The sequence below is a fragment of the Theobroma cacao genome, chromosome 9 (assembly GCF_053813885.1).
Source record: "Theobroma cacao isolate CCN51 chromosome 9, ASM5381388v1, whole genome shotgun sequence".
Taxonomy (NCBI): domain Eukaryota; kingdom Viridiplantae; phylum Streptophyta; class Magnoliopsida; order Malvales; family Malvaceae; genus Theobroma; species Theobroma cacao.
This window is the reverse complement of record NC_142647.1, coordinates 38,456,487-38,528,575: the sequence shown is the minus strand read 5'-3', so window position 1 is coordinate 38,528,575 and position 72,089 is coordinate 38,456,487. Positions and strand designations below refer to the sequence as shown.

At 32.6% G+C, this 72,089-nt stretch overlaps 6 protein-coding genes and 1 long non-coding RNA gene across 12 annotated transcripts in view; 2 read left to right on the top strand and 5 right to left on the bottom strand.

Annotated features, from left to right (window-relative positions):
• The window catches only part of LOC18589703 (uncharacterized), a 7,256-nt gene extending 6,358 nt beyond the window's left edge, over positions 1–898 (bottom strand). The window contains exons 1-3 of one of the 2 annotated variants that reach the window (XM_018126646.2): positions 526–898; positions 370–420; positions 32–97 (exon numbers count right to left, since the gene is read on the bottom strand). The gene's annotated coding sequence lies outside the window, so the exon portion shown is untranslated. The remainder of the gene's footprint in view (positions 1–31; positions 98–369; positions 421–525) is intronic. The other variant, XM_018126644.2, reaches the window with a different exon arrangement.
• Positions 899–23,520: 22,622 nt separating this feature from the next.
• LIP2 (lipoyltransferase 2) lies at positions 23,521–28,100 on the bottom strand. 4 transcript variants are annotated; one of them, XR_016028355.1, is made up of 4 exons: positions 27,713–28,100; positions 26,087–26,793; positions 25,882–25,977; positions 23,521–23,655 (listed from the first exon to the last, which is right to left on the bottom strand). XR_016028355.1 is itself a non-coding variant. In XM_088809832.1 (3 exons), the coding sequence occupies exons 2-3, from the start codon at positions 26,788–26,790 to the stop codon at positions 25,974–25,976; spliced, it is 708 nt and encodes a 235-aa protein (XP_088665958.1). In that variant the 5' UTR covers positions 26,791–26,793; positions 27,717–28,099; the 3' UTR covers positions 25,875–25,973. The 4 variants fall into 4 exon arrangements, 2 of the variants coding, with proteins under 2 accessions (XP_088665958.1, XP_088665957.1); XR_016028354.1 differs by having other exon boundaries at positions 27,717–28,098; XM_088809832.1 differs by lacking the exon at positions 23,521–23,655 and having other exon boundaries at positions 25,875–25,977; positions 27,717–28,099.
• A 327-nt stretch (positions 28,101–28,427) lies between these two features.
• Positions 28,428–33,448, bottom strand: LOC18589701 (selenoprotein O). Its single transcript, XM_018127740.2, has 8 exons — positions 33,038–33,448; positions 32,603–32,712; positions 31,614–31,670; positions 31,227–31,526; positions 30,861–31,108; positions 29,714–30,020; positions 29,355–29,628; positions 28,428–29,092 (listed from the first exon to the last, which is right to left on the bottom strand). Exons 1-8 carry the CDS (start codon positions 33,428–33,430, stop codon positions 28,838–28,840), a joined length of 1,944 nt encoding a protein of 647 aa, XP_017983229.1. The 5' UTR covers positions 33,431–33,448; the 3' UTR covers positions 28,428–28,837.
• Positions 33,449–47,084: 13,636 nt separating this feature from the next.
• Positions 47,085–52,565, top strand: LOC18589700 (protein EMSY-LIKE 3). Its single transcript, XM_007014785.3, is given in 12 exon segments — positions 47,085–47,600; positions 48,497–48,632; positions 49,060–49,268; positions 49,365–49,474; positions 49,567–49,804; positions 49,908–50,102; positions 50,180–50,248; positions 51,096–51,341; positions 51,428–51,496; positions 51,583–51,646; positions 52,148–52,269; positions 52,271–52,565. Coding segments are annotated over 11 exon segments (1,386 nt in total). The 5' UTR covers positions 47,085–47,600; positions 48,497–48,604; the 3' UTR covers positions 52,307–52,565.
• A 5-nt stretch (positions 52,566–52,570) lies between these two features.
• On the bottom strand, positions 52,571–55,928 carry LOC18589699 (alpha/beta-Hydrolases superfamily protein). Of its 2 annotated transcripts, XM_007014784.3 has the most exons (3): positions 55,358–55,928; positions 52,830–53,116; positions 52,571–52,671 (listed from the first exon to the last, which is right to left on the bottom strand). In XM_007014784.3, the coding sequence occupies exons 1-3, from the start codon at positions 55,704–55,706 to the stop codon at positions 52,636–52,638; spliced, it is 672 nt and encodes a 223-aa protein (XP_007014846.1). In that variant the 5' UTR covers positions 55,707–55,928; the 3' UTR covers positions 52,571–52,635. The 2 variants fall into 2 exon arrangements, with proteins under 2 accessions (XP_007014846.1, XP_017983034.1); XM_018127545.2 differs by lacking the exon at positions 52,571–52,671 and having other exon boundaries at positions 52,679–53,116; positions 55,358–55,925.
• A 1,183-nt stretch (positions 55,929–57,111) lies between these two features.
• On the bottom strand, positions 57,112–62,231 carry LOC18589698 (uncharacterized). Its single transcript, XM_007014782.3, has 3 exons — positions 61,611–62,231; positions 60,893–61,505; positions 57,112–58,291 (listed from the first exon to the last, which is right to left on the bottom strand). Exons 1-3 carry the CDS (start codon positions 61,907–61,909, stop codon positions 57,332–57,334), a joined length of 1,872 nt encoding a protein of 623 aa, XP_007014844.3. The 5' UTR covers positions 61,910–62,231; the 3' UTR covers positions 57,112–57,331.
• LOC148760944 (uncharacterized) lies at positions 61,775–63,663 on the top strand. The gene is made up of 3 exons (XR_016028599.1): positions 61,775–61,910; positions 62,936–63,178; positions 63,450–63,663. It is a non-coding gene; the product is annotated as an uncharacterized LOC148760944 (long non-coding RNA).
• The last annotated feature ends 8,426 nt before the right edge of the window (positions 63,664–72,089 follow it).

Genomic DNA, 72,089 nt, shown 5'->3' with positions numbered 1-72,089 from the left:
TGCTGATAAGATGCACAAGTGAGAGAAGTACCAATTGTTCCAATTGATAGTGTGTTCTCCTCTCTTTGGCAGCCTTCCTTGCTTGCCTAGAAACATTCTGTTCATGAGAAAATAATTAGAAACAAAGGCATGCATCGGCAAATAACAAAAGCATACAAGATCAAATCAAGAATAAAGGATTCAATATCTGTTGGGAACAAACCATTTGGTGTAGTATTCTTTAAAGTAAATTGAGCCATTTTAAGCCTTTGGCATATATGTAATTTAAATCCTTCCAACACGAACAGAAGTTAGAATCAAATAATTTCTAAGGCTAGATGTTTTTCAGTTTGAACACCAGTTTTTTCGAGTGTTTCTTAACCATTTTACCTAATAGTTCCTTCTCGTTGCAAATTTGATGACTGCCAATTTCCTTATATCCTATTTAAGAGACAACAGTACTTGAATAAATTTCTTAACACTGGAAAAAAAAGGTTTAAATTTCACCAGAAGAATGACTTCTTCAGTACATTTATGGGTACTTACTCAATACACCAGTTGGCATCTCCAGATTGATCACCGTCCTTCCTTTTCCTTCCCTTCTTGGCTTCTCCTTAAGCTCAGCAGCTGTATCCTCTAAGCCAATTCCTTCAGGAATTTTATGTCCGTTAAAGCCCTCATTGTCAGGGGGAATGAGGTATTCACAGTTTGCAGGACAACTTGTAGTCCTAGTCCTCTTGCTGCCATTTTTGTCTTCTACATCTTCTTGCTTGGAAATTATTCTTGGTTCGATCTCTTTTTCTGGTATTGCATGTTCCTCTTTCTCTCTTGTCAACTCCATCTACGGTTGGTAAGTTTGTTTTCTCATCTTGTACGCAGTTTATTTTCTTCTTCTGACTTCTCCATACGTCGCAACAAATTAAGTTATAAAGTACATGTAAATAGGAAAGTCTAATTTCCTACATTTCTAGGAAGTATCCTTTATTCAATCATTACCGATTTTGCATATCTAATTATTCCTCTCTTATGTGCTAAGAACAGGTTCACTGTTCACTCTTGCACTTAAAATGCTAAAGATTCTAGCCCCTAAGGTTGATGATTGTTGAACCTAACATCAACTTGAAGACATGCTTGGCACCAATTTTTGAAGCTTTTGATCGTGGATGCACATAGTTGATTTTACTTATTAATTTATTATTGATATAATATTTAAATAAATTTTTATTTTTTAATTATGTTCAATAAAACTTTAATATGTTTATTTATAGTCAAATAAGTCTTTACATTTTCCTTTCAAGTCAAATAAGTCCTTATAATTAATGGTTGATATAGTCAAAATGTAATTTGTCATTCTATATTATATAACATTCATGTGGCATGTTGATATGTCATAATGAATAATTATGTGGCAGGTTGATATAGCATGATTACATGAAATGAGACATTTTTCACCTTCTACTCAACGTCACGTCAACATCACGTGAGAATAAAATAACAAGTGACATTTTAACTAATAACAATTAGTCAATCATTAGTCATAAAAGCTTATTTGATCCAAAATAAAAGTATAGAGGTTTGATTGAACGCAATAGAAGAATTACAGCTTAATTGAATTTTCTTGAATAGTTCATGGACTTATTCGAACATGATATCTATATTATTTTTTTAACAGTTGTTTTACAATAATGATGTTATATAGAGAGTAACAAGAACGATTACTTTACGCGTATGGTAATAAAAGTAATCAAGAACAAGTGATAGCATTTATAGGTTAGTTTCACCTTGAGATGCTCTATTCTTTTTTCTCATACGTTCTCCTTTTTACCTTTTACTCAAAAACAAGTCTTATTATACTATTAATGATCATAAAACCCACTACTTCAATGGTGACATAATGGGTTTCTAACATTACTCATTATATACAATAAAACGTTACCTTAATATCAATATAATGGATTTTCATAACCATTACCCATTATGTGCATTAAAGATCGTTTCAATAATGTTACTTATGATATGCACTAAAGTCTGTTCTTGAGTAATTGTTTCTTTTGCCTCTATATATAGAGTTTTGACAATTCATTTTAGGAAAAGAAGATTTCTTGAGCTAATGCAAATATATTTTTCACTTTTAGCTTTCGCTTTCAAATTCTCTTTGACTTAGTTCTTCTCTGCATTATTCTCAACCTTGTTTGATAGTGTCACATCTCAAATTTGAGATCATGATTGGCACAAAGATCTAATGGGAAAGTCCCACTCAACCCATGAAAGCCTTAGAAATACAAACATAAACCAAGTATAGATTATAAAATCCATAGGAAGCATCACCATGTACACATAAAAATTCAATTTCAAAAAATCCATATGCACCATCTTGTGCCCAATATTGATAAACAAAAATACTTTTCAAAATAGTGGAGTAATAGGCCATTTCATGGCCAAATCAAAGTGTATATACTTAATACAAAGTATAAAACAGAGTTCAATAATCCTTTAATAGACAAATAGAGACAATATGGATAGTATGGACAGCGGAGTACAACTTGGAAAAAAGTGGGTGACAACACCAGATGCCTTTAGACCCCCTACCACAGAACATAAAAGCTCCCTCCAAAGGAAAACGAGCCAAATAGTTTACTGATCTTGAAACAAAAAATGCATCTTGCGTTTGATAGTTATAAATAACTGTGTGAGTAAATACAGGGAAAGGGAATAAGCTAAACCACAGTCCTTTTAAAAGAATGCAAATTTCAGAAATAAGCCTTAAGTGTCGATACTTTCTCTCAAGGTATCGATACTTTTCAAACAGAATGCTTTCCAGGGCTTTCTAGACACAAGATATCGATACTTATGTCAAAAGTATCGATACTTTTAACACAGAATGTTTACTAACCTTCAAGTATCGGTACTTTCTTCAAAAGTATCAATAATTTCTATATGGAGCGTATTTTTCGGGTAATCTAATGAGTAAGTATCAATACCTCATTCAAGAGTATCAATACTTACATCATAATTTTCTAGATTTAGCTTTAAAACAACGTATTAGATTCTAAGCAAAATGTACAATCATTCCATGACTAAGTTTCTTAGATATCAGATGTTGAACAAAACAGAAAACATATTCAAAGACATATTTTTCTTAAAAATCATATACGAGATAGAAATCATCCATATCCACTTTCAAATTCAATCTCATGATTCATCAACCATAGTATGTAATCTCATCTACAAAACGTTAAACTTTTGTAGAGCGCTACTTAAGAAAAACTAACAGAAATAGAGAATAGAGTATCGTCCCCACTATCTAAACAAACAAAAAGTGTCAAAACACCAATATGTATAATATATATATATATATATAGTCTGGTGTATCCAGCCACCAACTTTCAAATAAATAAAGGATAAGGTATCGTCCTCACTATCTAGAACATACAAAGGGTGTTGTCACACCTATGTGGTCTGGTGCATAAAGCAATTGATCTTAAACCATATAGATCATTACGCACAATGGCTAGTGTCTACTGTTGCTAACTACAAGTCCTTATCTTAATAGGCTCCATTAAAACATTTCCAAATTAGATTCATTTAAAATCGTTATAACAAAATGCATTGGGTGAAATCATTCACCTATACAATCGGAATGTTAAGACATAAATCCTCTAATGTCATCAACTCAATCTAAATTATCAAAATAGAGTGATCTGATGCTAAGGTCTTTCAAAATCCTTTTCATCATAAATTTTCAATATCAGACATACTATCAATTAACATACAAATTCAGAATTTTAAGATATCAAAACATTTAAAGTGCCTCTTCCCTATGCACAAATTAAATACATAATATGCATATTTACATAACATATACGTATATTTCTTCAAACTCATTTAAACTTGTCAAGAAACGACAAATCCTTTTTCATAATCTATACTTCATCGAAATCAGATTTTCATAAGAAATCATAGATAAGGCATGCTTAATTATATCAAAATAATTAAAAATATCATATTTACTTACTTAATCAAAGTGTGTCATTCCCCTTCAGCAATTTTCGACAAAGAACTCGACCTCTCAAAGCCACGAATGTTTTAATAGAAACTATCCATGTATAATGCATTATTAATACCTTCTTCTTTATTCATAACTTTCATAAATACCCATTTATACTTCCACAAACTTCTTCAATCATTCTCTAACCTAAAATCAGTAGCTACAATCTAATATAACTATGATTTCATATTTCAACTAGTTAGAGTTCTTATTTACTTTGGTGAGCTTGTGAGAACCAAAACCAATCAAAAATCTAAATTTTAGAAAGGAAAACAGATTTTTAAGAAACACAAATTTTGGAAAACAAAACCCAAAGATTAGATGTGTAAGATGTGAAAACCTTACCTCTAAAAGTCTTTAAAATGAAAATCTAAACTCATGTATGAGTTTAAATGGTTTAAAATGCTTTAGAAAGGTGAAAGAGATATTAGAGAAAAAATAGAGGCTGAGAATAGAGAGAGAAAGTGTAAAAATGTCTTAGGGGGGTTTATGAGGGTTTAGGGCATTATTTTATTTGTGAAAAGACCATATGTGAAACTACAACCCTTAATAATGGGTTAAAGTTGTAACTTAGCTTGGTGAACATAAAGATTTATGTTTTCTAATGATATTTTTGAACATATACAACCTATAAATGGTGTTTTGGTTGTGAAATGAGTTTATTTGAAAGTTAGGGACTTAAAGAAGGTCAAATGTTTTAGTTTTAGTCTTGAAAACTGCATTCTAAACCAAAAGTATCATTACCTGTTCATAGGTAATACTTGAAACCCAGAAATGCATCTGATGAATGAAGTATCGACACTTGTAACCCCAGAACAAAAGTATCGATACCTACTCTAAAAGTATCGATACCTCTATCATAGATTGGAAAAAAGGTAAAGATAAAATAAAATTTTCCTAAAATTTTTAAGCCCTAAAACTCTAAATTTTTCATGTGGGGAGGGTTAATAGGTTAGTTTCACCATGCAATGTTCTACAAAGTTTTCTTGGTTGATTAGATATAGAGGTAGCTATTAGGTCTATTTTTTAATCTTTTCTTAAAGTACAAGTGTTTCTCCCTCTTACCTTGTTCTCTCATACCTTTTCCCTTACACATTTTCCCTCTTTCCTTCTACTCAAGAAATAGTCTTAATATAATATTACTGAATAATAACCACATAATGGGTTTTTAATCATTACTCATTATATACAATAAAACTACTATTATTTAGTAAAAGTTACCCATTATGTACATTAAAGCTCTTCTCAATAATGTTACTCATTGTGTACATTAAAGTCTATTCTTGAGTAACTATTTCTTTTGGCTTTCAATATAGAACTTTGACAATTCATTTTAAAGGAATAATGTTTCTTAAGCTAGTGAAAACATATTTTTCACTTTTTCCTTCTCTCTCAAATTCTCTTTTACTTTGTTTTTTCACGTCCTATTCTTAATCTTACTTTACCACTTACTTATTCCTTTCACCTTCCACGATACTTAGTACTTCAGGGATTGCTCTAATCTTTTTTTATGTCAACTCCATCACATTTTTTGACTTATTTACAACACTACCTCTCTACTTATAACAAGAACCCTTATACAATCGTTATATGATTTGTCTAATGCTCATTATTTAGCAAGCTAGTGTCAAACAAGCGAAGATGGAGTTTGTTGAGTTACTTGAAATCTTTACTTCCTTATTTCATTTCAGTTTACTTTACTTGTGATACTTGCTTATTGTAATTTGTATTTGCATTTAATAAGTGTACCAAATTCTTGAAAAAGCTTGCTATTTTGGTTTTAATTTGAAATGAAAGAGGGCATAAGTAATTAAATATTGTGCATTCCATTTGGCCAAGCAATTACATAAACCTTCAAAATTCTTTATTCTTAGTTCTCTATCTTTTAATCTTTGTGATTGTAGAAACTTCTTACTTTAACATGTATCAAAGCATTGAGAGTCTTAAAGGACCTTGTGTGAGTTGAAAATATGCAAGAACAACTATAAAATAACCACAAGATCACTTCCTTTTAAGCAGTTTTCTACTCTACCTTTTCTATTATGTCCTCCACCAATTTTACAACTCTTTCCCCTCCAATATTTTATGAGAAAGTTATCTTATATGGGCTATTAAAATAAAAGCTTACTTGAGAACTTTTGATCTATGTGAGGTAGTAGATATAGGAGATGAACCACCTACCTCAAGAGCAAACCCAACCATAGCTCAAATAAAACAACACAACAAAGAAGTGGCTAAAAGATAAAAGACTTTATCTTGTATCCATTTTGTTGTTTCTAATGTTATATTCACAAGAGTCTTGATTTGTGAAACACCCAAAAAAGATTGGGATAAGTTGAAGCAAGAGTTTTAGAAAAGTGAGAGGACTAGCACTATAAAAAAAAAATAGGGAATTACAAACGAAGTATTCCATCAATAATACTTTTGATTTCGTCAATAATGTGATATATCAATGGAAACTTTTGTCCGTGTAACTATCATCGATAATGACAAATCTGTCAATAATGGAATATTTTGTCAGTAAGGGTACTGATCAAATATTCAGTCGGTATTTTTATTGGTAAAGGTTTTGATCCATCAACCAATATATTTGTTAGCAATTGGAGATATCCATTGCTGATTTTCGTTGGTAGTAATACTGACGGATGTAAATCTGTTGGTAATCAATGATAGAATAAAACTATCCGTATTTTTGTGACTACCTGACTAATGAATTACCAATGGAACACCGATGGGGTCAGTTTTGAAGTTCAAAAGCCATATTCGTCAATAATGCCTTAGAATTCGTCGGTAATCCATCGATATTTTTGTTATGAACTCTATAGGTAATAGATGAATTTCGTCTCTAATTGCTTTGTTAATTGATGAACTCTATTGGCAATGGATGAATTTCGTTGGTAATTCCATCGATAATAAATGCTAAAATGATTTTTTTCTAAAAAATCATTTTCTACTTGTCCTATTGGTAATATAATTATTATATGATATTGTTATTAAAAAGCAAACATATATGTTACTAAAAATATGAAAATGTAATACAAACCATAATCAATACAAATAAAAAAAAATCCAATGTAAACATCCATGAAAAGTATGAAATACAAAGAAGTATATAACACTCGATCACTGAAAAAGTGGTTGTTTGTCTTGCTACTACTATGGTTGAGGTAAAAGAACCTACTGTTGTCATAAGGAAGACGCGAAGGCGTTAACCTGTCACGACCCAGAACTCCCCATCGAGCTCGTGACAACCGCCGCGAAGCCTCGACAAACATTCTTCACCCCGAATGTCGATCGAAACCTCGCAAGGCTCTTGTATCAGCTTTCGCAATTCCCCGATGAGTAATAGTTATCAAATAATCAAAATACGAAGAATTACAAATCATTTCCAAATCATAACATAACATATTGTTTTTTTTTTTTTGGCTCACAGGGGCATTTTCGTCATTTTTTTTTTAAAATCTCAAAACTTGCTAAAAATGTAGTAGGTAAGCAAAAAATATATATTTAATGATTTAAAAGCAAATTAAGTATCTAACACAAGCAGACAGTCTCCAATTACTCTATTTTCAAAACCAATATTTGATTTTTCAGAAAATTTATAAAATCATTTTATAAAATCACAATTTCTCTTAAAACATAGCAATTTACCATTTAAACCCATTTTTCATAAAATCACACAGTTGTATAAAACTACTCTAGATAATTAAGATGATAATAAGTTCACTCACAATTCTAGGAGTCGATGTACTCCTAATCCCAGTCTCCAAGCACAATTTCTGTACTTTTACCAGTGTACTTTGCTCACCACCTATCCACAATGTACAATACATAATTCATCACATCAATGCTTGACCATTATAAAATCAATTCAGGCTCGGTATATATGCATGATAGGATATACAACTTATCCGACTACCGCTTAAATGCGATGTTGACCTAATTCGGCCTATTATCTCCAATTTAACTCCAAATCAATTTTTCTCACTTTCTACACTCCAATTATAACTAAATTACCTCAATGACTGTGAATGAGATTCAATTTATCAGTCTCGGTAGCAAATTACGAAAATACCCCTAGTGGGTAAAAAATCGTATTTTTGCTCTGAAAATTCCCATTATTTTTCTAGGCTCATAATTCATCATTTCTTAACCAATTCTCCTAGAATGAAAATCAAATTTATCCTCACTCAACACATGGTAAATTCAGCCATTAATGATTGTGGGAGAAAATAAGTTCTTTTCTTGTTGTTTTGTTTCTAAATATGTTAAACTAACTTAAAACACTAACAGAACTTAAAATCAAATTAATCTAATAAGTTTCTCTCTCCTAACCCATTTTTTCAGAATTGAATTCATCATGAAAACATGTAATTTAATCATGGAAAATAAAGAGAAATGCTTGGGAATAAGAAAACTCAAGCTTAATAGAAAAAATCTCACCTTTTTCACATAATTTCCTTGAAAATTTACACTTTTTCTTTGATTTTCTCTCTCTAGGGTTTTGTTTTTGTTTTCTCTCTCTTCTTGCTGGTTTGGCCGGCCATGGGGTGGAAGATGAGCTGATTTTTGTGCCTTTTAAAAAGGAAAATAATAAATTAATAAAGGCATGACACGTGGCATCATGTCATTGGCCCGTTTTTAAAACTTTAAAAATTTTAATCCTTTTTATCTCCACCACACAATTAGTCAATGGTCAAAATGAGGATAAAGGAAGACCATGTGCTGGAAACATATCCTGGTGGTGGAAAATTACAATTTTGCCCTTGGGGTGACAAAATTACCATTTTACCTTTTTACTCCAAATTATACGAAATTAAAATTTTTCACTTCTAAACCTCAAATCTTACTCCAATGAGTCAAATTATACTCCAATAAGTCAAATGGGCCCAAAAAAAACTTTTCTAAAATTTCCATTTTATCCCCAAGTGGCAAATGACCATTTTGCCCCTAGATAGCGAAAATTTTGGTTTGACTCCAAATTGATCCTCGAACTCCGAATCACCATATTAAACCATTCTGGGACTTTAAAATTATTAATTTCATCGTAAATTCTCTATTTGATCTAGATCGAGGCTTAAATCAACTTTATTTACCTCTAGGTACAATACCGACTTTTGTAAATTTTTCGGGACTCTCCTAGCATGCAAACATGCTATCCATCACATGTATGTCATGATAAATATTTTTATAGAGTCGGGCTTGTCATCTTCTCCCCCACTTGGATCAACCATATGATCTTTCTTCTTGATTGACTTCGACATCCGGTTAAATATTAATATTTTAAAAATTTTATCTTGTCTCCTTGGTACCTGAAATACCTTATTATGCCTCACTTGACTTCTGAATTGCCTTTTATCTCACAAATTCTCCTCTGATAAAATTATTATTATTTTATTGTTATTTTCTCACTTACGGAATATTTTATCCTAAACTACTCCTTTCGTCTTTTATCACTTTTAAACATTTTAATTGACCTCAATTTGCATTTGATCAACTTTATTTATCACTATATCAAAGTATGGGGTATTTCATAACCTTTCAAGAATCACCTTCAACAACTCATTAATATTGCTCGTCAACATTATTAAGTGATCAATGATAGTAACTAATTATTGATAACCCTCGAGCTTAGGCGTAAGAGTCGGAGGAGGTTGTGCAGCCTCAAGACCTCAAGCGAACTTAAACACTGCTACATATATATATATATATATAGAAAGAGAGAGAGAGAGAGAGAATATAAACACATATATTATCACTTACATTGACAACCTTGGACCTATTGCCCATAAATTCTCTTGTAAATTTCTATTGCTTGTGAGTGCATTCGAAGAGCTTGGAGAATGTCACTTGTCTCTACATGGCCTCAGATTGCAATCATAAAATGACAATAAAAATAAAAAAACACATCATTACATGGTATTGTGATTGTTAACAACACAAAGAACAACAAGTAAAGTAAATCATTACATGGTATTGAGAGTGATGATTATGGATAGTTTGTGATGGGAAATATTGATTTGGATGAAGTTCTTAGAGTGCTTTGTAATTGAGGGACTGAGTGAAAAATGAATAAAGGCATACCTATGTCTTTTAGGGCTAGTGCTAGGAAGAATGATCATGAGCTTTGGTATCATTTTTTAGCTATGAGATTACTTTTTGTGAAACATTTGAGTGACGTGACAAATGATCGAGCTATTTTGTTATATGCAATTGTTTTCAGAATGTCAATCAATGTGGGTCTAATGATATTCAATTGCATTGTTCAAGTTGCTTTCTCTCCATGTGAAGGACTATGGTTCCCATCTTTAATCATTGCCTTATGCAAGAAAGTAGGCATGAGTTGGGACAAAAATGAAGAAATTTTTCATCTTAAAGCTCCTTTGGATACAGAATTATGCACCAATTTTATGCTAAAAAGTTGTTAGCTACTAGAGGCAGTTCTTCCTTAACTCTAAGCCATCCACCACCACGTAGGCAACCTCGGCATTTTCAATGTCTCAAAAGATGGAACAACTTGAACTTTGAATGGATCATCTTGTGACATGTATACAGTCAATTAAACAGATGATACAGGCTTATGTTGAGCATGTGGGCATGGACTTGGCCACTTTTCCTACTTTGCCAGATGATCCCACCATGGAAGACCAAAATGAAAATGACAAGGAAGGTGGTCTGTAGAGGTGGATTGCCAATCAGGGGAGTATTCCTTTTCCTTACTTTTTGTAACATTGGAGACAATGTTATTTTTAAGTTTGAGGGGAATTTTCAATTTTTTAGCTTTTTTTTCTTTATGATTTTAGTTTTTAAGTTAGTTTAGTTAATTATCATCTAATTTTATGCATGTTTTACAAACTTGACGTAAAGTTAATTCTGCCAATTTTTTTTAATCTACCTATCCAATAATGAGAACCTCATTATATTCTAGTTTGATTCTTTGAAACATGTGAATATTGTTTGAGTATTATGTAAATTCTTATGTTAAGTTTCATTTTTAGGATGACATGTCTATAATTTGGGCACTATGTCTTTTGCTTAGATTCATGGTATATATCTAGAGAAAGGTTATGTGAGTATGGAATTTTGAATTATGTATTATGTTGTAGAATTTATTTAATTCTCTCTCAAGGCGAAATCTTAGACTATACATAGTTAAGAAAATGATTAGGCCATCTTTGGATTGATTGAGCCATTTTGAGCCACTTTATTATATATTTATCCTTACTTTATCCTTTTTTTAGCTTAATATAACCTTGTCTTTAGTTAAACACATATTTTTAGCCTAGACACTTAATAAATAATTCCAAGTTTTGCATCTCTCATTCCTAAGTGCATAAGTCAATTTAAATGAGCTAAATAGTGAAAAAAGTAGTAAAGATGAAAAGTAATGAAAAGTTCAAAAATATGATTGAATTCATCTCATTACCCAATAAAAGAAATAAGTTTGGAGGTGTGAAATTAAGAAAAAGAAAAAGATTGAAGTGACGAACATAAGAAAAATTTGATGAAAAAAAAAGGTATATTAGATGAAGGAAAATAAAGCTTTAAAGAGGTCGTAGAATGACTATGTGCTTAGGGTGATTTAAGCTACATATTATTCTATATCCTACCTTAACCCTAGCCATTCATTACAAGCTAATTATAGTCTTATTGATTCTTAACCTAGTATTAGTCTACATTAGTGGAGAGAGAGATTAAAAGCAAACTTATGGAACTTTAATACTAATTTGAATTTTACATGCATATAAACTTATATGGACTGTATAATATTCTAAGTGAAAAGATTGCGTACACACACATAGAGAAATTTACTTAACAATGAGCTTACATTTGAATTAAAACATGAACTTGAATAATATTTGCGTATTGCTTAGAGTTGAGAATATGAATTATCTTTTGAGGATATTAAAGGTGATTATTGAGTTGGTGCAATTGATTTCATGTTAAGTTGTTTTTCTTCATTTAAGTTATTGCATTTTAGTTTTACTCGAGGACTAGCAAAATCTTAAGTTTGGGGGTGTGATAACTCTACTATATAAAGTTATTTTGACCCATTTTGAGAGCTTAAATAGCTAGATCTTTGAGATTTTAGACTCGAATTTTAGTATTTTAGGTGTTTTTCTTATTTAAGTTTGATTATATGTTAAGTAGTTTAATTAAGTTATTTTAGTTTAATTTTACTTTATTCTATTTATATTACTTTAAGAATAGTTAATTGTTTGTTTCTCTCATTGCTTTTGTAGGAAATTTGATGAAAAAGGCTCATTGGATGGAAAACTGTACAAGTTTGGTTATTTCTTTATTCATATATGCTGCAATGTTTTAAAGGTAACTTAAATTATAGAAGTCCAATCGATGTGATTCTTGATCCATTAGAAAGATAAGATACAAGGCTACAATTTTCATGTTTACCACTTTTTCCAGTTCAAATCAGATTAAGGTGAAAATTGCATTGAAATATGCTAGACTGCTATAGCTCTGCACAAGGCAGCACATTGAGTGGACACCATGGCCTAGAGTTGCTCAAGGCTGCAGTGCCGAGAAAGCCAAGGCTGCAACACTGAGGAGAACAAGGCCGCAACACTAGTGAAATGAAGGGCATCATACAAAATCCCAAGAGTGGAGCATCACAGAGCCACAAGACAGGACCATGGTGTCGAGCAAACCAAGGTCGCGACGCCAGAGAAATTTTCGAAAATAAAAATTTGATGAGATTTTGAAAATTAAGGTTTTTGGAACCTATTTAAGGAGTCTTTTTCACAAGTTTTGAGTAGAGGATGGCAATTAACTATTCTAAAGAATTAAAGCCAAAAACAAAGTAAGAAAGTAAGAGAATTTGAGAAAGAATCTAGATCAAAAGATTTCTTTCTCTACTTTTGTGTTTCTCTTATTTTCTTTGACTTACATTAATAGCTAATTTTCTTTGGATGATTTTTTATTTAGATATTATGAACTAATTTGCTTTTCTAGGATTCTTATGGATTTCAACATGTAATCTAAATATTAGTGTCTCTTTTATTTACTATGAATGGGTATAGTTTTGCTTATTCAAATTTGCTCTTAATGCTTTCGATTATCTGGGCAACAAGTAAATGAATTATGAATCTAATTGTGACTCAATAAAGATATTTTATATTGGATTAAGATTTGAATAGTGTATGTTCACTTCACTTAGGTGATTTGGTTCGTAATTGAGGTAGACATACTCCAATTTCAGAATGTTAGGGGCCTTGGAGGTTCAACAACAATGAGAATGGTGTGGAGAATGGCACAGTTGAGCAAGGATGAATTGCTTTTGATATAGGAAACCAAGATTACTGGTAGTGTTGATAATATTGTTGAAAGCCTATGGGCTTATCCCCGTTGTAACTGTTTCACTATATAATGTGTGTGTGTGTGTGTGTGTGTGTGTGTGTGTGTGCGTGTGTGTGTTGTGTGTGTGTGTGTGTTCCCTTGCTCTTGTTCTTAATAGCTTCGCTTTTTCTAGGATAACTATGCTCTATATTTCTATCCATATATGTAATGGCTTAATATGGCATATGTCAAAAGGTGTATTCAGGCCAGGTGTTATACTTTCCAAGGTAGCTTCAATGTTATACCCAACATTATAAATATATATATATATATAATCTCATTTTTTTATTAAAAAAATCCTTTAATTTTAATGAAAAATTAATTATAGTCAGATCTATTGATTGGCATTTGACATTGTATGCATAAATAAATAAACTAATGAGGAGAAACAAATAGTGCATTTAAATCTTTCCGTTATGGAAAAAGGACTTTCTATGCATAAATAAACTAATGATGAGACAAAAAAATCTCTCACATATAAACAGCGTGGTAAACATAATAGGTGGCTTATAATTGAAAGAATTATATCATGATAGACAGGTAAATATGTTTAGGGACAAGTCAGAGGTAATGTCTAATAAAATCACAAAAAGATATTGCCAATTGATTGCTTGGATTTTCCTATTGATCACCTTCTTCAACTCACCACGTGATCCTTCTGTTCCAATAACTTGACATGTATGATTTTTCAACGGATTGAATGACATGCATATCATTTGGTAAGATGAAACAGAATAAGAGAAAATGCAATTACAAGAAGCCTATCTGGAACAGCAATGTTCAAATTTACTGATAACAGCTTAACAGCAGAGGAAGCTAGTAATCCGTGTGTAAAGTGCAACTTCTCGTTCATCAAATACATGGAGCTCAACTCTAATGCATACAATGGCTTAGAGTTGATGACAGTATGCATCAAAACCTTGTGTAGTAAATGTTAAAATAGGACTTGCATTGAAAACCACATCAATTCATGCTATCAGCCGTAAGACTATGTGTGACTATTTTGTATTAGGACAATTAGCCTGCTATCAAATTATGATAGCCATGCATCTTGTGAATGACTTAGGTGATGATTAGCATGTATTTTTGTGCCTAGCTATTTTTCTGAGGTTGCTTAGCAAGTTTGTAAATATATTAGCAAGTAAATGAAGCTGTATGTAGAACCTAAATTCTCTACATAACTTTTCTAGATTTCTCTCCTTTCCACTCCTTGTAGCATTCATACAAAATGCTTTGCATTTAGAGTATGACAAAAAAGACTCACAAAACACAATAGTAAAAGATCTTGTTTATTCAGTTTAGTCAATACTCCATACTAGAATGCATAAAAATGTAAAGCCTGGCAGATGACAATATACATTCCATTATCCGTTTTCATTAGTCAAAATTGTGTTTAAAATTTGATCTCCTCATCTTCAACCTAAATAGATATCCTTTTGTGGAACTTGAAAACTAGAATCGTGTGAAAGCTAGTTATTCAAATGCATAAGAATTGATCATGATAAACTAATGGGGGATTGTGTCTACAATTATCTCAATTTCTCAAAAATGAACAAGCAAGAATGCTAGATAGCTAAAATTGACAAAGAAGATAAAGTATAATTAAGCCCACATTCTAGTGTCGCAAACCAACAAGGTGAAACCTTTTTATTTATGATAAATCAAGTGAATATAAATGTTGATGCCAAGAAACTTTTAATAGAACTCTCGTGCCACCACCATCAGAAAATTTATTCAGTACCACTGAAATTAGTAAAACACAACCTTAAATCTCAAAGGTTTTTATCTACTATAAAGGGGGTTCTTCTAATAAGGAGAAGAAGCATTGCAAACAAGTAAAAAGATGCGTCCAAGGCGGTGGAGAAGAAGATTGGAGCAATTCCTAAAGTACTGAGTATCGTGACAGATAGAAGAGGGTAAAAAGAGAATTTATGAGGTAGAAGAGAATTAGAGAGAAAATTTAGAGAAAAAAGCTCTCTAGAGAAGAATATGTTAACTCTGAGGGAGAGAGAAGCCCCTCTAAATGAATTGTGAGGCTCTATATATAGTGTTAAAAGTGGCGGTTACTTAAAAATAGGCTTTAATACACCTAATGAATGACATTATTATGAAGAGCTTTAATATGAGTAACCATTACTATAATTAAGTGTCATAAGACTTGTTCTCAAGTATAAGATAATAAAGAAGTGCTATACGTAAAAAGGTACAAGAGAAAAAGCTGTACATGAATAGGTACAAGAGAAGAATGTGTATGTGAACAGGTATACGAGAACAACGTAGGAAGGTGAAACACTTGAACTTCAGGAAAAGATTAAGAGGAAGACCTCTTAACTACCTCCATATTTGAGCCACCAAACCAAACTCTCCGAAACATCTCAAGATAAAAGTAACCCATGAACCTTGCCACTCATTTCTAGTTACTTTCACCGCTATTTATGTGAAGTGGTTATTCTAATAATATTAGTTGTTCCACAAGGAGCAGTGCTACGCTTATTCTAATTGTTCTGCATGAAATAATATTTCACTTATTCTAATTATTCTGCGTGAAATAGTACTTCACTTGTTTTAGTTGTTTTGTGAGAAGTAGTGCTTCACTTGTAATGATTATTCTCATTATTCTCCGTACAATATTATACTGTAAAATAATTCTCAAAGAATAAGTATTAACCAAAATCAAGTATCTACATTTTGCCTCCCTACGTAAGAATTTTTTTCTTTAAAATAATTCTTATATATTAATTCAGGGAAAAATTTTATTTTGTATTATAATGTATTGTATAGTAACACTTCATGTAGTAACACCTTAACCAGTAATACTTCAAGTAGTAAGATGTTATTGTCTTGTCTAATATTTGATTGCTCATATAACAATATATTTTTCATAAAATAAGATTCTCAAAATACAAATCATAAAAGGAAAGTTAATCCTTTTTAATAAAAACCTTAATTCTATATGCCCTATAAATATGAAGCTACTATGAATTATTTTCTTCATTTAGATTCTAAGCAAAACAAAATTCAAATCAAGGTCTGTTCTTTTATAAATCTTTTTGAGCAAGTAAGTTTTTCTTCTCCTTCTTATTATTTCTTGTTTGTTCTCTCTTTTTTATATTTGTATTTTCTTACCTTTCAAAAAAATTGAATTTCTTTTTCTTGTTACCCCCTCCATGAATTCTGTTTAATTATAATATAAGAAAAAAATTTATGCATGAAATAAAGTTTTTCGATTAAAAGAGATTTTTTTATGTGTATATATATTTAAACAGACAGATAAATTGTTTGATTTTAGAAAAAAAGTTCAAAAGAAGAATTATTTATGTTTCGAAAGAAAATTATCTTGATAAGTAAAAAAAAAATCTTATTGAAACAAGGATTTGTTTCAAGTCATTATGTAGCTAAAAGTAAATTGTAAAAGAAAAATTGTTAAAAAAAATAAATAAGCAAACAAGTTAAGGAAGACAATTTTTTTTAATTGAATTGACTTTTGCCTTAACGTTTGTTTTTGACGCTCCTGATTGTTTTTGTTTTGAATCTTCTTTTTGTTTTGAAGTACAACTTTTCCTTGTGAAACATTAAAATAAAGAAACAAATAATAGCTGAAGTGAAGACAGGTAAATAAAAGTTGGCGTATGTCAGCTTTATGTTGCTTCTTCTTCCCTTTTTTTATATACATAATTTGGCTTTTGTAGTGTTAAAAGCACAAGCCCTTTTTTTTTATTATTGAATAAAAGCCTTTTGTTTTAGAGCTCACGGCACTTGTCGCAAGCTTTTTACTTTAGAGCTTGCGACTTGTCAATTGAAGCTCACGGTACATGCCGTGAGCTCTTTGGAATTATTTTTTAAAATATTATATATATATATATATATATATTAGTTTTATTTATTTATTATTTTTTGTTATATATATTAATAATAAAATCTATCATTTTGATAAATTTTGTTATTTTACTTTATTGTTGTTGTTGTTATTATTATTATTATTATTATTATTATTATTATTATTATTATTATTATTATTATTATTATATATTTTTAATTAACAAATACATAAATAATAAAAATTATTGCATATGTATATTGAATATGTATACTTATCTTTTTTTTCATGATCATATTTATAGGCTTTTTTTTCCATCTTCCTATGTGCTTGGAACACATTTCCCTCTAAAGATCCATTATGGTGAGCTTGAAAGAGCCGTAAGAAGAAAAAAGACCACTGCACATAAAAGCAAGAATAATGATTTCAAAATAATTCCTTTCTAAGAAAATTAAAATAGGAAAGAGAGGTGAAGTTCCTTGTGTTCCTGAAAACTGAGAAGATGAAATTACTAGAAAAATAGGAGAAAATCGTTTTTGGAAAAAAGTTCATGCCAGACAAGTTGACGAACATCCCTTTGAGCTTGTTGGTTATGATTGAAATTGTCTATGCTCAATAGCACCTCCTTATTAAAGAAGTGGTATTCTAAGACTATCTATTCTGAAGTTTAGGGTTGAGCATGATGAGTTTCCACTTTCTAGTACTAAGGTAGGCTTCAATTCTCAATTTGTTCATGGCTAGGAAAAGTGGGTAAGTAAGGTGTTGAAGAATCTTACTTATATTAAACTTCTCTCATCTGTTGGAATACTTGATGTTGTACATGTCACTTCCAAACTCAATATTCATAGAGAGAAAAGGATGGATGTATGGCATACTATTCTTGCCAAGTGAAATACTTTTTCTCATATTATGATTACAGCATGGGGGAATTTACTTTCAATTTAGAAGATGTGTGTGTTCTCTTAGAACTTCTTTGTATGGGGAAGCATGATTTTCACTTTACCAAGCTTTTTGAAGAAAAGGTGTGTATTCAAGACTTTTTCTTTGATCTACTCAAGAGTTTGAGTAAAACTTCAAAGATTGCACGGTTCTCTAATTGGATAGGGGTATTTTATAAAAAGTTCAATGCTAAGGGAATTAAGGTTGGCCTTCCTAAGCACCCAGACCATAAGCATGAGCTAATGGCTTTAATAATCTATTGGTTGACACGACACATGCTCCCAAGGTGTCCAGATGATGGTATCTCTTCAGCAGTTGTTCTTTTAATAATAAAAATTGTTAAGGGAATACGTTTTCCTCTTGCTCCACTGTATTTAGGATCTTTATATAAGAGGCTAGACTTGTACCAACTCAAAACTATCGAGTCAGCTAGGCTTTACAAAGTTTTGACTTATGTGGATACTTCTTTCATTCAGATGTGCTTATAGGAAAGGTTTGGCACTTGCACTCCTGTGCCTAATATATATCTTTTTACATCTTTTTCTCTGAATAACACTTTATCCAGGAACAACTACAGAGCTTGGGCATGGCATAATTGACTCCCAAGAGGTTATGTTTTTGAAGTGATGGATGTGACAAAAGAATTCAATCCTAGACTTTATTGGCAGCGTATAAATGGATTCATTGATCCTATAATTTATTATAATTGATACCCTCTACATTCTAAAAAAATGAGTTCACAAGGTATTAACTTTTTTATATGGGTTCACAGTTCCCAATTGCCTTTTATGATTGAAAGTTCCAATTTAGGTGGAGATAGAGATTTTTTTTTCTATCGAGGTATTCTCACCTTATAGAGTGGCACACCAATTTGGGTTTGACGAACCAGCTCCGCTTGACTCTTCTTCATTTATCAGTTTTTCTTCTTGCATTTCTTCATTTCTCATGGCAAGACTTCAACTCCATTTAGATAAGCTTAAGAGTTGTACTATCCTAGTTTTTGATAAAGTTGGTATCCACACTTCTGCATGGTTTATTTATTAGAGAGAGTGTATTGAAGAATAGAGATCTTTTATTGTGCCTTTGACTAATCTCAGAGCTTGTCTTTACACTCTTCCTATAAGTAACACCGATGTATCCTTACGCTTGATTTTTCTCAAAAAGAAAAGAAATGTAAATGAAGAAAAAGATGATGTTCCACATGCTCTTACTTATCAAACAAAATATGTGCATCGAAAAGTTAGTTCATCCTTTACTTCTTCTTCTACTTCTTTTTCTTAAATCCATTTCTTCAATATATATATATATATATATATATATATATATATATTAGAGAGAAACAACTGCGACAATAGAACTTAAATCGGTCAAAGAGGAAGAGACTTTTGAAGCTGAGATTGAGGAAGAATCTTGTGACTCTGAACGTAGTGATGAATTTGATGATAAGTCTATTGATGTTGATGAAGCTGAAGTTGAGGCTGAGCTAACCTCTTTTGATGATTTCATTGATTTGGATGTTCTATTTTCTTCTCATGTTCAAAGCTCCACTATGAACCAAGTATTAACATATTACTGTGTTACTCCAATTGATGTTGATCTTTTTTTTTTTTTTTGAAATTAAGATCATTCTTACTACCCAGGTTATTCAAGATAAGGCTATTCCTAATACTAAGGTTGTTCCCAACATTGTGGTTATTCCTGCTGTTGAGGTTGTACCTGATGTTAGAGTTGATGCTATAGTTGTTCTTGATGTTGTCATCGATAATATCGAAGCAACTCCAAATATTGAGGTTGTTCATGATGTTGGAGTTATTACTAATGATGCTAGAGTTACTTCGATTAATTCTCGTCCTTCTTACTCCCCAATGCCAGCGCACAAAGATGCCAACAGTGTTTCGGTACTCAAGTAACATGTACTAAACAAAGTGGTAAGAAAGTCGACTTCCATGGTTTTCAAATATTATCAAAATACATGGAATACTTGGAGCAAATTTTCAATATAGAAGGGGAATTTTGGAATACCTCATTTTTTAAGAACATGGATGTCATTTGATTAATGATGGAAGTGTTGGGTAGAATTCTAGTCATTTCCCATGCTCCATTAATGAGTACTTCACCAGAGGAATTGTAACAGATGTTATGAGATTTCGATGAAGAGTTAGAAGACATTGCAACAAAGATAACTTCACTGAGAAAGTGTGAAGTTGAAGTCCAAGAACAATTAGATGTCTTTGCTAATATTAAAAATAGTAACTCTTCTTTATGGAGTATGTAGTTGGCTAGGCTTTTGCTTCTCTTGTACTATTTTTTTTTTTTTGAAAGCTCGTTTGAGCTGGTACTTTGTTATTGATATATCATATTTTTTATTTTTTTTGTAATAATATCATACGCATGTTGCGTACTAGTACTTTGTTATTGATATATCATATCTTTTTTTTTTCTTTTGCAATAATAATAATATCATACGCATGTTGCATACTTATTCCTATTTTGCATTATTGTATGTAGATAAAAGGGATCTCTCAACTTTACATCAAGGAAATTAACTCTAACCTGATGCGAAAGAGATTAATTCAACCCTTAAAATAAGTAAGCATAAGAGCTATGGCCAATTTGTGAGTAATAAGCTATGGTCAAGAAATGAGCGATAAAAAAGTGACGGTTACTCAAGAATAGGCTTTAACGTGTCCAATGAATGACATTATTATGAAAAGCTTTAATGTGAGTAATCGTTACTGTAATTGGGTATAATAAGACTTGTTATCGAGTAAAAGATAATAGAGAAAAAAGAATAAGCTGTACATGAATAGGTACAAGAGAAGAAGGTATATGTAAACAAGTATACGAGAACAAGGTATATGTAAACAGGTATACGAAAACAAGGTAGGAGGGTGAAACACTTGTACTTCAGGAAAACGTTAAGAAAAAGACTTCTTAACTACCTCCATGTCTGAGCCACCAAACCAAACTCTCCAGAACATCTAAAGATGAAAGTTACCCATAAACCCTGCCACTTATTTCGAATTGCTTTCACTGCTATCCATGTGAAGTAGTTATTCCAATATTATTAGTTGTTACACATGGAGTAGTGTTACTCTTATTCTAGTTGTTCTGCATGAAGTAGCATTTCACTTGTTCTAATTGTTCTGCGTGAAATAGTACTTCACTTATTTAAATTGTTCTGTGTAAAGTAATGCTTCACTTGTAATGATTATTGTCATTATTCTCTGTACAATATTATGATGTAAAATAATTCTTTAGAGAATAAATACTAATCAAAATCAAGTATCTACATCTGCTATACCCATGGAGCCAAAACACGACACTGAAGTTTCTCATAACGATATGCACTATAAGATTAGCTCACTATAAACTCCAATTAAAGCACCTTACAATGTGGAGCAGTTGTGGCATTTCAGCTTTTAGCTACATGCTCTGTTTTGGAAAAAATTATATAGCCTGTCTGAAACCAACTACTTTGCACTCCATTAAGAAAGATATCTAAAATTTTTATCACACCAAAGCTGCTATCATCTATTACTCCTACTGCAAAGCAATTACTTCACAGAACAAACTGAAGACTAGGCTATGCTCCAATGGTTTCTAGGCTGCAAGGTTCAAAGACTGTTGAAAAAAATAATTAGGACACTCTCCATACAAAGTGGTCAATCATAAGAGCTTCCAAACTTTCCCATTTTGATATTCACCTAACGAAGGAAGATGACTCCAAGGCATTTTCCACCTCTAAGAATGCTTTCTCATTGTTTTTGTATATTAGATGAAATGTTGCCATGTTTTGCTGTTATACAAGTCTCCGCTCTCTACCAAAGAATTCTGTTCATTTTAACTGATTCATCTTAATTGCTTTTATGGTAACTAGAAAAAAGAACATTCCTTCACGTAACTTAAAACAGTATCACAACCAATGTCAAAATGGTATTGCTGCACTTAGCAATGTCCCTTTCTAATGCGCTTTTCTGACGTTGAACATAATGCTTAGTGGTTCCAGCTTAATATCAAGGAGAAAGTATTTCGCTGTTTGCACTTTTCATTTTCGAATTTTCATTTATGATTTTTATGTACAATTTTATCATTCTATGATATGAGAATTTTGTCTTCAGAAATGTGATTATCTATCATATTAATAATGCCTTCAGTCCTGAGATGCGATCTTTCAATTAGATGAAACTTCTTTTGTAGTAGATTTTGACTTTTATCACTAGTCAAATGAAAATATATTCAATGGCATATGTTTCTACTTGAGCTATAGTTTCTCATTATGAATTCAGGAAGAACTTTAGTTATATCAGAATGTGCCTACACATCAGTCAAATATCTTATGCATAGAATGGGCAGGTATAGATAGGGGTCTTCTACAGCCTAGCCCTTTCTCTTCAAACTAGAAAGCAAAACTATTTTTCCCCTTGGGACCGAACCTGGCGAAACAGAACAATTCCTTCTGCAGAACACCTCCATCAAAAACTAGGTTGGAACAGATATATATCTGATCATAAAGCAATCATTTCTTTGAATCAAGTAATGACAGAAAGCTGACATTGGAAGTTTGGAACAGGGAGAAACAATAAATCACAGCTGAGAGGATAATTAATATACTAGATGGAGGAAAATGAACACTGTGGAAGAGGACAATAAACTGGAAAGATACTGTTGTGTGTGCGTGTGAGAGAGAGGGAGAGGGAGAGGGAGAGGGAGGGAGAGTCCACATACCCTTTAGGCTGTAAAGGTTTTATTCTCTACCTAAAAGGATCTTTAGCTGCATTACTGTTATTGGAAGGTAGCACGTGTAGTTTTGTTTACATGATCTGCCTCATGGATTATTTTACCTAAAAACCTAAACAAAAAAGAATATAAGAGCACCAATCTTGTTTTGTTCGTCACATGTAAAGAAACTGGGAAGAACAAGAGTAAAGATGGTACAAATTACATCTTGCAATTTCCGCAGAAAGTTTCACTGCAAAAAGAAATTAAATTACTCAGGCCAAAAGTAGCAGTGGAAAAACAAGAAAAACAAAACACATAAACCATCAGCACAAAACTGGTGATCTTCTGAAACAAACTATACTATTTCGTTCTTATGTTTTATTTACAGGGACAGGGTTCTGTAAATACACTTATATCTCACCTCTAAATCTACTGCCAAACAGGACTTGCAGGAAAAATAAATAAATATTGAATAATTTATGGATACAGAGCAAGAAAAAAAAAATCCGAGATCCAACTTTCCTACCTATCAAAAGGTAAATGTAAGGAAACTGCAAAACTGTTGAAAGAGAATTGAGACTTGATTTCTCTTTCTTCCTTAAATCTCTTGACATAACACTGGAGTTACTTGTTTTGGGTGGGATTTGAAGCACTCGGCGGTGCTTTCCTTAGACTTGCCTCCACAGCTTTCTTTGGATCTTGAATGGCTCTACTCAACTTGTTTAGATTCGCAGAAATAGAAGCAAAAGAATCTAGCAATCTCCTCGGTTGATTTCTAACTCTTGGATGAGTGTTGCTGCAACAGTGGAGGGAGAGTGGAGAACAGATGAGTAAGTGAAAGAGTAGTAAGGCAAAGACAGCAAACAAAGCTCTATGAATGGATTTCATAGTGTTGTTCAGTTGGAGAAGAAATGTAACAGAGATGACTTTGGCGCTAAGACATTCACAGATACCTTCAGGAAAGGTGACCGTGCATGTGTTACATGTTGGTTCTTCTAAAGTCTTATACACAAGTGTAACATATATACATAGATATAGATATTAATATATAACTAGAAAATTACCCCTTTCCTAATTAAAACCTGTTTTGAAGTTGAATATTCCTATCCTGACTAGGTATCATGTCTTTAGAATAAATTCAATACCATAGCTATTTAACCAGGGTTATGGCATATTTAACTTGTCTGGTTTTGAAATGTAGATGGAAACTACTTACAATCAGGTTCTGTAATAACTGGAGCAAAGATACTCATAAGCAAAAAATCATTAGCAACACAGTTATAACCAAACATTAATTTAGATAAGAGAAAATTAATGACAGCAAAGTAGGCCAGTAAGGCTATAAAATAATCATAAAGTGCATGTTGGGATTTCCACTAACAATACATAAGGATTTTATTGAAGCACAAATTTGACTGACCTTCGGTAACATCTTCTTCATTAGATATATTATAATTCTTATTCATTTTCTTTGTTGTTTAATGGGTTGGGACTTGGAAGCAGCTCATCATGTGATACTGAATTGAGTAGTACATTTCTCTGACTTTTCTGGAATCCTCAAATATTAGATAACATGTGTCATGTGACCTATCACATGAGACCAAATCAGTTGCATCATTTGTCTGCCTTACCTTGTTTATTAAATTAGTAATCAGTTTTTTGTATCTGTATTAAGTGTTAACAAAAACAGCTAAAGTTAGCTGGGTAATCCTGCTTTCTGCAAACATTTATCTTCAAGGAAAATGCTCTGTTTACTCTTCTAATTTTACCATCTGGGATTTGGGGTTCTACCAAGGATCTACATCTTTTCTCATCAGTGACTTTTCTCACACATAAAAGTAATCTTTTTCCTTGATTAAGTTTATCAGGAACATGGTTTCAAGTTGGTGACAATTTAAATTATACAGCTGCCAGACATTATTAACAAACTAAAAGCATGTTGAAAAGATCTTTTTCTTTTCTAATTTTGGCAGGTTTTCCTTTCCCCACCCCACACCCCCCCCCCCCCCCCCCCCCAAAAAAAAAAAAAAAAAACTATATGATGCCGCATCACTGATTAGTCAGCAATCAAATAAAATAGAAAGAGGGAAAGTTAACAGAAACATTCTAGTCCCATCTCCTTAGGAATGGTCATGGTGATAGAATACGAAACCCATTAATATAAGATCTGGTCAAAAGGACTCCTGAGAGCTGTATTTGAAGGATCCCTATGAAAAGTAAGAACATGTGAATAGATTGCAAGAACCATGTTCATTTTGTCAGAACCAGAGTAGACGTCACAGTATAGGCTTCCAAGTTAACCCACACTCTTATGTTGGTCAAATGGTACCAAATTTACTTGAGCAGTGTTTCATTCATGTAGGCAATATGATTTTCTGGAGTAAAACAACCTGGATCAAACACTAGTTGCATACAAGCTTAGGTTCCATTCCATGAGTTCTAATCCTATGGATTTGATTTCTAAGGGAGTTATCACGAAATATTGACATGACAGTTGCAAGTACAAAATTCTAATTCATAATAAACAAATAAGCGTTGCTTTAACTACTTCAATTTTTAGCTAATCTGATTCCCTTTTTAGTATAAGTTTAATACAGATAAAGTTAATGTTAAATTGAATTTACAGTTTGCAACCTAAAAACTTAAACTCAAAACATCATAAACTTTAAACCAACAAAAAATTAAATAAATATATTTAAAATTTTCAGCTTTTAAAAAATTTTGAACCAAATTGTAATTTCTGATTTTTGAAATGGAAGAACATATTTGTATTGGTTCATCACTCAATTTTAAATGTTAAAAAGTGTAACTAGTTATTTTTTATAATTGTTTTGGTTTCTCTATACAAATTTAATATTGGTTTTCCAGTAATTCTTTGTCTGGCCAAAAGACGATGAATTGGGGAATGCTGCAGAGAGCAGGGAAAGTGAATTTCACTCATTCAGCAGACCATTCAATCCATTTTTTAAATAAGAATAAAAAAGTTTTCGAGGCATCCTAAAGCATGTCACCCACTTTATACCTGGATGGGAGGATACAGTAGACATCCTTCAACGTTGCTAATATCTTCTAGCCGTCCTGATTCCAACATCACTGAGGATCTCTAATTTGGATTCACCTTTCAGGCACAGAATGAAACCAACAATTTTGATTAATTTTCTCCCATGAATATATTAATCAAAGGTTACATAGTGAGATCATTTCGCGTATTATAAGTTACAACTCACTCAATTTCTTCATTATCAGGCAATATCAAGGGACTCTCCTCCCATGTGATACTACTATAACCAAAGAGTCTTGCAAAACAAGAAATTAACTGCTCATGAATTACTTCTTCAGCAGGAAGCACAGCACCTGTCTCCCTTCTCAAAGATGTAACTTCTTTATCTCCAATCCCGCAAGGTACAATATGTTTAAAATACTTCAAGTCAGGATCAATGTTGAATGCCAACCCATGAGAGGTGACTCCATACGATATCCGGACACCAATTGCACCAATCTTTCTGTCTCCAACCCAAACCCCTGTCTCACCCTTTTGTCCAGCACATGCCTTCACACCATACAAAGATGCTAATTCAATCATAGTTAACTCAAGTTTCTCTACATAATTCCTAGCACCAAGCCCAATTTCCCGAAGAGAAATAACAGGGTATAAGATGGCTTGACGAGGACCATGAAATGTAATGTCTCCTCCCCTTTGTGTATAATGAAGTTCAGCTCCCATTTGTTTCAATTCAGACACAGGTATTAACAAATTGTGATCAGTTCGCCGTTTGCCAAGGGTATATGTTGGAGGATGTTGCAGGGACAGGAGAGTATCTGGAATCTTACAAATTTTTCTATCAGAGACCAGCTTCTCCTGCAGCTTAAGTGCATCCAAGTAGTTGACAACGCCCATCTTCCACACCTCAAGATTTCGTGGACCTCTCATTCCCTGTGGAATGCGACATGATTAACCACATTTCCTTGATTCATCATTTCAACTATTGTGATCACATTCAACTATCCAGTACAGAATAAAAAACTACTACCGTCACCATCTGATCCCAAAAGGGAGAGCAAAGGCAATTCTTCATATGCAACATTTAAGTTATCGTTTAATTTGTAAAACAGCCTAATGGTAAAAAACTTTTTAGGCAATTAGAAAACAATATGAGCATTGAAATGACCATAGTCAAGATAAATTAACAGATGCTTTAGGGCATCTGAAGTTCCAAGGAATTTGATGTGATTGAACAAAACAAAAACAAAGATGAGAGTCAGAATGAAATCGTCGTTGTGCAGGTCGCAGCAATTTCGTGTTTAGCACATCTAAAACATAGTCTAGGGAGGTAAAGGCTTGAAGGAGAGAATTGAATAGTGAAACATGTTTAAGAAAGTGGAGCATTAAGGCGGAAACAGAACACCCCTTCCCTCCCCTCCCCTCCCCTCCCAAATCTAGTTTGGAATTGAAAAGAGTTATGTCAAGTTGCGTATGACAAGTGTTTCAACTGCAAAGAAACTTACTACAAACAAAAAGAGAGTACTAAGCTTTAATATTACGACCATGGAGCGTCTCTATTTACGTTTGCCATTAACAAAAATGGAAACTTTTGGAGGTTTTGGAAGTAACATTCAAACATCTTTCAATTCATTAGCAAACCCATCAAAAGAAGAAGAAAACTATGCCCAGAAATTCAGATTTGCTTTTACTTGACAACTCATAGAAGCATTTCCTCATACACTTGTACACGTTTCAGCAAAACTGAATGTGGGTATTAAGAATCGGGGGAGAAGATTTAGTATTTTACACTATAGCGCAAGAAATGACGAAATCAAATGAGAAGCAGCAACAAAAAAAAAAGAAACCTTACCTACCTCCTATATTTGCAAAGCACAGTAATCAAAACTCTGAGGGAGATGATTTAAGCCTCTGCAATGACGCTTTCACACGGACGGAAGAGGCCACTCTGTTTTCAGATCTTGACATTTGTCAGCATATAAAATCAATGGTTGAGCTTTCATGCATTAATTAAAATCAAGAGAATCCAAAAGGGGGCGGAATCAGGGCTTATTATCAATTTTAGACAGAGAAAAAAGAGACGATTCCTCCAAGTCCAATCTTCACAGTCTTCGTTTTATTTTTTATGTTTGTCTGTATGTCTGTCTATCGCTGGGTGATGCAGCTCTCCTCTCTGCTCCGCTGGATCGTCAATTTGGGAGCGTTGGCTTTGTAATAGCCAACGTGTCAAGATCCGATACATGCACTGGAGAGGAGCGGAGCTACATCCAAAGCCAAATTTAAATTTGCTATTTACTTTTGTAAACACGCTACTGAAAATATAATAATATTAATTTACAAAGATTACCATTGCCTGGACATCTAGATGCCGCATCAATAAGAGAGACAGAGAGAGTCTTGAATTTGTAAATAAAAATCAATCGAAATAAAAATATCAAGATGTAAGTAGTAAATGAAAATCGTACACAATTATCTGTAATAAAATATCCTTGATCCCTTAAACATATAAATAGGAACTTTCCTTCCTTCACCTATTGGAGAGATTGGTAACCAAGACACGTGACATATGCACTCTGCTGAAAATATAATTTCAATTTATGCATTCCAGTTCAAAAGCTAGGATAGTCAAACGTGACAAGGATTAAGATGGACCAACAACTGCGAAATAGAACGACGAGGGGGGAAATGGACCCTCCCACTTTGAGCGTCAAGGTTTCCCGGTAGTTTTTTTCTTTTCTCTAGCATACCATTACAACAAATGGGCAATAGATATGAGAAGCTAATGCCATGGTTATAGCATAGACATGCACTACAGAGTGAAGTAAATGCTGTCCCCACTGGTATACAAGCATTACTACACTTTATTGCATAAGGGGGTGAAAAGCTAAATAAAAAATTTCTCCACTATTATATACAAAGGTGCACTCTTCCTTTTTTTGGTATTTCTAATTTTGTATAACATAGCCAACTAATAAAATCATGAAGAACAAGACAGCATGCAAACACCAGGCCGATAAGCCCATGCTGGAGGCAAGCGCGCATATTTTTCCATTCCCGGTTGCTCATCATATGGCCGCTCCATTACTTTTAGCAGCCTTCGAACCTCTCTGAAGTCACCAAGTTCAGCTGCATCAATAGCACTCTGGCATAGATAGTTCCTGAGAACATATTTAGGGTTCACTGAGTCCATTGAAGCTTTCCTCTCCTCATCTGAGATGCCACTGGCAACAAGCTGCAGAAAAAAGATATCTTGTGAGATTTTCCGCAGTTGCTACAACAAATTGGAAAATGAGGAACACAACTTTGTTTACTTATCAACACCAGTTTGGCTACAATAACAGAGACTAATAAACTAGAATAATTACTAAATAGACATATGGCAACCCTATAAACCCATTTTTGGAGTTTAAAAACTTCAACACCAGTTTATAGGATAGTAATTCACACACACATCTCAGTGTGTGTATATTCACGTGACCAAAATACCATTGTACCTCTTGTATATAGGATTGTACCCAACTGACCCATGCCTCCTTGCGTTCCCTGCCAATATCTAGCAGAACAGCCTTCAGTGGCACCAATAACTCATCTTCTGGAATACCAGGATCTGCTTTGATATTGGAAAGTGACCGAAAGAAATTCGTGTAATCCACTTTATCAACAGCCAAATTATTAAGAAGTTTATTGACAAGCTGTTTATTGTATTTTTGGAGGCCAAGCTTTTGGCTTATTATAGCTTGATAATCATCCATAAATTTTGTCCCATACCTGCAACAAGGTAATGTATAAGTGGTCCATAACAGAAGATTTTTAGCATTATTACAACGAAGAGAGAACTCTAAATTAGACATACCTTTCCATGGCATAGTTTGCTTCTTTATCATTTATCAAATGCGCAGCCATCAAAGTTGAGGCAAATTGTGCAATATTCCATAAGCCAATATCAGGCTGATTTGCAAAGCAGTATCTTCTCCCAGGAAGATCTGTCGTATTTGGTGTGTAACTTGGATCAAAAGCATCCAAAAATCCAAAAGGACCATAATCAATGGTGAGACCCAAAATGCTCATGTTGTCAGTGTTCAGAACACCATGAGTAAAGCCAACTCCCTGCCATCTTGCAACCAAAGAAGCAGTACGCTCAGCAACCTCCACTATCCATGCTGATATAAACAAAAAGAGAAGTAAAAAATTAGAATTATTACCACTTAAATCATCAAATTTTACTACATTGTGTTCAATATGGACAAACTGCACTCAAGGCATACACAAGACATAACTAGTTGTCAACATTGCATTAAGGGGTACAAGAAGGAACGACTGATGTCCTGCACCGCACTCAATGCATACACAAGGCAAAACTAGTTGTCAACATTGCATTAAGGGGTGCAGGGAAGCACTCATGTCCTGCACACCACAGACAAATTCAACTCTCTATGTATCATTGAGCCAGTCACAAGGGAGTATAAATTTATGAACAGAAATCAAGACTAAAATTATAAAATGTTTCCTTATTGACCCAAATGTAAAGTTGGAACCCAGCAGAGTAAAGCTAGCCTGTCTCAATTGCTTCCCAACCAACAAGTCAAAAACCATTAGGTCATAACACCAGAGAAAGAAGCACATGTGTCATTCGCCTAGATACATAAGTAAGCACTATGCAACAACAGTTCAGGCCTTCTCCCAGTATGCAGGATCAGCCATTGTGCTCTATATAAAATCCATAGACAGAAAACTTGGAATAGCCCTACAGTTTTTGAATGTGACAAAGCTTACAGCCAACAGTAATAGGAAATCGTGTTTCACGGTCATCAGAGTAGTAAAAAGAAATCCACAAAAGTCAGCAGTTGACAGAATGCAGAACCACAAAGAGAGAAGGGAGACCTACTCGACCCACAAACTGATTTTTCACCTATCCACCCTAATTTTGCCTAAACCACTTTCATATAGCTCATCAAATTTACCATCTATACCACGTGTGGTAATGAATCCTATATATTTACCTGCATACTTGTTTGAAGTCAAATCCACAACTGAATGATCATCATCACCTGTGCTAAAAGACAAGCTCTCACTTTTACTAATGTTCTCAATATGAGGGAAGTGATGTCTAATGGCATAGTCTGCCAAATCACGAACAATGCCAAGGTCCTCTTCTCCCCTAGAAGCATGTATCTGGAATGAACCAAACCGCAGAAAGGACTGGGCAACTCTGCAAACAATTGCACCAGGTTCTTCCTTTGGATTGCCACTGCAGTAGAAGATTAAAAGAATTATAATTGAAATACACCCCACATATTTATCTACTAGTATGCAGGAAACGTCCACTTAGCCAGTCATTATCTAAGTCAAAAACCCAGTGAACATACTCATAGAACATGTCTCGAGTTACAAATTTTCCAGTAGTCACAAGACAAAGGGCACGAGTAGTTGGAATTCCTAGAAAATGCATTGCTTCACTGCAAAGAAATTCGCGGATGCTACTTCGCAAGACCGCAAGCCCATCTGCAAATCGACTGTATGGGGTCTTCCCAGCTCCTTTAAGCTGCAATTCCCACCTTTCTAGCTTAGAATTTAGAATCTCCCCCAGAGTAATTGCACGGCCGTCACCCAGCTGACCAGCCCACGTGCCAAATTGATGCCCACCATAGCATTGAGCATATGGCACCCTGTCAGAGGTAAAATCAATGAGGACCAGAAGGAGTATAACTAAGAAATAAGCTGATAGTAATAAAAGCTTTGTGACAAATACTTACGCTCCAGCCAAAGGAGAAACCCCAGAAAATTTAAGGGGAAAATCTGGTCTTTCAAATCTGCAGCTCCAATGAAGAGCTATATGGTTAATCCCTAGGATAACATGAAGCAATACAAGGGGACAGAAAAAGGCAGTAAACAACAATCAAAACCAAGGCTTGAAAAATGAAAATTTCCAAGAATGTGGAAAATGACTTAATCCTATAAATTAAGGTTACATTTAGTCAATAGGATAATAGATAGAATAGGAGAGGACAAAATTATGAGTAAATTGTCTTCATTTATCTTGTTTTGGTGCACGCATAACCAGAAGACTTCAATTTATTTTACTTACTCCTAACCATATAGGAGTGTGCATATTGTATAGGATGAATAATCCAACTGACTCTCAAATTCTTCTATCCGAGACTAGATAAAATGACAAATATAGCATGAAATAAGAAGTCATCCCATGCATGAAACAAGCCTTAAAAGAAAACAAGCATTTCAGCATATTTACAGATAGATATCAAAGTACAAACAAATGTAGACATGCCATCTTAAAAACACATCCTTGTAAATCAGAATGTTGCCATATGATCATCACTAGCTATACAAATAATCCCCCCCCCCCCCCCCCCTTTCCCCTTTCTTTATAGTTTCCAGTCAAATGCTAGAAGTTAAACATTCCAAGGATATCCAAACATCAATAATGAAAAGAGTTTAAGGCATAGTGAAAATTTGAAAATAGAATAACCTCTAACAGTTTCTATGATACTCAGGAAATGTATATTCCAAAGACCATTCAAGTGCTCACATGGAATATCTTAACAACAACATATCAGAAACCCAAGGAGTACACATGGATGCAAATGCCCGAATGTTTTTTCTAAGGAGTAACAGTTCAGCTAGGGAAATTGAAACTAACATTTTAAAATCACAGATTGCTTAGATGCCCATCAACAATCATTCGCTCATACCATTTAAAATCACAGTGTAATGCAATGCTTACTCTTTAGGATTCAGATCAAGCAAATCAGCCACTGAGTCTGACCAGGCAACAAGCTTCGGATTCTCTACTTCAGCTGATGGCAAAACTTTCGTATAACAGGCGTGTAAAACCTGCAAAATCATCATAAAAATTTTTTAAAAAAGCTTATTTCAAATTATACAAATCAAAGATTCAACTTTGTCTTTTCTCGCTCTTTAATCAGTAGATAAAGATCCATTTTTTTTCCTTTTTCCATTCTTATAAACTAAATCAATTAACAAATTTGCGATTTTAACTAGTAGTTTAATTTTAATAAAATACATAAAAAAATACAGGAAAAATCTCCTTATTTAAAAAAAAAAAACAATATACTTTCAACAATTTCCTATTAAATCAAGAAAAATAGCATAAAATTAAAACGTGCAAAAGAAAATAAAAAGAAGTTAGAAAAATAACCTGACGTGGTATTGAATCGCTTCTAGGGTCACCAGGGAGCTCTCTAACGAAGGAATGGTCCCAATTCAGATCTTCCAGGCCTAATTTGACATTTTTGTTTTTAATTTTATTGTTGATATTATCATTATCTTGTTCCGTTAAGCTTTGATTTTTCAAACCCTCGGCTATAGACTCGACGGAGAGGGAGGAAGGGGGGTCGGGTGAAGGCGAGTCCATGCGAAGGCTGCCGCCGGTGGAGAGGTGGCATGCAAGGGAGAGGCGGGGTTTGAGGAAAAGGGAAGGGCTAAAAGGGGATTTAGGGGAAGAGCGAAGGAAGGAGCGGAGGCAAAGGGAAGTGAGAGAGGAAGAAGAGAGTGCGAGGAGCGGTGATATTGGAGAGAAATGAAATATCATTTTTTTTTTTTTGATAAAATAAAAATTTTGGTCAGGGGTTAGAAAAGGTTCGAGAGAGGGCGGTTGATTAGTCGGTCCAATACGTGACCAAAGCATCTCACATACACCTGACCACATATTTTTAAGTTGACCCAATCCAACAACAAAACAATCCGCTCAATTGGGTACCTTATGCTTCTTTTCAAAAATTATTCACGTAAATTTTATTGAATTTGCATGATTTTATTTTATTTTTCAATTTATCATATTGGATCACTTGAACCTACTAAATTTGGGCTTTACTGAGTATGGGTTTAGTGTATTCATTGAAACATTAGGGTCCACGTGATTCAAATCTTTCTGTAAATCAAAATTTATTTTTTAAAATAAATTTAAATTAATTTTTTTTATATGAAAGAAAATTTTATGAAATTAATTTAAAATAACATCTTAAGTCATTGGACACTTAGAGAGTCCGTAAGTAATAAATAAGAAATGTTTATATGGAGTACATCAATAAACTTGTAATTCTATACTAAAATCATTATGATGAGTGACCATCCAATCGGTACACTAATTAATTTCACGATATATATGAGATAAGTGATATTCCCATTCTTTGTGAAGCAATTTAAATTAAATTTAAGATATTATTAAAATTAATATATTTATTTGGATGATTAAATGTAACTAAATAAGAAAATACTGATTACGACTTCTTCATTATCATATGAACATATTCTTGAACTTGTACTTTCGATCAAGCGGTAAAGTAAGTGCTACGTAAACCTCAATTAATGCATTTGATTTTATTTAATATATTTTAATTTAGACCTTAATTTATTATTCATGATCTTTATCTCTATTTTAAGTTTTTTACCTCAAAAAGTGCATTGCCTCTTATGAATCTAAAGACCAAATAACAAAAAAAAAAAAGAAAAAGGAAAACGAGATGTATGGCATTTGAAATGGTTAACAATATCACTAGATTAAGAAAGAAAATTAAGCAAAAATTAAGAGTTTCAAAAATCCGAGCCGTCATGTTATGGCTTTTGCAATCTAAGATGAAAATTTTAAAAATTTGATAAATTAGTGCAGCAGGAGTAGGGTGAGTTTGCATCAGGTATATCTTATGTTCTAAATCTTTATGAATTAAGTATAATATTTAAAAAAGTTTCTAAACTATTTAAAAAATTTTAAACAAATTTTTTTTGTTATGTTCATGTTAGGAATTTGAGAATATGATGTCTTGAAAGCAAGCATGTTATCATGTTTATTTTCATTCATTTATTTGTAATGAAAATACATTTTAATAATAAGATGAAGAATTTGTTTTAAGGAAGTATTTATTTTCTAGTTATAAAAATACTATGATTTTATTAAGATATTAAAATACATTTGAATGCAGAGTTATGCATAGAAGACATGTATTTTAATAGAATCTAAAAATTATTCACAGCCATATAATAAAGCTAATCACTTTATTATGTTAAAGTTATAGTGTCTAGATTACTTCCAAAACAAGAAATGTGATTCACTTCAAGAGAATGATGAGTCTCAAATCATCGGAGTAATTGACTTCGAATAATGACACTATAATTTGAATTGGAATTACATGAGAATCAAGTTTAAATTTAATAGTTACTTAAACTTTGATCTCATACTTGTGCATTCGCTTATGATAGAATCAAAATCTTAATGGATAGTGGACTCATGTTTTATCTTCTTATAATTTTTGATATACCATGGGCATGATCATCCTATTACGTTGATTTAGACTCTGTGTGTTAGGATTATAATTGAGATAAGCATCCAAGAACATGTATCCAAAAAGTGAAGTTCATAGCATTAACATCACTTCTAGTAATTTCAAAAAGATTGATGATTAATCTAAGCTTAGTAGATTGATGAATTAGCTACTCATCATATTTTGCTACTAAAAAAAAATTAGATCTAAAGTATTGGATCACCAATTTAATAAAATTTAAGAAAAAATTAACATAAAAGATAAAATAGTGATTTCACTTTTGAGGAAATTGTGAGAGATAATCTTCCTCATAAACCTAATTCAAAAGTATCATTTATTATAATTTTAACTATTTTTAGTCAATTTTTGGCATGAATTGAAAACAATGCCTTTTAAACAATTTCAGACAAATTAAAATGGTTTCAGTTTTCTCTATCCTGCCATCCAAACAAAAATTTTAAAATTAAATCTCTGTTTTTCTCTATTACCAAATACTGTCTATCTCGCCATCCAGCTCTTTCTCACTATTCCAAAAAACAGAGATGACATCAAGGTATGTGTTTTAGGTTCTTGAGTTTATTAGATTATATTCATAGAACCTCCAAATTAAGGAGTTAAAATTGATTAAACATATTTGTAAATTTGAATACTGTATGACTTTGGCAACTTAAACTTGATTGGGAGCAAGCAAATCAATTGATTATTAGGTATTGTATTACTGGTTTTAGACATTGTGTCACTATTTTTTAGGTATTGTGAGACTGACTTTTAAGTATTGTGTGATTTAATCATTGTGTCTTTGGTTTTTAAGCATTGTTTAACTAGTTTTTAAGCATTACTTGACTAGGTTGTAGGTATTGCGTGACTAGGTTGTAGGAATTGCGTGACTAAGTTGTAGGCATTGCCTAAGTCACACAATGCCTAAAAACTAGTCACGCAATGCCTATCAATTAGTCACGCAATGCCATATCAACCATTCACGTAATACCTAAAAATTAGTCATGCAATACCTAAAAATTAGTCACATAATACTTAAAAATTAGTCACGCAATACCCAAAAACCGGTTACATAATGCTTAAAAACCACCAAAACTATTGAATTTCATTTAACAAAATCAACAACTTCAAACAACACTATATTTCATTTAACAATATAATCAACGAATATGCCTACTTGGCGAAGAATGCTCAAAGGTTTTTCTTCATGTATCAAAAATCACTCCAAAATATTTAAAATGCTCAAAACGCTCAGAGATTTTTCTTCATGTATCAAAAATCACTATAAAATGCTCAAAATGTTTAAAGGTTTTTCTTTCTAGCAATGAATACTTTAGAGATGAATGGTCTGCCGAGGAAAGCTCAAAGGATATGAGTCAGTTTGAGGTGTGGATCTAAACATATGGGTCGGTTTCATTAATGGTAATTTTGTCTAAAATTAATTTCTCTTCGCTAAAAATAGTTAAATTATAGATAGAGCTATTTTCAAAAACACTTTATTTATAAGGGGTATTTTTGAAAAGAACCCTTTCACATTTTGTCATTTGATGGTTATGAGGGTTTACAACATAAGGTTTGCAATTGGACAACCAATTTAAATATTAATATTGGATCATTTCTTGTAATTGTAGTTACTCTAAAAGTGCAACCATAGATCTATGGTGGAGTGATTTCATAGTTAATAAACTTGAATTATCTTAATGAGATTAATAGTAATTCTAAGTTTATTGGAGCTTAGAATAGTTACATCCAAATAGGTTTCCTACTTAGCTTCGTAGAATTCAAAGTTGAAATGCATACATTTTTAATTAATTAAATTAATGCTCAAAATGGTAACTTTACCTATTGTCTTAATTAAGACAACTCTTGTCTTAATTAAGACAAGGTATATATGTTATCTTAATTAAGACAAGAGTTGTCTTAAATTAGACAATAGTATATGTGTTAATTAAAGATAAAAAATGATTTAATTATATTATTTTATTTTTGGTAAGTCAAAAAATTTTCTTAATGAATAAATATTTTTTTAAGGTAAGAGTTATTTTAAAATGAAAAATATTTATTAAAGTAATTATTATCTTAAAATAAAACAATATTGAAGGATTTTAATTATAATTAAGGAATCAAATAGTTTATTCTTTATTTATAATTAATTATATTTTCTTGATAAATTATAAGACTCCATGTTTGACAAGGATTTCTTTATTTTATTATTAATTCTTTTTAATTAAAGATGGATAATAATAAAATAGAATAATTATTCAATAAGAAATCCTATTTTGACATGGATAAATAATTGTTAGCTATATGATTGATCCTTGTTTTAATATGACAAAAGTGAATGATAAAAATATTGAATGCTTAGTGCATTAGGACTTAATGAAAAATCCCTATGCTTTTGATTGACAAATAAGCTATGCATTTCAAGATTAATTATGTGTTTTAAGGCTTAAACTAACTTGAAATGTCAAGACCTCGAAAGAGAGTATTGAGACTTATTTGTTTCATGTGCCTCAAGATAACCTAAGTATAAAGATGTATTGAGATAACTCTGGACAGTATGACACTCCACTCAATAAGAGTCATTTTTCCAAAGAACGTGTACTGAAGTATCGAGAACAGGACTAAAATATCAAGATAATTTCTCAAAAATGCAGAATTCTAGAGAACAAGACCAAGTGTATCGAGACACACATCTCAAGAATCGAGCCTTGCTTTCAATCTTCAGAATCTAAAAAAGAAGTTTGAATGTATCAAGATAGAAGACTTCAAGTACAGAGACTTCACCTTCAGACTTCAAGAGCAAATATCCAAGTGCTTGACATCAAAATTGGGTTCAAAAAGAAGAATTTTCTATATATCAAGACAATGGTATAGAGATATCAAAATGAGGTATGGAGACATTTCACAGAGTCTTGATACCTGGTTTCAAAATCCTGATACTTGGTTTCAAAGTCTTCATACCTAATTTCAAAATCTTGATACCTATCACAATGTATAGAGACTTGGCCTCAAAGTCTCCATACTTCACCATCAATTTTAAATTCCAAAGAGCAAATGTTAATGTATCAAGATGTCTTTCAAGGGTATTGATACCTCGTTTCAAGAAAGCTAGACAAAGACAAAAATAATAGATAATTTCTACATCAAATCATCCTCAACAACTATAAAGCTTTTCCAATGTCTACAAAGCTTCTCCAACTATAAAAAAGACTTCTCAAGCACATTTAGAAAGTAAGGAGAATTAAGAAAGAGATCATTTGATCTAGAAACAAATGAAATGAAGAAGAGGAAAAAGAAAGAAAAACTAAGCTAGAGCAGCCACTCATATTCTTTCAAAAGCTTGTGAGCTATATTTGAGCTTCCATTCCTTTGTGCTTTCACTCATATCTTTTGTAATCATTTCTTAGCTTTACCAAACTCTTCCTTTATGTACTCACCCAGCCAAATTAGCCTTTTAGAGTCATATGTGAGCTTTAACGTTGTAAGAGAGAAAAGGATATGCTTGAACCTTTTAAAAGGCAATATGTAAAAGTTTTGCTTGATCCTTGAGAAGGCTAAGGTTTGTTTAATCCTTGAAAAGACTAAGATTATATCTACTCTTGAAAAGGCATTGTGTTTATTATCCTTACTCACGTGAAAAGGTAGTGCATGGGTTATGCTTGATCTTGTGAAAAGGTAGTAGAAGGTTATGCTTGATCCTCTCCAATAGGCAATGTGTAAAGGTTATGCTTGACCTTTGAAAAAGGAATCTTCATAGTGGATTGAAAACTCCTTGGTGAGCCAAAGAAAAGGATGTGGGCGCCTAGGGAAAGGGCCGAACCTCTATAAATAGTTTATCTTTTCTCTTTTTCCTCTTAAACTTGTGCTTTATCTTTTCACTATTTCTCACTTGTGGATTTTACTTTGCATTGAAGAGATTTGAACAATTGTTTTTTATCTTGCTTATTTCGTTTTGAATAAGCTTTTTAAATTTATTATTAGCTTTTTTCCTTTTCACGTCAAAATTGTGCTTTTTATCTTAATGTGAAGATACCTGAATATTTGTCTTCAAAATTGTTTTATTTCTATGCACTCTTCAAATCACTTTTGATTTACCTTAATACATATCTTAGTTTACTTTTCTTTGAAGAGTTTTGAGAATCCACTTCCAACCTACTTGCTTATTTGCGTTTTAAATTGGTTTTGACTTGTTTTAAAGAGAGAGCAAGTTTGTAAATCTTCTTTCTTCTTGAGCTTGTGTTCTTATCATGAAAAATGTTTTAGAAATTTGTTCAAAGCTCACTTACTCTTCATCTTTATATTTGAGCATTTCACTTCATCAAGAAGAGTATTGAAAATTTGTTTTCAGCTTATTTGTTCATTTCCTTTGGTTTGTTTTGAAGTGAAAACAAATTTTGAAAACCTATCATCAAGCTGAAAAGCTCAAGTTGTTTAAAATAATTTTTTAAATCCAATTCATCCCCCTCTTAGATATTCCCACATCATTTTTATTGAGCTAATCGAACTAACAATAATTATAGTTAAATAAATAAATAAATTATTTATTATTTATTATTTAATTATAATTTTCATAATTTTTGGAAGAGTGTGATACAACCATAACTTTTTATGGATGACCTACTTAGATTCTTGATATGAATTTAATTTTAATTAAATTCTTTAAAATAAAAAAATTCATAATGGAAAATAATATTAAAGGGGTAGTTGTACCTTATAAAAAAGCACAAGAAGAAAACCTCTTAGCTAAACCTATTGCTACAAATTTTCTTCCTCCAAAATCCTCCATAGTCGCCCTTTTCTTTAAGGTCTTCTTGATCTCAAATTTTGGTATTTTTTCTAGACACTTCTTATAGAAAAATAATCATTGTTTTAAAGAAGAAAAAGAGAGAAACAATTGAGTTACCATCTTAATTTAGTATTCCACACTTTGTTCACTCAAGATGCAAGTTGAAGAGATTCTTGAAGAATAAGTGATAAGTTTGTTCGTTTAAGAAATCAATCCTTGGTATGGTGGTGAATTTACTACAGTTCACTAAGGGGCAAGATTCAAGATTCTCATAAGAAAAGGTGTGATTTCTTATATATCTTGTTTCTTGAATTTTTTTCATGTGATTAAATTGATTTGCTTAAATGTATGATGTGTAGTTCCGTTTGTATATTTGGATTGCTTGTTTCTGTAATTAGAAAAATTTTTGAAATCTATAGTTTACATGAACACATGCATGTTGGATTTTGATCGTAGTGAATGCTTGTGATTGTGTAACCCATGGACTTTAAATATTTTCTAACTATGGAAGCAATTTGTCCAATTTACACAAATGAAAATCCACAATCATATATCATACAAATCAAATAATAATCACATCAACATAAAAGAATCAAAAGTAAAAGATATTACCTACTTCGTGCCAGGAATATATTTAATTCTTCTTTCCTAGTAAATTATAGTAAATTCACTACCACACTAATTGTTAGAATTCTCAAGCAATTTGAATTACCACTTATTCTTCAAGAATCTTTCAATCTTGAACCTAAAGTGGGCTAAGTGTGAGATACTTTTCAAGATGGTAACTAGATAGTTTTCTCTCAACTTCTTCTATGACAAATTTTCTTTGCTTGATGCTTGTAGAAAATTGCTAAAACAAGAAGAAAACCTAGAGAGAGATGGAGTTTGGCTATCTCAAAAGAGGGTGGCTAGGTTTTTGGCCCAAATCACATATTTATAATGTGATTTTCGGCCTTATAAAAATAAGAGAGATATTTCTCTCTTAAAACTCTTTTTAATTAAATTAATATTTGTCAACTATAATTATAATTAAATAATAATTTATTTATTTAATTATAATTGCTAGTCCATGTCAAATTAGGATTATTCTATTTTATTATTATCCATCTTTAATTAAAAAGAATTAATAATAAAATTAAAAAATCCTAATCACACATAGAGTAATATAATTATCTCATTATTATAATTACTTATAAATAAAGAATTAATCATTTTAATTATTATATTTATAATTAAATATCCTCCAAAATTATTGTTATTTATAAGTCAATAATTATGTTAATAAATTTTTTTATAAAAAATATTTCTATATTAAGATAATTTTGCTTACTAAAAGTAATATGATTAAGACAACTCTTGTCTCAATTAACCCACATATATTCATGTTTATAATTAAAACATTATATGCACCGTGTCTCAATTAAGATAACACTTAGTTACCAAATTTGAACATTAATTTGCATAAATAATTAAAAATGCATTCCATCTTAAACGAGTAGAGTTGTACGAAGTTAAGTAGGGAATCACATTAGACGTAGATATTTCAAACTCTAATAAACATAGAATTATCTCTCAATCTCATTAAAAATAGTTCTTATTTATTAACCATGGAATCACTTCACCATAAATTCATGTTTGCACTCTTGTGTTATCTACAATTATAAGAAATATCTAATATGTAAAATTTAATGTTGGTTTGTACAATTGCAAACCTTATGTTGTGAACCCCAATAGCCATCAAAGGACAAAAAATGAATTTACCATTTTACCTTTTATATCAATTTTGTCTCTTAATCTCAAATTTCATCCAATCGGTGATTCAATACTCGAAATCTAATCTTTTGAGTATTAAGATGTGACGTCGGGGTGTTTTGAAGACACCAAGGCATTGTGAAAACACCAAACGTGATGAGGTTAAAAACCCCACTAAGGTGAACACTAATCTTGGCTAGGTTAGAAAACCCCATTAAGGTGAATAATGATCAAAATCCCACTTTGGTTGGCCAAACTAAAAATACTAAAATCTTTTACTCTTCTAAAAAAAACTTAGAGAAAAAAAGCACTTGTGCTTATTAAAAAAAATTCTTTATTTAATTTCAACTTCAATGTCTAACAACTAAGCTAAGAGGGCTTTATATAACTATTCCTAAAGAACAGAGCCTTCTTACTTTACCTATGTGGGATTATTACAATAAAAATAAATAAGGAAGTAACCTAACCTAAACTCTCTTGAAATACAAGTAAAATAAAAGATAACTACGGAAAGATTATTATGGAAGTAATATTCTCTAACTTAATGTGTAAGTAACCTAATAACATATTCCTATATCATTCTTTATAGATTAAAGAAAAAAAAATTACCTGTACAGGTTCCCTTATCCAAATCGAATCTCTTTCATATTTAACACTTCCTCAATAACTCCAGTCTTAACAATTAGAATGTGTTGAACTTAAGCAATCCCATCAAAACCATCAAATGGATACAAGTTCAAAACATTGAATATAGGATTGATTTGTCACTTAGGTGGTAGCTCAATTAAGTAGGCATTTGAGTTGATTTTCTTTAGCACCTTACAAGGTCCAAACTTTCTAAACTTGAGCTTGTGGTAAGTCTCTTAAGAAATTGTTCTTGCCTTAAGGGCACGAGTACTTGATCACCTTTCTCAAATTTCTGCTTACGACGATGTTGATAGGTAGCAAAAGAGCATGCTGCATTACTGGCTTTTAAGGCAACTTTTACCTCTTCATGAATCCTTTGAATGTGATAAGCAAATAACATCACCGACCATTTGAATAATCCATATAGTGTTTTGAAGGTTTATTTTCCATTCATCTTTACTCCTCATTCTAATTTGATGATATCCACTCTTCAAATCAATCTTTGAAAACACCTTGGAACCAACTAGTTGATTAAGCATCTCATCCAATCAACGAATAAGAAAACGATACTTGACTATGATCTTGTTTATGGCATGGTTGTCCACACACATCCTCCATGAACCATCTTTCTTTAACAAAGTTGGGCAAGCACAAGGACTTTTACTTTCTCATACTAGACTTTTCTCCAACAACTCCTTGACTTGTCTTTTTACTACCAAGGACTCACCTTGTGCATGATGAACATCAATTTCCTCTATCTCTTCATCATATTCATCATAAACTGGTTCTAACTCTTCTCAATCTAAATAATCCTTCGCATGTAACTTCCCATGAAATCAGCTACTTCAATCTTGACTTCTCCACCATTTAAATCAAAGGCATGTAATAACTAGTCCTCCAATACAACTCTTGTCGCTTGATTTGTGGGTCCATCTTGGAGCTATTGTTGTTGATTTAAGCAACATCACATTTTGCGAGTTGCTTAGGTAATTTTTGAATTTGATGATGTAATTCCTCAATCTCAATTTAATGATCATCTCTTCAACGATTTTGGCGTCCTGACAGCATTTTATTGTATGGTGATGTAGAAAAAAAAATGATGATATTGTTGTAACGTGTAAGTCCAAGAACCTGATAACTAGAAGTGGAGATTTAAGAGTCGCCACTAATATTTTTTTATTTAAGTGTGATTGATCACCTATTGATTTTGTTCTAGTCGACGAGGTCCTAAATTAATTTTAAGTCCGTCTAAAAAACAATAAACTAGTCTACGAATTTTAGAGTGGGTTCGAGAGTACAGTTATGCACGGGGAAGGATTAGCACTCCCGTGACGTCCGTTCTCCAAACTGTACCATTTAATCATATTTATCCTATTTGAATATCAATTTTTATTTATTTTTATGTTTCCTTATATATTTTTTTAGTCTTGATTTTACATGTCTTGCTTTTTTTTTTTTCTAATCTTTCTTTCTAATTTATTATTACTATTATTTATTTATTTTTTTAAAAAAACTAAAATATGATTATTCTACGTTACGAATGCACATGATACAATTATAAAATGATGTTATGCTTTACTAATTTTAAATAATGGGAAGCGAAAACCTTAGATCGGAAAATCATTCATAAACCATCTCAATGCTTTGGTGAAGTCCAGAAATTTTCCTCACCTAAGGATGTCCCCAAAAGAACTCATCTCTACAAGTCCTTTGAGAAAATCCCATCATCGAGATTCTCGTCCCATCAACAAAATAAGCACGTTGTATGCTATGTCAAGGTAAAATCGTGAATGATGCCAAAAATGAGCGCGCTTATGGATATAATTTTACTAATTACAATTTCTATAATAATATATTTAATATTCTAATGTAATTAAATACGTCATTTATTTTTATTATATATCTTTTAGAGAAACGTTTTATTTAAATCGATAATTTTTTATGGGTTATTACTATTATTATTATTTTTCAAGTTATTTTGATTGAATAAACAACTAGGTTCCACTAATCTTTTATTTGGAATAATTGTTTGAATTAATTAATTACTATATTGGTTTTAATTTTAGATAGAATATTATATGAATTTATTCCTTTACATATTTAAGATAACTACTATCAACAGAAAATTTGAGCATAAAAACAATATCTTTAGTTCTAGAAAAATCAAGATTTAAAGATTAAAAAGTTGAAAAATGTCACATTGCTCATGAAAACTCAAAACCAAGCTTCCAATCTTCAAAAATGATTACTTTAGGTGGAAAGTTTGAACGAGTTGTGAGTTAAGAGAAAAGCTAAGGAAAATGCTTCAGAATGAAAAACCCTCGTTGAATAGGTCATATTTATACTTTGGAAGGTGAAAATATCCATTTGCCTTCTTTTGTATTTCAAAAATTGACAAAATGTATCGATACATTTGACAATATATTGATTCTTTTGGTTCTAAAAAAATTGTATCGATACATCATGAACATGTATCAATGCATTAAAGACAGAATGCAATTTCTGAAATAGATTGCCTATAAAAGCTTGCTTAGCTTATTTACATTTACTTCTTTCTTTTACTCTCCATTTATTTAAGATATTTAATGTAAATAAGTATACAACCCCCATTTGGATTAAATAAAAATATAAAAAAATTCAAAATCCGAAAGAATCAAAATCTAAATTTTGGTTTCAAAAACAAAATAAAAAATGTTTGATTGAAATTAAATTTGCAATTCTCATTTACCATTAAAAATACTCCAAAAATTGTAAAAAAATCATTTTTAGTTATCTAAATATCAAGGAAATCATTATTGTCATTTTTTACCTCCAATAGATTATTTTATAAAAATCACATATTTTAATCCCTTCCAGACTCAAAAATTTTTTTACTTAAACAGTGACAGCCAAGCAATGTAAAAATTTTTACTTAAATAGTGACAGCCAACCAATGTAACAATGAATTCTTTTTTAAAGTTAAAACTAATTTGATGTTCAAAATATAAAATTTTCATGCTCATCTAAAGATTTCCTAATATATTCTCCTACATCAAGATGGGGTTTCACATGTTATGGCTTTGATTAACTAAATAAAGACTTTTGTAATAGGTCGCACCTCAAAGGCAATGAAAACAGAAATTTAAAACTATAAAATGTTCGATTGTGATGAGAGAGTAGACAAAGAACCCACCACTCTAACTTCTAGTACCATCTCTAGATAAGCAACACCTCCATCAACAATGCAACAGCCAAAAGAGCAGCCCTTGCCACGACTAGTCAGCACATAAGTGGCCAGAGAACTTTTCCCGGAGAGCATACCTCAAAAACATTCTAACGCCAACCAAAAAGAAGAATTGCCCACCCAAAAATATTAAACTAGGGTTAATTCGTATATTGTTCCATATTTTCACTCATTTCTTCCCACAACTGCAATTGCATTCAAACTAATCAGTAAAGGGTGAGAATTTAATAGAAATCATTGGACAAGGATAAATCTTAAAAGAGAATTTGATATTAGATATTGTTATGTGAAAATTACAAAGGATGATGATGATGATGATGATCATGATGAAAGTTTCCAAGAGAGAGACAGTTTAGATTTTCACACGGAAGAAAAAAGTGGGAGTTTGAGAGAACAAAGTCAAAGCTACATGGCTTCCGCGAGATAAAAAAAATATCAAACAATGGAAAATTGAGAGAGAAAGAAAATTTGTCCATGGCTTATGTGATCGCAAGTCAAAGGGCATATCCCTAGAGGCCACAGCTATTTTTTGCTTTCGTCGAGTTGCTCTCGGCAATGACGAAAATAGGTTATCGACAGCTCTTGTGAAAAGAAAGAAAGAAAAGGACAAAACGAAGGAAATATTAAAGAAAAAGAGAATGAAAGTAAAGAAGGAAAGACAAGAGCATTGTTTGCTTTTAGTAGTAATAAATTTCCACTTGCTTAATGATTTGTATCATTGCATCTTCCATTGTGCTTTAACACAAATGTAAACAAAACGTACACTCTTTTGTTTCTAGCCAAGGCACCCTCCAAACCAACCCCTTAACAGAAGCATGGCTGAAGCTGAATTTTTTTGGGAATTTGCTGTTGAAAAGAAGCACTGAAATCTGTTTGCCAACTATATGTTAGAATGCCTCATGCTTTTGTTTCTGAGACTACATATTTTATTGTACACTTGCACTCTATTTTTTGTACATACTTACGAGTGTTGGCAATACATTCATAGACTAGATTAACTATAGTGCATATATTTTGTAACAATATGCTATAAAAACTCCATCAAATCCAACCTCGAGAAGAGGTAAAACAGGTTTATATTTTGTAAAGCTCTACCAAAATCTTATGTGATTATGTTTTCCATCACCGACTTTTGTTACTAAATTAACAACGAGTGTATAAAATTACAAATGATCATAATAGTAATTTATATATTCCCGTCAAACCTCTGAAGGATTTGCATATTTATAATTTTAATTACAACAAATTATATTAATCCTTACCTGCAAAAAATTTATAGAATAAAAGAATATGATAAAAAAAAAGTACTAAAACATGTCTGCTACTAACCGTATAGAACGCACCAATTTATCTCTAGTAATAATATTATTATTATTATTATTAAGTTTAAACACAAGAGCAAGGCGAAGACGGCATGACGCTGTAACACGTATGACGCAGCCTATAACTACATTTAACAGAAAAAACAAACGCTAGTGAACAAAACGATGTGCAATACAGGCCTGGAAAGCGGAACTCAAACTGAATTATTAACTGAACTAAAGAAAGCGCCACAAAAACAGATTTCAAGTCCGCGTTCTTTCTCTCTCCTCTCTCCCACACACACACCCACACACACACAAACTCTCTCTTTCTCTCGTAATCCAAACCAAATCTCTTCAGACAAAAATTCACACTCTAAACCCTAATTTATCCCCATTTTGCATCGACAAATCGCTCTTCAATCCCTCGGAATCCCCGCTCTTGGCTCAAATTTCAAACAATTTCGAAAATTCGAAGCACTGATTTTGTTTCTAACGCAGCAAATTAGTTTCTCAAAATTTTGACTTTTTGGGAGCTTATTTGATTCGATTTTGCTTGGGACTCGAAGAATTTCCTGATAAATTATCCTTCTTTTTCATCGTTGGAGCGCTCGGAGATAGTTTTGGGAAAGAGATTCGTTGAATTTTATTGCTTTCAGAGCTGATTGGAAGTGAATTTTGGTTGAAATTTCAAGAATTTTAGGTGAAATAATTGGTTTTCGGTTCTCAATATAGGAGGGCTTTGGACGGGCAAGGTGAGCTGGTAACATTTTGTGATTTTCTTTGTGTAATTCAGGAGCTTAATTTTGTGAATTTAGGGTTTCTCCTTGATGAATTTTACTTAAAATTGAATTTTTACTATGTATTTTTTTTTGGTTTGGTTTTAAGGTGGCGGGACTGGTTAAACAATTGTGAAGCTTAACTTAGTATAGAAAGTTTGTATCTTTGCATCATCTTCTTAGTTAAGAACTTAATTTTGGGAGTTAGGGTTTTGTTTCAATGAATTTGCTTGTTTTCTTTTTTTTTTATTGGCTAAATGCTTGTTGCTTCATGAAATGCAAGTTGGTATAAAGGAACAGTAAATGATGAAAGCAAAATCATAATTGTTTTAAAATTGAATAAATGATTAAAATACAGTACCAATTCTAACATAATTGTTCTATATAAAAGTAAAAACTCATGTATTTTCTTCTTCAAAAAGAGATACATTTTTAATTTTTAATTCTTCAAAATATTATCTGCTTTTGTATCCAAACATGCCTATAGAATCTAATAGTAACCAATTGGTACATCAATAATTGGTGTTTTGATACATAATTAGGAACAGTTGCTGAGTCGAATTCGTTAAGCCACAAACCTAAATCACAAAATTTAACTCGTAAAACACCAAAAACACTCACTATCATTTTTTTTTTCGTATTGATTTCATAGCTAGTTTGAAGTGATAAGAAGTTACAATTGGAATTTCCCTGCGTAAAATTATAGGCATATTTTAAGGTTCTTGGATTGAGCTGGGGTTATTTTTATAATCTATTGTTTTCAATTCCTGTAGCACAGAAAATGAGAACAGTGAGTTTATAGCTAGTTTAGTTGATTGAGGTTCTCATTGTAGCTGAAGTTTATGACTTCATGGGATTTTTATTGTTTCCAGGATTTGTACCTTGTCTTGCTGAACAACTTAGCAGCTTGCTTCTGGTGCTTCTATTGGTTCAAAGTGTTATCATAGAGTTTAGTGAAGACTGAATTTAAAGGAGCTGTCATGGACTATGGGCTTTCTGATAGCAGTGGTGAGTTGAGTTAAAAGTTTTGTTTTCGATTTATCTTTTTTTTTTTTTTTTTTTACTAAATGATTTTGAGATGGAAAAACTTGGTTTTGTCAGCTTGATTAATTGATGCATTCCTTGGTTAATTTTGAGTAAGTATTTAGGGTTCAGGCTCCCATTTTCTCACATCCCTTTCTCTCTTTCTCAATGTTGCAATTTCTGCATCGTTTGGAAGTGTTCTATAATGTTTATAAAAGGGTGCTTTGAAGAAATGATATAACTGCTGGTAACCTTATGAAAGATTCTGAATATAACCAGATTTCTTTTGCTAATCGGGGGTATAAAAATGGTAAAAAGATTTCATTATTACCTCTGAACTCTGGCATAAATTGTGCCACATCCTAGAAGCTTAACTCTAATAATGAATCTTTCTGATGTGAAACAACTGCAGGAACAGATGATGACCTCCCTCCTTCACATCAGAATAGGTTTCAAAGAGGGGGTCGCACTGCTGCAGGGAATGGAAGATCAGCAGTTGTAGGTTCTGCTCCTTTGCCTAGGATGCACAGTGACATGGAAACTCAAATCCATCTCATAGAGCAGGAAGCATACAGTTCGGTCTTGCGGGCCTTCAAAGCTCAATCAGATGCCTTAACTTGGGTATTTGTCAAAATCTTTTATTCAATAATTTTTCCCATAAAGATTATGTCGAGTAGGTTTTAAAGCTATTTACACTATATGCATTTTCCCTCTCAGGAGAAGGAAAGTTTAATTACTGAACTCAGAAAGGAGTTGAGAGTATCAGATGAGGAACATAGGGAGCTTCTGTTGAGGGTTAATGCTGATGATATCCTCCGGAGAATAAGGTCTGATAATACTATGCCATTCAATCAAATATCTAATGACTACTGGTCAGTTCTGCATTTTAATGGGAACTTTGATAAATTCTTGCTGTTAGGGAATGGAGAACAGCAAGTGGGCTCCAGCCTGGGATGCTCAGTACTAGTCAGCCTGTTCATGACACTGTTCCTAGTCCTACAGTTTCTGGATCACGCAAGAAGCAAAAAACGTCGCAGTCTGTAGCTTCATTATCTATGGGTGCACCATCTCCTGCATTGCATCCATCAATGCAACCATCTTCATCGGCCCTGAGACGAGGTCCTCTCCCTGGAGCAAAGAGCAAGAAGTCAAAATCAGTGAGTTAATTCATTTTAAGAGACATGAGAAAAGCTAATGAATGGGATATGTGTTCTACTTTCATTATTTACTTATGATTATTTTGCTGCATCCTCAATGAAGTCGACGCAGTACCCTTCCACAGGTCTTCCTGTAAGGCCCCAGGCTCCTAATCGTACCTCTTCTGGGGCCTTTGCAACAAATGAACCTGCTGAAGCAGCACCATATGATCCATTAATCGGAAGGAAAGTTTGGACAAGGTGGCCTGAAGACAACCATTTCTATGAGGCTGTTATAACGGACTATAACCCGGTTGAGGTATATTTCACAGTTTTTTTTACAGTATTCTGTTGATTGATGGATATCTTCATAATCTTTTTTTTCCATATTGATAGGGGCGGCATGCTTTGGTTTATGATATTAATACGGCAGATGAAACCTGGGAATGGGTCAATCTCAAAGAGGTAGAATTGTTGCATTTTAGTGCTATTTCATACAATGTATAATTGCTTTTGACCTGTTTTATCTTTAGTTTCTATGTTAATGTACAATTTTTAACAAAATCAACTTTTAATTTTGTAGTATCTGTTTCTTGGGAACTTTCTATGCCATTCATCAGAAATTGCATGAATTTATATGCCTGTCTATCCTTGTGTCTTGAGCCAGTTTTGTCCAGAGATATTGTTTATATCTCATAGAGTTACAAAACATTGTCAAGCTTACTAGTTAACCAATGATCAATATGATTTTCATGAATTTGCATGCAGTTTATGGCTGGGAATTATAATACTTAGGAGGTTCCCAAGTTACTCTTGCATGTATTTTGGAATATTTATCAATAATAATAAGGATCATGTGATGGCGTAATATGTTTCCAAGTTGTTGATCTAACTAAATTCTAGTTGCTATTACTAACCAATATTATTAACTGTCTGCATATGTTGATAATTTTCTCGCACTACTATCATTCTGCCTTACTAAACTTATTAAGGGCTGTGCATTATATTCCAAGGATAGGGTCCATGTTTTGGAACTGTTGTATGATCACTATACACTGTACATAACATTGTGCTAAGCTTAAATTATTTCATGCAGAAGTGGTAATTTTGTCAACTGTAACTTGTCTCAGTATCCTAGGACTTCTTTGGCCTTTTTTTTTTTTTTGCCTTTTATTACTTCTTTGGCCATCTTGGGCAGTAAGAATAGTATTTCAATTATCCACTCTTTTTCGATCATACAGTAGAACATTGGAATAAGTCCTTTGGATTATGCTCTCCTGCCTTCCACTGATTGTTATATTTATATTGGTAGATATCTCCTGAGGACATTAGATGGGAAGGTGATGATCCTGGAATGTCCCGTAGAGGTGGCCGCCCTGGACCAGGCCGTGGGATTAAGAAGTCCATGGCACGTGGTGGTGGAGTTGCCGGAGCAGGCAGAGGTAGGGGAAGTTTAAAGGGTCACGCCAAAAAAGATTTTCCTTTGGCGCAAAATGGTATTGGGAAAAAGGTTTTGGGTGATATTGAGATACTTCATACAGATACTCTAATTAAGGAGGTATAATTGCTGCTGGAAGATCATCTAATAGACTGCAATTGTTGAATGTGGTGCCCTTCTTTTCTAATTGTGGAAATTTTGAACAGGTGGAAAAAGTTTTTGGTGCAGGCCAACCTGATCCCATGGAGATTGAGAAAGCAAAGAAAGTGCTGAAAGTAAGTGTGATATTGTAATAGTTTTCTTGCATTGTTCTGTATCAGCTATTGCAGTGATCATGATGGATAGATACCCATCATTGCAGGAGCATGAACAAGCCCTAGTAGAAGCAATTGCAAGGCTTGAAGATGCATCTGACGGTGAAAGTGGTAATAACTAATTACATATAATCATGTTTATATAATAGTTAAAATAAGGATGCACCATCTTCTGTTGTATCATCTAATTGTAGCTTTTGGATGTTCAGTTTACCTGTAGCAAAGGTGTACAACTTTCCAATTAATTATTGTTTCTCCCCCCACTCCCATTCTCATAAGAATGAATGCTATGATTCAAATTTCAAACAGGCACGATTACATCATCTATAGCCATAGGAATTGTCTTAACTTGTGAATTAACTGCTGCTCATGCAACTTCGACATCATCAAGAGGAAAAACATACTGCAAATAAGAAAGGGAAAAACAACAAAAAGGAAAAATCTTGTGACATGTGTTAAGCTTATGTGATCTCTCTTGTACCACCAAACGAGTTTTTAGTTACCTCAATGAATGGGGTATATGGCTCTAAGCAGTTAAAGAGGTTTTATGGCTTTATTGATGAAGAAGAATGCCGACTGTTTTTTTTTTTTTTATTTGTTTGGCTTTAAAAGCAGATGGAGAACATCCATTTTCACGAGGGCAATCAATGGATCAAGAAAGAGCATGGAGAAAACGGCAGTGGGATGAGATGGGTAATGGTAGAATGGTTGATGGATGTGATGGCAATAAAAGTGACAAGAGATAGTCAGCGAGACGACATGCGATTTTAGCCAAGCTTTGTACATCCATCCAATCCAGTAGCCTCTGCCTTTTTTAGTGATTGTATCTTTGTTATATCCTGGACACGCCACCAGCAGTGTCTTGGTTCATAGTCTTTTTAGTTATCAGTTTAACTCTTAATTGTAACCTTGGATTCAACCGTAAGCTAGGAAAATGCTTGTATAATTTTTTTTTTAAATTTTAAAATTCTGGTGAATACCTCTGACCATGTAAAATGTTTTATATTCATATTGTTTGTTCGCTTTGTTCTCTCCTTTTCTCCTTAATCTTATTCATTTGATTGCAGCCAAGTTCAGTGGAACCCACGTTTTCACTTTGATTAGACAGCATGGAAACCAACCCTCCCTCTAAATTCCTGCAAATTACACAAATATATAAAAATCAGCATATACAAAACCAATAACAGAGTTTTAAGGCGGCAAATTTTCACAGCAATCCACCAAGCATTAGTCTAAGAACTGTCTGCTTGCCCTACAAGGTCAAGGAAGCAATAAATTCAAGGATAAGATTCACCATCTGAGCATCATATGCTGGGCCTTCCATTTCAAAGTGACTAACTCCTTCGATCAAATGTGTTTCATTGCGTCCTGCTGCGGATTGCAGCTTGTTCTTCAGCTGTTTGACGCTGGTAAATCCATCCCGAGTTCCCATGACAAAGAGTTTTTGTTTTGGGGATTGTAGGATGGCTTTGTGGTGCCGTCCGAAAAGGATTGAGGCCATCATGCCAAAAGGGTACCCCAGACTCACATAGCCCACAACTTGCTCAATTTGATCAACTGCAGAACCTGCAATTGGCGCTCCTGTAACAGGGGATGAGGTCAAGTTAACTGCCGTTACATATACTTTCATCGTCCAAAAAATATGCCAGCTGGGGCAATATCACATTGCAAATTGCAAAGTTGGTAGATATCCCTATCAATTGACATAAGGTGCTGTAATGCAATAAGAAAAAATAGTTTTACATGCTGAATACAAATGGCAATCACATGGCTCAGTAATGATAGAGATGATTTATGAAACATGTTTCCCTTCTCAGACTCCTTCAGCAAATTCAATTGAACATGGCCCTGTTTATTTATTAGCAAACAATCCTGTAACAAAAAAAATCTCCATTGATCACGGCCACTTACAAGCGGCCTGCTCTGAACATCCCAAGGCAGAACCCAATCTTGTGCATTTACAGAAAGTTTACAGCAGTCAAGTCATTTCTTCTGCTTTCCACCCCCCACCACCACCACCCACACACATACTTCTGTTTTTCTGTTTCTTTCTTCTGAGGACCTCTCTCAACCTCTCAACTATTGAGTGACCAGCACTCAAAATATTTCACTGCCATCAACTTTGTAAGAAGGAAAAATGAATATTCACTTTTACAAAAGCACCCATTTTTCTCTGACCAGCAACAGAAACTCAATTTAAAAAACAAAACTTTATTTTCAGCACATCAATATTATGGGTCTCTACCACATTGTAGCCAAGCGATTTACCGGGACACGCCAAGCAATCCATGCTCAAAATTAATGAAACAAAAAGAGCATGTGATACCTCAAAATGATTATTTTTAATATATAAAAAGCATGACCTTCAAAAACTCAATTGCATAATTATCAGACTGGTTCCACAACAAATCTGCTGTTCAAAAACTAACTGAATCTACCAACTAAAACTTTTCCCTCATAATCATTGATGCAATTGTCACCAAAATAGCAGCTGCTAACTAACAACAATACTTTTTAAGTATGTAATTACACCAGCAGTAAGCCCAAACACTGCACAAAATCCATTGCACATCAATAATTTATCTTTATTGAAGAAAAACTGTATATCCAATAGTTCATTTACCACTCAAGATAAAATATCAGTCAACTTACACAATAAACAAGTAAATTTTCCGGTAACTTCAAGCATAGAGGGGAAACAAACTCACCAATTTGCCTTCGACTTGGCCTTTAATAGGAATCCAGGCAACCACTCACCTTTACATATAAAGCAAAGCATAGTGGGAAAGATAACTTGTCAATTTGGCTCAGAACTAGCCAAAAATAATAACCCAGGCAACCTTCACCTTTACAAATAAAGTGGAGCATAGAGCAAACAAGAGCTCCACGAATTACCTTTGGCTTAGCCAATAATAAAAATCAAGGCACACAGCGCCACCTTTACTTATAAAGCTAGTGCTGATATTACTCTTAATACTTAAATATCTCTGAGGGACAAAGCCTTTTGATCATTGCAGATAGTTGGTCAGGGAGGAGCTGAACTTAAGGCCTCCTTTCTCAGTGGCTACCAATAGCTATTGTCCTGTATCTGTGTGTTAATTAACCAACCAGCAGTGTACCACTCAAACCATCTAATTTCAAGTTTAACACTAACTTGGTCATCAAGCGCATATTGAAATAAGTTTCATCCATCTTTTTTGATGATGATTCAAACAACTATCAGAGACAGAGAGGCATGCTTTTCCAAAAATTGTGGAAAATATCTAATTTTCCAACAAACCATTTCCTAAAACAACAAATCAAACCTCTTAACATTTCCTGTACTCGTCTACAAGTTTGGTAATTTTTCCAAATTCAGAAAGTACTCATCGTAATATCTGGAACCATTAACAAGAAGATGGCAAGTGACTTCGAACTAAAATAATAAAAAAAAAAGCCAAGTAAAAGTTTTCGTCAAACAACACACCAAATATATCGATAAACCTAAAACCAAAAATACCTATTTAATCAATTTATATGATTAGCACTTGACCAGCAAGTTATATTTAAATTAGCCTATAAATCATAGAAACAGAACTTGTCCAATCAACTTTCCCTTCAGTGTTAGAAAGAAGTTAACTTAATTTTTTTTCACTTCCTTTTTAAAGTAAATTAAGTACATAAGAATCTAATACCTGTTTTACTGGGATCTAAATTTAAAACAACAATCTAATAACCACCCAAAAACCCAAAATAGTTCTCCATACCAAAAACCAAGATATTTGCAAAAAAAATTTAAAAAAAAAAGAAGAAACAAGCTAAGAGGATATTTAAAATTCATACCTGCAGAAGAACCCACCAACAAGATCTTGTCAGAAGAAAGATTTTGAGAAACCCAATTGCAGACAGCAACAACATCCTTAACTTCAGCAAAACCTGTAAGAGAAGCGCTTCCAGTTGACCCTGCAACTCCTCTCATGTCAAAAGTAACAGCCCTGTAACCTTTGTCAGCTAACCCAGAAGCCATCCCCTTTAAAAGAGCCTGACAGCCACCCAAGACAGAGTATGGATGGACAAGAACTATGACTAGGTTGTTGTCTTTGATCTCTTCTTTAGGTTTGAAAACTCTTGTGCTGAGCTTGACCCCATCAGGAGTTTCTACAGTGTGTGACTCCCGTGTGTAGTTTGACATTTTGTAGAGAGCTGAATGGAATGGAATGGAATCAGAAGGGGAAAAAAAATTGGGAGTTTTGAGAGAGAGAGAGAGAGAGAGAGAGAAACAATGAATTGGTATGGAAATTTGGTGGGTTCAGTGTTGTTCGTTGGACAACTCAACAGGCCTTGGGGGGCTCATCAAAGTTTTACATTTTCACTGGGTTGGTTGGGCAGCTTTTTTGGTGCATTTCAGAGTGGAAAAACTGTTTTTTCTTTTTTTCTTTTTTTAACCCTTTTTGGATAAGGATAGGGCCAAAGGGGTTGGCTGCTTTTCTATTGACTAGTAAAACAAAATTTCAAAATGTTTGGATGAGGACAGCTGCCTTTTTTCCTTTTTTTTTTTGAAAGATAACTCTGAAGGTTAATTTTAAAAACATTACGATTCTATTTAATTATTTGTAGACAAGAAATTCGTACAAACGAAATAAATTCCCATAAAAAATCTGTTAAAATTAATCTCAAAATCTTTGAAGTTTGTTTCATCGATTTCTGAAAAGAAATCCATTGATAATAAGTAATATTATCAATGAAAGTTTTTCCCGATGAAATATTTATGAAACATATTCTATTGGAAATATCTAATTATCATGGAATGATTAGTTGATGTTAAATTTCTTTTCTTGCTTATTTTAAACAAATTTATAATCTATTAAAAGTTTAAATCATTTGTTTTTATTTTATAGCAAAATTTACAAAAAAAAAAAAAAAGATTAAAAGACTTGAAGCTTGAATACCAACCCCTAAAAAAAAAGGAAAAAAAAACCTTGAAAGTGAAAACCTTAACTAATACAGTAGTTCCATATCAACATTTCATTTTAAATGTTATACATGATTGGTTTGGACTTTAGACCCTACAAATTCTGAATATTTCATTGTCAAAATACAAAAATAATATTTTAGTTAAAATTAAATATATTTATTATGACTATTACTATAACACTTTCGGTTAGATTGAGTTTCATTCTAACCCGACCCAGAAAGGTAGGCTTGCCCGGCCATGGGCCTATGGATTGGCCAGGCAAAAACGGACTTTAGACACCGTGACCCGACACTTTAAAATTTTTAGCTTGGTAGTTTTTCTGCGGGGTAATTTTTCGAGGGTTGCACTTACCATCTTAACTAGGGCCACAACCCCAGCCCCGCCAGATTTACATCCATAAAGTGGTGGGGTCGACCCCATGTTTTGCTGTTCACACCCAACCACTCCTCGTTATAAACTTCACATCTTTTCAATCCTATTTGGAATTTTTTTTTTATGTATTTCCGCACATATTGGATGGAATATCAAATTGGTAGCGGGGTTTTCTTTTTTTTTTTTTTTTTTTTGTCTTTGTCTAATTCTAAGAGGAGTTGAGTTAGTGAAAAATCAAAGGAAACAAACAGAGATTAAAAACCCTATCATTCATCTCATCTGCACATGTTGCGTATACCCTAGTGGCCACAACATTTTGTTTACTCTTTTAATTCCTCCCTCTCCCTCTCCCTCTCCCTCTCCCTCTAGTTAAGTAAAAACACTAGAGTCTAGAGACTTAGAAAGCAAATAACCAATTGAAAAGAAAACGCAATCACTACTATACTACACATTCTACAACATAATCGCCATCACCTTCTAGACCGTTTCCTAGCCCTCCCACCACCCCCCACTCCCACCTCATTCTCAGCGTTGTCTCTCCCTCTCTTGGCCGTTGACTCCGCCGCAGCAGCCCTTTTTGGTGGCCTTCCAACCCCTCTCTTCACCCTCCCACTCTCTTCTCTCGCCCCTCTTCCTCCCGAACTCCGTGTAACCCTCTTCACATCTCTCTTCCTACCCCTCCCCTTTTCCTCTTTACCATCTTTGCTCCCACCCTCCGAATCATCATCGCCGTCCTCATCGTCTGTCGCTTCACTCGGTGAATTTTGCTTCATTCTTTTCAAGAAACTTGCCGCGCTTTCTTTCTTTCTCGCCATGTTTTCTTTCTTATCCACCTTGAGCTCCAGAGCATCATGAGAGCTAAGCTCATTACCACCATACTCGTGTTTTGTCTCCCCACTCTTGCTGCTTGTTCTTAATGAGTTTCTACGGCCTGAAACCGCTCTTTCTTTACTTCTTTTCTTCCTTATACCGTTGTCATCTATTCCACTAAAATAACTAGTATTAACCTTCTTCTCAGTTGCCTTTGGCTTCTCTTCAACCTTTCTTTCCTTTTTATCTCCTCTCCTGCTAGCATTCTGGGTTAATGCCTTGATAGAACTGCGTTTATTGCATGCAACTATAGTAGAAGATTTGTTGGGTTTCGGAAGAGATTCGGGTGGCTGATCAAGTCCCGGCTTCAAATTCGCAGGTTGAGGAGGTTGTTTCCGAAGCTCATCGCTTATTTCCTTCAAGACCAAAGCCCGGAGTTCTTGAGCAGCAATGTGTTCTGGAGAGTTTTTGCGGTGAAAAATTATAATATTATTGAATAAAAGGAGGAGATCCCTGAAAAACTTTGCGCTGCAATCTGAGTAGACACCTTCGTCAAGCCTGGATTCAATTCTTTCCAGATCCATGTGTTGCCTGACCAGTATTTTGTACCTTTCAGATTCCTGCAACAATGGCAGAATTACAAAATGACTTATTAATTACTAAAAACTATGCAATTCTATGAAATAGTTGAGCTAAGATATAGAACCCTGGCCCCGCAGCAGTAGCTCTGTTGATTTTCTGATAATCTACTCACATGCATGTTCCACAACTTCTTTTAATTAACTTATTAATTAAAATTTTGGTATTAATTTCTAAATTTGATTCGCTAACTTGTTTACGACTGCTTAAATCACTGATGGCCTATATTTAAAAAGCGAATGTTTTACATATAAAATACATTTTCGTGAGCACACTAACTTAAATGGAAAGCAACTTTTTTAAACGAAAGCAAATTAAGGTACCAGAGATGTAACACTAATGAATTCAAATTTTAATTTAAGTTCTAAAAATAAAACATGACAGATTAGGTGAAGAATACATATCCAATCAAAGTAATGTATGTGAAAGACACCTCAACTTATTGAAATTAAACAGAATAATAATAAAAAAATTTGGTCCTTGTGGATAAGTTTGATATAGGGAACATTAGTAGGTTTTACATGCATTAAATTAAGGTGTTATTCATTACATATTAGAATCAAGTTTACAGTCTAGCTAGTTTATATGTAAGTAAGTAGGTATTGATCGAGGTTAACATTAAAAGCAAAATTGGAAATTTTATTATGATTCAGCATTTTAAAATTCTACCCCAAAAGAATTATATTATTAAATTTTACAATTAGTTATAAGATCCGAATTAGTGGCTTAAAAACAACAATAATTAATACCGCTCCTCAAAAGAGTTTTATACGTAAAATTCTTTTTTCATTTTTTACGATGACATACTTTTATTTTATAGAAACCGTAACGTTAAGGTACCTAGAATTCTTATACTTTTCTGCGAAAAGCCAACGGCATTTTAAGCGCACGCACACTTTCTTAATATGTGGGTATGCCAACGTGCTTGGTCCTCTATCTATCCCTCTGAATTTTTACCCTAATGAGAAAAGGAAGAAGGATTCTACCACATATTCCTTCATAATTTCCCCCTTTTGGCACCAAAAAAAAAAAAAAAAAATTGGTCCTAAAAAGAATACATATATATATATATATATATATATATATATATGTATATAACATCAAATCCTTTGTGAATAAAATCCAAAGGTAGGACCTACTCTTAAATTATTTGATTCACATAAATAATAACTAGAATATATACGCACATAAAGATGAAAATGATATTGCAAATTTTTTTTAAAAAAAAAAAAGAATTTTGGAAGAGAAAAAGAGAGTATTCATGAGTAATCTCTTTAAAAAATTGATAATTTTTTTTAAAAAATTTATTGTAAAGAAAGTTAACAGACATAAATATCATTAATTTAATATTAGATATAATAAGTGATTATGGTTTTTAAATAAATTTATCAACTGAATTGAAGTTTTTTTAACTTGTGACACTAAATTCAAAAATCGATTTTATATAATAATAAAAATTGAAGGTATAGTAAAAAATAATGATAGAGAGCCAAATCCAAAATTTATAAATCCCATCCTCCAGCAAGAACAAAGGGGGGAAATGGATATGAAACCAACCAATAAAAAATTTACAAATCTTGCGGATAATTTTTGGATCTAAAAATATGTAAATGTCACGAAGGAAAAATGGGTGCATCTAGACAATATATGAGCAAATATTGAACTTCTACGCTCCTATTGGGATCCACTAAACGGTTATATGGCAACTTAAAGTTTTAAGTAATGTGCTTGCGACCTAAAAAAAAAAAACCTCCTGCATCTAAACTTCCATAGACCAAAGCTGCACTTATTTTCCGAGCTAAACAAACTAATTTAAAAAAAAATCGAAAGTATACACTGATTAATTATATGATTAAATTCATTAATACTAATAACAATAAAACTACGTAACATAAAGATAAACTATTGAAGTCCTTACGTGGAGCCAGCCTCCGACCTTTTAACCTGGCCGACACCACTAAATCTTAAATTTTTGAAAGTAAAAATAAAAATAAAAATGCTCCCTTATTTTTTTAAAAAATAAATTCAATTATTTCTTTTATTAAGTACCACATCACTCGGATGTATGATTAAAGTGAAAAATTAATTAGTCCAAAATTAAAATCACTAAAATGAAAAAAAATTCAATCAAGGAAATCTTAAAATAATAAAATTTCCAAAAGAGTCCGATCCTAGGCAGTGTCCACGATTACGTTGTTTAGGTTTTAGCCCACCACATTCAAATTCGGGAAGCCTAAATCCAAGATGGTGGCAGTGACCCAAAATGCTGTGCTGATGCTCTACAGCCGTCCTTAACGCGCCACGTCAATCCAAAGACTGGTCAAAATTACGGAATACCCCATATATTTGGTAATTCTACCATTAAGATTTCCGACAAATGACGTGGCAGGCTAATTGGCTCCCAGCCTCATTCCCCGCACGGTTCCGGTGGCAAGCGTCATTTCCACTTGATCGCGTTTTTAATTTTTCATAATTTTTTAAAATTTCAATCATAAAAATTCTTTGTTTTTCTTCTTTTAGATAGAGAATATTCCTTATTAGTTATTATTATTACTAATATTCATAAATATTTAAAAAATTACCTGGCTCCGTTGACAGCGGCCAAAAGCCGAGCCGAGCCGATGAGAGCGGATGATGCCGAGAAGCCTAACCAAGGATTCAGGCTTCACCGCCGAGGCTCTCTTCATGGCGGGAGAAACCTCATCTCCTTCGCGCTCCTCAGCGCTGCTACTTCCATCCCCACTAGTAAAACGACGCCGTTTCTTCTTCGACAAACTCGCGGAACTTTGCACGTCACTCGTCTGCTTCTTATTATCACGTTCTTCGCCATTTACTCGTTCACTGCCCGGCCCTTTCCCGGTTCGAACCGGATCAGGCTCATTTCCAGTACCCGGCCCGACCGACTCTGTTTTAACTTGTGCCTTTTTCTCTCCTCCTACTTCCTCTACTGCCTCGACATCGTTTTGTTCGTCTTTAACGATAACCGTCGTCGTCGTGGCCTCCTCAGGTTTTTGACTGGTGGAGTTGGACTCGTTGAAGGATCGGTCATCAAGATCACCGGAATCATCGCCGGCGGCGGGTTCACCGGCGATTATATCCGGCGCAGGCTTATTCTGTCGGTCATCCAGATCTGCCTCCTCTTTCAAACTCCTATCTCTTTCCTCCACCAATCTCTTGACCTTCAACTCCAGCGACCTGTAATCACAAAGGAAAAAAAGCAACCTCTCAGATCTCGCCACAAGGCAAGGGAAGTACGTAATCATTCGTAAAACGGATCGTCATTTGATTTAATTTATTTACACGATCGAAACGTCACGTCGTTGAACCTCCCGACGAAGCTCTTCAACACGAATCCTCCGCAGCTGGTCAACCAAACTTGAAGAAGAAGCGGCATCGTTGGGGGAAATGAAGCGTCGTTTAAGATCAAAAAACTTGTCCTTACAGAGTTGAGGAGTGAAGGAAGAAGAGGTTCTCCGGTTCTGGAGTTCCAAGGCGATGGAGTCCCAGCTCTTAGTGCCGTGGCGGTTGACGGCACAGGCTAGGAGGAGCTCCTCTAACGTCCCCCAAGGTTGCGCGCTGGTTTCGTGTTCCCTAGCCATGGTACGCTCATGTCATCATCGTCATCATCATCAATATCATTTGTTTTGAAAAACTAGGGTTTTTATTTTTATTTTTATTTTTATTTTGATCTGTTTTGCCGTTTTGATGGGGTTCCTTATATTCTCATCGTCGTTTTTTTCTTCTCCTTATACTCGATTTTATTACAGATGTTGCTTTTTAAAAAATCTTTTTGTGTGAGTATTTATACTGAGTGTGCGGTGGGCTCTGTGTCTGTGTGCGCTCTTTTGCTCTCTGGAATTTTTCTGACCTTCGCCTTTTTGGTTTCTCACATTGGTTTGGGCTGGATCGACGACTTGCTTTTGGTTTCCATTTCAAATATTTCTTTTTTGGAAAAAAAAATAAAGAGAGTAGTACCATTAGTTTTCAATATCACGAAAATATCCTTCTCCATTTCTCTAATCTTTCTTCAAAGAATGATTGGAGAGTTGAAGCTAGAAATTAGAACTGAAACCCCCAGGGAGTTTCCCTAAGGAGCAACATGAAATGTTGAAACAAGTCCAGTGATTGATTTGAGCCTTTAGAAAAAAGCCGAAGTTTCTCGGTATTTACTTTAGGATTTAAGCGGAAGGGCCTTTGGCCCAATTCACCTGTGCGCCGTGAGGCTCTCACCGCACTTCCAGCTTCTTAGATCTTTTCTAAGGCATCTGGATTTGGGTTCCAACCCAAACAATCCTTCCCGCCCCATCCTCTATAATTTCTTATTGTGAAAAATGTAATTCCAAATGCTTACTGTCATGGTAACATTTCATCCCATTCTCATATTAAACTAGTTAACCAAAAGGTTTCTTATTTAGGGTTCTAAATTTTTTGTAAACACCCTAGTATGACATACATATATATAGTTAAACATTTTGATCTCTCTAAGTTTTAATCATAATTTCACGTGAGTTTATTAGTATTTGAAATAAACAATCCGTTCCAAACATGTAAGCGACGTTAATGGGTAAATGTAAAATGTATCATTCTTCTTTCTCCAATCTTTTCATTATTTTCCTTTCTCTCAGGTCAATGGCGACACTTCCTTACACTAACCAACCATCTCACGGCCAGATCTGACTATCGAATGCCAAATCCAACTAGATCTTTCCAAGGGAGTTCGATCTAGTCACACACCTCATATCTCGCACTCCTTTGGGGACATGATCTGGTGCTCCCTTGCTCCCCAAGGGAGCGCGAATCTAGTGTTCCCTTGGAGGAGAGCCAAATCTGGCATCAGATTTGGTGGCAAGGTGGTCGGTCGATGAGAGGTAGGGTAAAGAGAATTTTTTTTGAATGGAAGAGAAAAAATTTTAAAAATTATATTGTATATAATTTGGTAATTTTTAAAATTAATAAAAAGTAAAATTATTTGAGAAATATTATCATGTCATCAAATTAACAGAAACATTAATAGTTAACTAACAGCTGGACTTATGTGTTTAACGAAAAATATTCTTTTGAGATAAACTGTTCATTTCAAATACTAATGAAGACGTGTTTAACTCAAATTCGCTTTTCTTTTTCTTTTTTATAATTGAGAGAGGAGGGAGTCGAACCCTACTCTTTAAGCAGGGGGATTATGCATCAACCAATGAGACAAATGCTCGGGTGCTCGCTTTCCTAATTTGGTTGACGTAAATGTAAGAGATGATACAATACAAGTGCGGTAAAGTCATAATTTTGAAATCTATACGAAAGGAAATGAGTTTAGATTTTGTATAATTATTTTAACGTCATAATAATGTCAACTTGTTCATGGCACAAAAATATTTGTGATTTATATGGATTTACATGTTACTTGTTCATGGCACAAAAATATTTGTGGTTTATATGGATTTACATGTTACTTGTTCATGCACAAAAATATTCTTGATTTATGCGGATTTACATGTTAACTCATATATTAATATGATACATTTACACGTTCAATTAATCAGTGTAATAGGTTAACTCACATTATTCAAAATATCTAATTTGTTTAAATTAACTTATTAGATTATTAATATTTAAATATATAAAATAACTTATTATTCATATTTAAATAAGTTAATCGTGCTTTATTTGAATTACTTGTATTTAAACATTTTAACCTATAATGTCATGTATTTTGTATAATAAATGTGTCATATTCTTGTAAAAACTTTGATATGATTAATTAACTGTGTTGTGTTCATAACAAACCATTTATCTCTTATATTATAATATTTATATGACAAAGTTATAATCCTTTAACTGAATTTGGATTCTAAGAAGTAGCTGTTAAGGAGAATTGAGATTATAATAAGTAGAGTGTTATTTTATTGGATTGGAGAATGTGTATCAATAAGGTTTCCTCTCCCTCCCCGGTAATATTTTGCTCAAGTTTTATTTTTGCTTTTTCTCACAATTTTCACTAAAATATACGTATTATTTCCCTTTTTTTAATCAAAATTTTAATGTCTCAAATTGGTTAATAAGTGATTGAAGAATCTACTTTATTAATTTGTAACCCCCATTTGGGATTTCAAGAGTTAATTTGGAAAATAATACATTAATTTGTATTTTTAGAATTGTTTATGTGGATTTCTTAGTTTCATGTCCATAAAACTTAAATTTCAATAATTTCCTTGCCAATTTCAGAATAAATAACTTATGTCCTCCAATACTTGGTATCCGTTACCAAAAGAAAAAAAAAGTAAATAAATAGAAATTTCAAGATTTTTTATTTTTTGAGAAACTGAAATTTCAAAGATTTTAATCTAAAAGATATGTTCCATTGTTTTTTGGTCTACAACAATTTGCTATCTCATAGCAGTACTTATAGCGCATTTATCAAGATAATTTATGCTACTTCTTTTTGTGGACAGTTACATATGCGGAGGCGTAGTTCACTTTACAGACGCATATTGGCCACCATGTTTAGCCATACTCCTTAGTCTTGGGAGGCTATGAGTCTTTTGTAGTTTGTCAATTGTTTGGTATTAGAGTGTCGGAGTCTTGGAGATCCAACTAGAAAAGGACTATGGATCAATGCATTAGAAAGATACTCGGCTCACAATTTTACCTATCATACCAACTGGTACTTAGGTCTAGGCAACGGTTGGTTGCAATCGGGCAACTGACCGCAACTGTTAATTATTTCAACCAACGGTTGCAACAGCAATTGTCGATGATGCCGATCAACCGACAATAGTCTTCTTTTTATTTTATTTTATTTTGGGGATCAAAACTATCTTACCCTTCATTAACCTCCCCTAAACCAACAGTCGACCCCTTCCAATCCCTCGATAGAAACCCCCAAATTTTCACTCCCCCTCTCTTACTAAACCATAACTCACCTTATTGACTACCCATTCATAGTCCATCCTTTTGTTGCCGTCGGTATCACTCTAAATTGCTGCCAACCACTTATTCTAGCAAGTTAAACCATAGATTTTTTTTTCTTACTATTGGTTTTGTGAAAATAACAAAAAAAGAAAGCTCAAGAAATTATGAATATAATTTTTTTTTGGTTAAAATTCATGCTAAAGAGAAAATATGTCAGAGATTATGAGTATTATATGTCGTTTTTTGCTTGTAAAAATAATATTATTGCAAATAAAAATAATTCCAAGGGATGAGAAAAATGATAAGTTTGGTTTTTAATTTTTGAGAATTAAATTTCTTTGTAATCATATTTAATTACAAAATTTTTTAAACTAATTTTTATTGATTATATAAAGATTTATGTTTATTTATTGCATGAAAATTAATATTATCAATCATTTAAAAAAATAGATCAAAAGGATTACATATAAATAAATGGACTCAAAATAACTATTTATAAAGGGTTATATAAAAATGCTCAAGTCAAACTAAAAAAAGGACCATTTACAAAAGGTTGAACAAAAAAACAAGCTCAAATCAACCCAAGTCAACCCAAAATAGCCTAAAACAACCCACTTCAAAAATTGACCCAAGATCGACTGAACGGAAGTCGGTTAAAATCAATCGAAATCGACCTTTTACATGGTTCAATTTGGACGGTTTTTATGGTGAAATTTTTTGTTGGTTTTAGGTAAAATCGAACCATACTCACCCTTACTTGTGCTTCATTCTCTCTACACTTAACAACTTTTGCTTAGGAATGTCAGTTGATACCTTATAATCGAGTATCTTGTATTATTCAACTTGATTAAGTAAGATTAACATACCATATAAATCGAATTTGGATAATTAAATTACTACTCGTCATGGATTCAAATAAGATTTGAATAGTGGTTTCAAGATACCCGCTATCCGAATTTAAATATAAATAATAATTTTTAATATTAAATTTTAATTTTATATATATATTATTTTTTTTATTTGTAGGTTTCTTATGATTTTAAAATTCATTAATTGTTTTAAATATGATTTTAAAGTTTAATTTATTTATAAATTAATTTTAATTTATTAATTTAATATTCATTTTTTAAAAAAACAAAGTCAAAATCCATAAAATTACTTGATCACTCAACTTCAACAGAGTTCTTGGCATTGGATAAGTAGAAAATCAAAAACACCATGGCCGACAGGGCCATTCAGTCCTTACAATGCCTTCAAAATGAACATGCTACCTATTATTCTGGTTAGAGAAAAACAGATAATAACATAGCAACTCAACGCTTTCCACCGCAGCCCCCAAGCTCGGGACCCTTCGGTGTAGAACCCTTTGGAATGTTACCCTTGCCACCTGTCTTCTATTGCTTTGCTGCTATTTCTGCTTTCTTAGCCTTATTTTCCTCCTTTGTTTTCTTGATTTCTCGGCAGCATCACGAACTTCTGGTTTCTCACTCCTCTTCTAGATCACCTCTAAAGTAGCTCCCACAATGGATCTGGAGTAACAGAAGACGGTAATTCAAAACATTAATAAGATATTTATAGGGTTCGTGTTAAAATATCTTAAAAATAATAGATATCTTAATCGTTGATATTCCCTTTTCTTTTTTTTTTCTAATTTTAGTAAGAGAATTCAAATTTGACTGTTTAAGTAGGAGACATGTGCGTTTACCATTGAATCAAATACGTAGACACCCTTTAGTCCTTACTAAGCATTATTTCTGCGTTTTCTTTACGAGTGGCTCATAAAGACATACCATAAGGCCAAACGAACTAGAATGCTTGGCCTCGAGATGTGATATTGTTTCTCCCATATCTTAGCATTTGTGGAGGGTTAAGATAATAGTTGAGGATGGTTTAGATGATATAATGTTGTGATTTTAAGGTTATTGTGCTTAAGTTCATTTATGTTTCTGGGCATGTCAATCAGCAGTTGTTTCCTTCCCGCATCATGAAAGCTTCATTTATGTTCAGTGTACCTATCCAAAAGCTCAACTCTACTACTTTCTCATCTAGAAGTTAGGATTGCAGAACACCCATGGAGGCTTGGATGGATCCATGCTTTCATAAGCTCTTAAGACCAACCTTAATAGTCCCGTATGGTCCAAATTTTGCCTTAAATCTTATATATAATTCATTTATTGCTTTCAAAGTTTTAATATTTTATTTAGTGTCGTTAGTAGTTTTTATTTGTTCATTTATTATTTGTATGAAATATAGTTAAATAGCTCTTCAGCTTAACGAGCAAGATCTTTAAAAAAAGACATTTTTTGTGAATTCAAGTTTTATAATTCTAAATGTTTAACTTAGTTTGTATAAAGTTGATTTTACGATCTAATCATTCAATTTGAGACGAATGGGTACCTTAAATCATGAAGTATCCAAAAATTATCAATATAAAAAATTTAGATAATGAAGCAGGGTAAAATTCAAAAAAACTCTCCCAAATCATCATAAATGATTCTTTTATTTCAAAATAATGTTTTTGATTTTTTAACTGTTAACACTGTTAGTTATCAATTAAAAGAATGAGACTGATTATCACATTATTCATTATATACAAATGGACATTTTAAGACATAAATGTCCTCTTTGAATTTCAAAAAATATATTTTTTTATTGCTAGAACAAAATAAGCTTAAAATAAATAAATGGTTTATTTTTTTGTTATTCTTTTCAAAAATATGAACTTCAAATTCTTAGATTTTTTTAAAAAACTTTTTATATTTCATTTTGTTATTCTATTCTCTTTAACATTTCCCCTTCTTCTCATGAAGATACAATATAAGGTAAAATACCCAGAGCTAGACCTGACAATTCGTGTTTTCGTATATTAAACATATCAGACACAATTAAATACAAAATACGTTAAGGTTAAACATAATCACGATACGAATAATATTCGTATTTTAAATCGAAAATACGTATACATATACGTTTAATAACTATGTAACATGACACGACATGACACGATTAACACGTTTATTAAACGTGTCAATATATGACATGACACGATTAATAACATATTTAACATGAATAAATAAACATATTTATAATTAAATATAACTTTATTATTTAAATTTAAAATCAATAATTATAAAAACAATTATAACAAAATAAAATAATAATAACATCAAATATAACAAAGTAAAAGTTCAAAATTAGGGTTTAGGCATGGCATAATTACATTATTATCCTTATAAAATTTAAAAAACTTATTAAAATAATTGTTTAAAATTATTTAAGTAAGGCTAAAATAGTCTTTGACTATTAATTTTTAACAAGTTGATAAACATGTTGTGTGTACACGTTTAAATATGATAATACAATTAACATGATTAATTAAGCATGTTTAAACATATTTTAAACATGTTACTCGTGTCTGACACGTTAAGACACGAAAATATTCTTGTTTTAATTAAACGTGTTAAACACGATTAGATACAAAACGCATTATGGCTAAACCCAAACTTGTTTAAGCCCTTGTCTTTTTGTGTCGCATTAACATGTTGTGTCAAAAATTACCAAGTTTACCCAAAACCCTCTAAGTTTTAGTCATAATTCCATGGGGGTCTATTAGTATTTGAAATGAAAATTTTTCTCAAAACATGTATATGACGTTAACAAACAAATGTGAAATATCTAAAATACCCTTCTCTTTTCTCTTTTCTTTTCACTATATTTCTTTCTCTTAGGTCGACCGGCATACCTCATGGCCAAATCTAGTTGTGGATGCTAGATTTGATCAGATCTCCCTAAGGGGAGTGTGCGACCGATGTACTCTATGGCTGAATCTGACCGTGGAATGCTAGATCTAGCCAAATCTACCTAATGGGGCGCGATTTGGGCATGTTCCCTGGTATTGCTATCATAGGCTTAGAACTTTAGTTAAGATATGTGTGGCACTTAGACTTATTTACAGAAAGATTAAGCAAGACTAACCTTAAATATTCACGATTAATGATGCGAAAGTGAAAAAAATCAAACTTTGAAGAAAAATAACTTTTTGGGGAAAAATATTTATATTCTTTCCAAAAGAAAACAAATACCTAACATTCTATGCAAATAATCTAAATTGCTATAATACTTGAATATTGACTACTTTGGCAATTCAACTCTATTGCCTTTTCCTAATGCCTAAAGTAGCTATTTATAATGTAATAGCACTTTTTCCTAATCAAACTATACTTATAATTGTCTAATACAATTAGAGTAGCTGACAAGATATTTAAATAAATAGATGTTTTATTCCTAAGTAGAACACAACTAGCTTAAAATCCTAGTTACAAGTAAAATAAATAATAGTAATATGTAGTTATACACAAGAAATCTAACCTTAATTAAACTCGTTTATGTGAGCAGTCCTCTTGTAGTTGGGCTGCCAATGTATCTATAACTTGATAAAGTCCAGCCTAATAGATCATGGCCCTTGGGTCTACACGTAAAGAACATTTCAAAAGGTGTTTATGAGACAACATTTTAAAAGGTTTTTTATTTCCTAAAACTGGTGTAAGAACCCAATTAATAATGTGAGTAACAATAAAAATAGAATCACTCCAAACTTTTTAAAAAAGAAAAGCTTGAGATAAAAGTGACCTAGTTGCCACTAATAGATGTTGATCTTTTTTATCGACAATGCTGTTTTGTTGGGTGATCTCAATGCAAGAGAGTTGACGCACGAAACCTTTGGGACTAAAAAAATCAATAAGGTGAAACTTAGAACAATTATTTGACCTTATTTGTTTAATAGAAACATTGAATTAATTTAAAATCAAATTATAAAATGTATGCAAAATCATTGACACTTCTGATTTATGTTTCATTAAAAATATCCATGTAAACCGAGTGTATTCATCAACAATAGTAAAAAAAATCCATGCCTTGAAATTGTAGAAAATTCATATGATCCCCAAATATGAACATTTATTAACTTAAAAGCAAATGTAACACTAAGTACATGTGTTGGAAAAAGGAGCCTTTTTAGTTTTACAAGAGGGCATACATCATAAATAAAATTGTCTGTACAAGTTACATCAGGAAAAACTTGATGAATCTATTTTATTCTTTTGGGTCGAATATGCCCTTGTCTAAAATGCCACAAATCAAAAACATTTGACAAGCTTCAACAAGTATTTACAAATGGAAAATCAACATGTTTGTCTTTTTCAAATTGTGCATTCAACTTCTTTTGTAAGAGATAAAGCCCATATCTCACTCTAGCACCCCTACTCACTTTCTAGGAAGTTGGGTCTTGTGTGATACAATATGAGTCAATGAAAAACAATGTTGTTTTTGACATTTTTGCTATTTTATTAACACAAATCAAATTGAATCTAAAACTTAGCACACAAAATAGTTTCTAAAGTCAAATTGCTTAATGGAATAGTGCCTATATGAGTTATCAAAATATTGGTCTTATTTGGCAATTGAACAAACTTTTTATGTACTTTCTTATAAGCACGAAAATATTTCATATTACAAGCTATATGATCAATAACACTAGTGTCAAGTATCCAAGTATCAATATCTAAAAATGGACATGCTTAAGCATGAACATTATTCATAAAAGAATATGGAGAAGAAGTATTTAAGGAAAAACAAGAATATTTACAGAACTTAATTGCCAGAGTTGAATTCACCATAGTAGTCTTACTTTGCTGGTTTGATGTTGTAGGATTATCATGATTAATAGATGATGGTTGCTCATTAATAATAGACATGAGCTTGTGAATTTGATCCTTAGAAATGCTAATTTGAGATATGGAACTACAAATGACCTCATCACCAACCTCATCAATTTGGATCAAAAAGACCATATTATTAGTCGAATGATATTGACCTTTCTTAGCATTACCATTAAACTTGTTCTCAATAAATTTATAATCTGCAAGAAAACCGATCAAACAATAGCATTTTTCTTCCCACGATGAAACCACAAATCTATAATAAACTGAGTCAAACATTAAAACAAAACACCAAAATCGAATATTTAAAATGAAATCTTTAAACAATATCAAGCAAAGAACAAGAAACCTTTACAGATGTGTAAAGAAAATAACCTAAAATTAAAAAACCCTGGCTCGACGTTCTTTAAAAGATCGAACACAACAATAACAAAATCACAAAAAAATAACCACAAAATTGAAAAAATAAACTGATTAAAGAAAAGATCTAGATGAAAAGATTAAGAATCAAGAATTAAACCAAAGAAAAAAAACCCTTGATCGAGCTTTGAAACCATGTTAAGAATCGATATATTCTAGAGAAAAATATGAAAAACACATTTGGGAATTTTAATATTTGCATTATTTGTTGATATTAAGGTGGCATTTGGTATTTTGTTGAGAATGTGATTACTGAGAATATGATTGCTAAATATGTGATTGTTGGGAATATGATTGTTGGAAATATAACTTTGCAATGTTTGGTATACCATGGGAAAGTAAGGATTGCAGGGAATGTAATTGCTAGGAGGATCACCTTGTAGTGTTTGGTTTGAAAGTATTTTACTGGGAATGTAACAAAAATTTACAAAATTACCTTTCTATACGAAAAGATAAAGTTATAAACTTACATTTTTTTTTTGAAAACTATCAATTTGATTTCATTATGAAGGAAAAAAAATGAAAAAGTTCTTTCTAACATTAGAAACCTGTACAACTAAACCCAACCATCAACACCAACATGATGGAATAAACACCTATTTTTTACACCAAAAAAATGCCCTTGCTTCCCCAAAAGATAGAAAAAACAAAAGCAATCCCTAACAAAAAAAATAACAATAGACAACAGGGCAACAACAATGTCCCCAATAAAACCTAGCTTCTTAAAGAGTAAAAA

Bases quoted from the DNA above. Each gene is read 5' to 3' on its own strand.
- LIP2 (XM_088809832.1), bottom strand. From the start codon at position 26,790: ATGAGAGGTCCACGAAATCTTGAGGTGTGGAAGATGGGCGTTGTCAAC.
- LOC18589698 (XM_007014782.3), bottom strand. From the start codon at position 61,909: ATGGCTAGGGAACACGAAACCAGCGCGCAACCTTGGGGGACGTTAGAG. The intron at 61,506-61,610 runs GTAAATAAATTA...TTGTGATTACAG, and splicing joins CGACGTGACGTTTCGATCGT to GTCGCTGGAGTTGAAGGTCA. The intron at 58,292-60,892 runs GTAATTTTTTAA...CCATTGTTGCAG, and splicing joins GCCGCTGTCAACGGAGCCAG to GAATCTGAAAGGTACAAAAT.
- LOC18589699 (XM_018127545.2), bottom strand. From the start codon at position 55,706: ATGTCAAACTACACACGGGAGTCACACACTGTAGAAACTCCTGATGGG. The intron at 53,117-55,357 runs GTATGAATTTTA...CCCCTGTTACAG, and splicing joins GTTGGTGGGTTCTTCTGCAG to GAGCGCCAATTGCAGGTTCT.
- LOC18589701 (XM_018127740.2), bottom strand. From the start codon at position 33,430: ATGATATTTCATTTCTCTCCAATATCACCGCTCCTCGCACTCTCTTCT. The intron at 31,109-31,226 runs GTATGTTCACTG...CTTCTACTGCAG, and splicing joins ACTCGAGACATGTTCTATGA to TGGCAATCCAAAGGAAGAAC. The intron at 29,093-29,354 runs GTACAATGGTAT...TTTTTTCTGCAG, and splicing joins TACAATCCTATATACAAGAG to CTTGTTGCCAGTGGCATCTC.